This window comes from Natrix helvetica (assembly GCF_964273705.1).
Source record: "Natrix helvetica genome assembly, chromosome: 1".
Classification (NCBI taxonomy): Eukaryota; Metazoa; Chordata; class Lepidosauria; order Squamata; family Natricidae; genus Natrix; species Natrix helvetica.
This window is the reverse complement of record NC_138548.1, coordinates 272,238,597-272,310,685: the sequence shown is the minus strand read 5'-3', so window position 1 is coordinate 272,310,685 and position 72,089 is coordinate 272,238,597. Positions and strand designations below refer to the sequence as shown.

Sequence of the window (72,089 nt, the reverse complement as noted above, 5' to 3'; positions counted from 1 at the left end):
ATAGGTTCAGTTCATGCCCCTATTGATAATAGAAAAGAGAAGAAAGCAAGGTATATATCTTCTGGCTGAAGCAATAAGGCACAAAGCAGTAGTTTTACTTAATGGAAGTTGGTTAATAGCCAAGGTTCCGAATGGCATTACATCTGTTTTCAAAATATGATATGCATTATAAAAATATAATCTCTGTAATCTCTGTCATTTTTAAATTGTCTTCTAAAGTAGCTTGCCATCTGTCAAATGATCTCATTCCATTTATTGCTGCAGTTCATCACCATAGTACAACTATTTTTTTAAAAAAAAGAGTTTTATTACTATTTACAAAATTATATATTGAGCAGCAGCTGGAAGCTATCCCTTGCATTTCCTTTCAAGTATTCTAATGTTTGGTATTTTTTCTCCTTGTGCCTCAAGTGACTTTTAGTTTATTTGGCTATTTGATGAGAATAGATCTTCTCCAGATAAGTTTTTCCCTCTTCAGGAGCAACATGAATAAATCTGTAAATTAATGAACATTGCAGGAAGACTTTAAGATTCAATCCATGGGAGAAAATTCCACTGAAGTTAATAAAATTTTATACAGAGGTAAGATTACTTATCAAAATAATTCAGTAAAGGGGACAGAATCTCTACAAGGTGTATCCTCCTTTCAGAAAGGAATATTGCCTTATGATTTTTCCTTTTTCACTTTTCATCCAGTTGAAAACACATATATGTCATACTGGAATCTGGTGCAATTTTAATTTCCAGGTTTTAAAAAAATGATTTAAGATGAGTTTGGGACTATTTTAAAAGTTTTTTAAAGTCATCAGATCTAAAATTCCAAGGCCCCACAAAACTGAATTCACTCCATAGAAAAAAAAATGAGCAGAAATGCCAATGTATGCTTTGCAGAAGTTATTTTACTTTGCTTTATTTTTTTTTCAAGACTATCCTTGCATATATCCCTAGGCAGACCTTCTAAATTGTACTGCAAGATAGATTTAGACTGTTTTAGAGTGGTTTCATCACGTGAAGGGAATGATCAGTGTGCAATCCTATGCAGATTTACTCAGGAGTTAAGTCTGAGTGAATATGGCCAGGCAATAGAACCAAATAGAAAGAAGAGGCACAATCTTTGATCGCTTTCGATATGATTTTACAGAAAGGTGTGTGGAACACAAAAACATGACAGTAGGTTTCTGTGCATTCCCCTGAAAACAAGGTTTCCTTTTATACTCAACAGTGATTTTTTTTAAAAAAAGTCTACTTAGATCCTAACAGAACATACTGTGAATGTACGGTATATTCCATTAAAACGGGTAAGCACAGACAGAGCCTGACAATAACTTTAAAATGAACCTAGTTGTGACACAAGTTTTCATGGGGCAGACTCCATCCTTTGCCAGATGTAAGACCAAAACAGCACTAAGGGCCATAAATGGCCATATTATAATGGAATATCGAGAGTACCCTGCAGTTAGTGTACTAAGACAGCTACAAATAAAATAAGCGGTTTCCCCATCTTCTCCAATGAATCAGAAAAGGTTGATACAGGGGGAAACAAGTATCTTTTGAGGAACTGTTTTTTTAACTTGGGTTCAAAAATATAGAAGAGGAGGGGGTCTTCCTTCCTTCCTTCCTTCCTTCCTTCCTTCCTTCCTTCCTTCCTTCCTTCCTTCCGCCAAATGGCAAGCTGATTTTTGGAGAGAAGTGGACTCGTTAAGAAAGAGTTTTACAATATGTTCATTTCAAAATCTCCCTGGGATGAGCTAGGTAGGTGTTACCAGGATGGCAGAAACGCTCCTGGAGACCAAAAAAAAAAAAAAAAGGAGGGGGGAGATGTTATGGCTGAACCGCCTAGCAGCGCCGATGTCGAGATTCCCTTTACGACCCAGGGTTACTGGAGAAAATCACCCGGGCGGGACCAGGCGAAGCGGAGCGGGAAGTTCCCGACGGATTATAAAAGAGCAAAGTGACCCCTTCCTCAGCATCCCGAGTTCTTTGGTTCCCGGGCCTGGACCCTGCCGTTGGGAACTAGGCAGTAGCAGGCATTCAGAGAAGCCGGGAAGGCCGGCTGTTGCTACAGGTGCACCGAAGAAGGCACCGGAGGGCGCTGAGCGCAAGGATCGTCCCTCGACCGCTAGAAAGAAAGCCGCAATTTTGGCGGCGGCGAAGGAAGGGTGAAGAAACGGGAAGGGGAGGAAAATCCACGGAACTAAGCGAATTAAGCAGAGAAACAGACTTTTCACGGGGTGGGGTGGGGATGAGGAGGTAGGGTGATCAGGGGCGATCGAGGTCTAAGCAAGACAGCGAGAGCAACTACCTTCTGCTCCCGAAAGGCAGAAGCTAAAAATTATCCGGTTAAAGTTGGATCTGGATGGTTGGGAAGACCGAGAGATAAATAGATAGATAGATGATAGATGATGATAGATAGATAGATAGATAGATAGATAGATAGATAGATAGATAGATAGATAGATAGATAGAGACAGAGAGAGACAGAGAGACAGACAGAGACAGAGACAGAGACAGAGACAGAGAGAGAGAGAGAGAGAGAGAGAGAGAGAGAGAGAGAGAGAGAGAGAGAGAGAGAGAGAGAGAGAGAGAGAGAGAGAGACGTTCGGACTTCGGGGGGGGGGGGGGAGAGGAGGTGAACTAGCTTGAGCCTTGAACTGTAAAGGCGTCAGTGGCGCCAGGCCCGCGGCGTCTCTTTGGACAGTTCCGGACACAGAGTAGCTTAAGGGGCGGCTAAAGCTTAAAAGATCGCGTCGCTAGCGAGTCCAAACGTTAACTGGCGGCGCTCAAACAAAAGAAGCCGCTTTATTAAACTTTGAAGGCCGAGCGACCTCGCTGAAATTATCCAGCGGACATTGCGCCGCGGTTGCTTTGCGAACTGGAGCAGGGTTTGTAATCCCCTCCCCCCCGCCCCGTGCTGAAGCCTTCCTTGGATTCAGCCTGACAAAATGCTTTCTCCGAAGTTAAAAAACAACAACAACCCGCAGGCTGCCTCCCTATCCCGCTCTTCTAAATGTCCGGTTGCCGGGGGGGGGGGATTGGAGGGGTTCAAGGCACATCTCTCTCTCTCTCTCTCTCTCTCTCTCTCTCTCTCTCTCTCTCTCTCACACACACACACACACACACACACACAGTTGACTTGGTCGCCCAACTTTCGTCCTCCTAGCGCCTTCCAGCCCTCCCTATGTTAAAAGCACTCACTTGGGGGAGGGGAGTATCTGCCGGCCTCTGGAATCCAGGGCGAGCCATCCTCGGAGTTTTCGGATTTCACCGACGAGGTCTCGAAGGTTTTTGTAAGCCCGCCGGGGCTGGGAGCTTCCCTGGAGACGTGAGCGGGCAAGAGCAGGTTCCTAGAAGTACCCAAGCCAGACCCTTCCAGGCTTCCGCTCGCCTCTCGGGCCGGCGTTTTGTCGGACATAAGCGCTTCCACGCTGAACGGCAAACTAGAGACCTTGACTTTGTGGTGATCCTCGGCCCCGGCCGCCGGGCCCTCTTCGTCCGAGGAGAAAACCTCCTTAGCTTTGGAAGGAGAAGACATCTCGGCGCAGCTTCGCAAAGATCCCCGCGTTAGAGAAGCAGCCGCCCTGCGTCTCGCCGCCGCCGCCGCCGCCTCCGCCGCCGCCTTTCTTCTCCTCCTCCTCTTCTTGTTCCCGAGTTCAGACCTCTCAATCAAGCTCTGGCTTCAGAGGCTCTCCTGGACGAACCACCTCCGCTCACTTCAGCCCCCGACAACAGACCCAAGTTTTTTTTTCCCTCCCCTTTTTTGGGAGACTTCTGGCTGTTTCCTCCTTTGGGAAGTTGAGTAAGCGCGGCTCAGCAAATGAGAGCCGCTCGGGATGGCGACGTAAGGCGGTGACTCATCTGATTGGCTCTGAGCGGCCCTGAGCATAAGTGGAGGGTTTTTTTTTCCTTTTTCTTTTTTCTTCTTCTTTTGCCTTTTAAATAAATTAGAAGTTAATGACATGGGCAGCAAACGGAGCTGTGTTATTAGGGAGCTTTCCAGCTCTGTAACCCAGCCAAACAACAGGAAAGTCCGTGGAGTAATTAGGGCTGATGATACCAAAAGGAAACTCTGAAAGGGGGCAGGATTTCAACCCCCCCTTTTATATTTAGACTCTCTCAAACTGGGGGAAAAGAGGGGGGAGAAACTGCTGGGTTTTCAACCAGAATCGCTTCAAAACGACCTAACTAGGCAGCCCCCCCCCCCCCAACAGTCAAGTCCGCATGACATAATAGTGCTGCCATCCATTTTGCCTATATACTGAAAATGCAACGAGAACTACGTGGAAGATAGTTGTTCTCTTTTTATGAGTTAAAAAGAGAGAGAGACACCTCTGTTGGGGGCGTGGGGGTGGGGGAGAGAGAAGAAGAGAAGGAAGGATGGCACAAGGCAGTGGCATGAATCACTTCCAGGTTAGGGAGGTGAAATGGACGTCCTCTGGGCAGAGCTTCTCTTAGTGGAAGTGAAACCCACGCAGTCCTTCAAAGCGCGGCCAGGGATACTGAGCCCCCCTTGGAAAAAGAGGGGGGGGGACGAGTAAAGTCTCCCGAGGTGAGTCGGTTGGTGTTCCGAGACGAGGCCTTTCCGATGCCTTCGCTAGGGCTTCTCTCCCTCCGAACGCTGAAGGAGACCCTCGCGGGACAAGGAAGAGAAATTGGCCCGAGAGAGGAGTGAGTGGGAGGTGGGATGAGTTGCAGACCTTCGCCGGGGGGGGGGGGGGTTCAACAGAGGCAGCCGACTCTTTCCACCCCCTTGCGAAGATACTTGGGACTTGAAGTTTGCCTTTTTCTCACTTTTGTCCAGGAATCCTTTCCCACCGCTCTAAGGATCACGTGAAGGGGGAGAACCTGACTTTTTCTTTTAATTTATGTTTTAAAAAATAATTATGTCGGTAATGCTCAGTTGCAACAGGCGCCTAAGCCCTGATGAAAAACAGATGCATTTTTAATAAGCCTGAGTCGGCACTCTTTCACTTGCGAGCGCATCAAACAGCCTCAAGGAGGGCAGTTGTCACCATGGTTTTTTTTTTCCCCTTCACCACGACATGCCGCGAAGACCAAGGAGGTGGATTCAATTTAAATGACTTTGCAGTTAGCAGCTGGAGAAAAGTAGATCAATTTTTTTGGCTTGGCAATTAATTTTAATCTGTTGGTGATAGCTATCTAATCGCTCGCTGATAACTATTGTGCTATTAAAAGAAGCAGTAGGCTGGGGAAGCGGCGGTGGTGGGAGCGATGGTGTTTTCAAGAGGGGGAAGAGGCTGAACCACAACAGGAGAAGAACACTGTCCTTGAGTAACATTCTCCTTATTTCTTAAAAAGAGAAAGGGAGAGAGAGTGGGGCGCCCTCCTATTTGATCTTATATAAGCATTTATTTTCCAAGGATTAGTTTGTTATTAGTTTGCAAAGGCGACTCAAATCTTTTCAGCTTTCTGAAGCTAGCCCAGAGGAAAGAGAGAGATTGAGAGAAATAAAGACCTGGCGCTTGGTCGGTTATGCAAAACCGCTGGGTTTATTATGGTAAATCTTCCTTTATCGCAGTTATTAGGAAAAGGTGCCCTCCCTTCCCAACATTGCTGGGCTTTCCGTCATTAGCTGGAAGGGCAAACCGAACCATCCTGAACCTCGGCCTGCAGCTTTGTCCGGGGGGGGGGGTGTTTAAGGGGAGGAGATGCACATCGAATTTATCTCAATTTCTGCCTCCCGAACTTTTTTCTTTAGCAGCCCACTGTAGGAGTTTCAACGAAACAGATGACTTTGGCTCGCCTACTCACTCCTCTTTGAAATAAGACCTGTTGCATTTGATCATTAATGCTCAAAATAAAAATTAATTTGCTGCCTTACACAAGATGACGGGGATCATCATTTCCTTGTTTACGAGAAGTGGTGTCAGAGTGACAGGCGCAAATAAAGGCTGTCCCCCTCTCCTGCGGGGTATGGAGACAGTTGCTTTGATCGGGGTGATTTCCACCGCCCCCATCCCCCACCTTGGTCCGAAGCCATTACTTCCAGCAGTGGGTGTGAGAGAAAAAAACCGCTGGACTTCGGAGGGTGGACAGTCCACCTCCCGTTGAAACCATGACAACACTCCTATGGAATTCATCGTAGCGCCTTCAGGAGTCTGAAAGGCGCTGCAAAAAAACACATGGACTTCCAAAGTAATTGCTGTTATTGTCAGGTCTTGCAACCAATTACTGCGGTTATTATCACTACTACTATTTATGCTGCGTATTGCAGAAAAGCAGTAGTAATTTAGGATCACAGGCTCCTGAACTCATCCTAAGGAACGAAGCACCGGCTTAGAACTGCAAGTGGTTCAAGTCTGGATTCCGGAGAAGAAGGCGAAGCTCTTTTTCATTTGCCAGTCAAGCCCCGTAGACTTTAGTCCACCTTTCACTTGAAGGCTTCTGCTATCTACAAAGAGGTGCAGCTTGGATAAAGGGATGAACATCTCCAAACTGACCTATGTCTGGTCGCCACTTCCCTAGCACCCAAGCCCTGCAAATGCCAGGACCAACTTGGAAGCGACATGTCTACGAGCTCGGTTGTTTTCTTGCAGACATTTCAATTACCCAACTAGGTAAGACCTTCAGTTGGGTAATGAAATGTTGTGCAGGAAAACAATCAAGCTCAGAGAGCTTCAAGGACTGTTCACTTCGACCCCGAACTAGAAATATCTTCTTCCATTGGTACGACATGCCTCCGTTTGAGAAATATTTTAGATTAGGTAGATAGATGAACCCATGATTCCATTAAACCGGAGTAGACGGAACTTGAAATAAAATCTTGGGAAGGTGAACCTTCTCTCACTCTCCCGCCCTGTTTTATCACGAGTATTACTACCAGTACCACTTTTAAGCTATTTTCAAAACTCAGACTACCAAACAATGCAGCCAGCGTGAACCGACGACAGGTTCTTGAACACTCGAGTGGCAGAAAGTAAGCAATTGGTTGAACTGAGTCCTCTTTGCAAAACCATAGATGTTGGGATAGCAACCAGCCTGCGTCCTGATTCTCCTCCTCCGTCGCCCCCTCCCCATCGCCAGTGACAGGAAAATTAAAATTGATGAAAATCGAGAACAATGTGAGTAAACAGAAACAATGTAAAGCTAGTGCCGCTCCGTCGAAGAGGTTCAGATAATTACCCCGAATCAATGCAACGCTTTACCCACAAAGAATGGGAACAAGCATCAGGTTAGGTCAAAACGACCTTGTTTGCAGTTCGGGCGTATTGGATTCTGTGTCTTCAAACGGACAGGTTAAAGCTTTTGAATTCTTCTAGCCTCCTATAACCCCCCTCTTTTTTTGTTATGGGTTCAGCTTGGTCGTCTGCCCAACTGAACCCCACCAACTTTTTTTTTTTTTTTTTTACAATTTGCAGGTTTTGTCCATCCAAACCATATTTGGTCATTTCATTCGCTGGTGGAGGATTTTGCTTTGTTTTTACTACAGGTAGCGAGGGAAGAGGTGCCGATGCCACCCACGGACACACACACCCCACGCCCTGTACACAGGGAAGGGGAGGATGAAAAGTGAACCGAGGGGATATTCCCATAGGCTTCAGAGACAGGAGGACCCAATTATATGGTTCGGGATTTGAAAGGCTCAACTGGATCAATCATTTCATTCAAGGCAGCACAAATAATCCGTTCCGTGTAACCCCAAGTATTATTTCAGTAGCTGGGACTTTCCATGCTCCCCCTCCTCCCTTCCCTTCGCCAGGCCATTGAGTTCAATGGACAAAATGTAACGGAGGGGGGTGGGAAATGCATTCGGGGGGGTGGGCGAGTCTTTGAAAGAGCTTCTTGCGTATCTTGATCCACCCCCCACCCCCCAACGCACCGTTTCTGAAGGCAGAGCCAAAGGGAGAAGGGTTGGGTGGAAGGTTCGTCCTTGAACAGAATGGATCGGAGGCGTTTCGAACCCAACACAGGCCCAAGGAGTTCAAAGGGCATTCAAACGCCTAGAGGGCAAGCAGCCCGACGCGTGGAAGGACTTTCCCCTGATGTCAGTGGAAGCGCCAACCTCTCACCGTTCCGGGGCTTTGAAGTCAAAAGCCCGAGGGGGGGGGGAGCTTTCGGGCTGCCATAGTCTTTGTAAAGAGCAATACATCTTTCCCAGCAGGACGGCCTTTCGCCTGTTGACAAGGGGGGGGGGGTTCTTTCGGTAGGATGCCTTCCTAAAGGCGTCTGCGTCTAGCCCGACAGCATCAGAAACGCGGAGCAGCCGATTCTGGCAGGGCTCGCTCCTGCTTTGCCTGAACTGACGCCGCGCATTAAACTCGCCGCCTCCAGAGGAGGGACTCGTAGAATTGTTACTCCCGAATGTTTTTGGGTCACAGTTCATAAAGTGGCCCCAAACTGCAAATGTCTTCCCTGTTTGGGCCTGCAAGCCTTAAGCCTGGCATTTTCTTCAACTGGGGAAGATCTCCCGAAGGGGCATGAATAACACATGCCCGCTATTCGCTTGTAGACGCACCATCGCCACTCGGCCAGTTGGCTTCCCGATCCAACCAACAGAATAAGTTCACGTTTTACTTCGGAGGAGAGGCGAAGGAGTCCTTCCTAGAATTTAAGCAAACGTTGCAACCGGTTGCGCTCAGAAAAGAGCAAGGAAAAGCGCTTCTCTTTTTCTGCCAACGATGGTTGAAATTGAGAAATGCCCTCTGTACTCACTACACACTGTTGCTTGATTATCGTGTTGATAGCGATGGTAATAATACTCGGGCAATTAAGCGGGATTGCATAGATCGGCATTGTTGCTTTGCCACGAATACTTTTTTAGCCATAGCCGAAGTGCTGTGTAATTTGTCTTTATCGCGGCACGCAATTCAACGAGAGGTGTGCCGCCCTCTGCGTCCGGTTCATTTTCAAAGGGGAGGGAGGAGGCCGATGTCCTTAGGGCCCTCGCTTCGGTACCCACCTTCAGGTTCAGTTGGGCTGGCGGAAATTACGATTACGAGCCCAGGTTCGGAAAGCTCTTTGCAAGGGCTCCGGTTTGATCAAACATTACACACACACATCCAAAGTTCGGGTGCCCGCCAAGTTTAGGGCTGAGTACCATGGTGTGTGTGTGTGTGTGCTTATTCGTCTTGTTTTAAGAGGCCGACGGCGAACATCTTAAATGCTATTTACTGATGAGAATACATCGCTCAGGGCGTGGAGCATCCAGGGGTTCAAGGGACAGTTGTGCCGGCGTTAAGGGCCGAGTAGCTGAGGGCAAACTCCTCTAGGCTGCTTCCTACTAGAGGCCCAGGAAGGCGGAGAGCTCCCAGAACAGTTCCGCGTCGGCTCCCTCTCCCCTCACCCACCCCGCCTTGCCGCCCCTCCGCTTTCTCTCTCTGCCGCCGCCGCCGCCCCTCTCTCTGGTCAATTACAGCAGCTGGGAAATATGCGCCCTGTTTCTGAAAGTCAGTCGCTCGCTAGAGGAGGGGTGGCGAGCGGGAGGGAGCGAGAGACGGAGGGAGGGCGGGAGAGACGCGGCAGACAAACTAAGGCTGTTTGCAGGCGCCAGCAGCGGGGAGATGAAAGCAAACCTCCTGGGGGAAGTGGCTGTGCAGTTCGACCGGCTCCAGCTAGAGCAGAAGCTGCGGGCTGTCCCAAGCAATCCCGCCCCGCCCCTCCCCGCGCGCCCAGGGCAGCCGCCAGCCTGCCCCGCTCGGCTTACCTTCCGCTGCTCCGGCCCCCGAGAAGTTGGGACGGGGAGGGTCGACCTCAAGATTCCATCGCCCCGGGGTGATTGTCCGAGAGGGGAGAGGAGGAGGATGTTTAGGACGAGGGACGGTTTGGAAAGATCCTGCAGAGGGAAAGGGATACCGACCGGGTACCGGCGGTGGGATTCTAAGAGGTGCCCTGGCAGTAAAGAGCAGCAAGGAAAGGAGAGAAGATAGAAAGGGTCAGATCTCGGAGCCCGAATCGGACAAAGGGAAAGTGGCATCCGTAATCTTATCTGCATTGAATCGCAACTACGGGGAGAAGTGGGGAGTGTGTGGGGGGGGGAGGCAAAACGGAAGCAGCGCTTTTTCTCAGCAGAACGGACGGGCGCTGAACCAAGTCACATCAGGAGAAACGTTCACGCTTGCTGGCGGAGGCTTAACCTCTTTGCCCCAACTCAGCTGGTTTGATTCCATGCTTTGCAAGAATCCAGAAAAAAATGAGTTAAAAATGAGTTAATCCAATTGCTAAATTAAGTGTGTTGTGTGATTCTGAATACATTCTCTCTCTCTCTCTCTCTCTCTCTCTCTCTCTCTCTCTCTCTCTCTCTCTCTCTCTCTCTCTCTCTCTCTCTCTCTCTCTCTCTCCTCTCCTCTCTCTCTCTCTCTCTCTTTCTCATGCGCCTACACGCAACCAAATTATGGCTGTTTTTTTAAAAGTCAGTATAATTCCCTTCTAGCTCTGAAGAAAGCCAACCCAGGAAAGGGGAGTTAAGGCTAAAGGTGAACCAAATTGTTTTCAGAAACTGGGTTCCACCAAAAACACCTTACATGTTCGAACTCTCTCTATTCGTATGAAGCATAAAGAAGATGCTTCTGTGTATAACCAATTTTCACTGGACACACATGTACCCACGCGCACACAGAGTCCATCTTCTGAGGAATCGCTTCCAGAAATAGGGAACATAGTGTTTTCTCCAAATACCAAATTCAAAAAGTGAGTTGAAATAAATAGCTTGCCTTTTCCACTAAGGATGATCCCTTCATTTATATGCAACTTCAGATTTGCAGTGGCTTGTAAGTATGGTGTGTGTATTGGTGGTGTGCTCTGCTAAATTGGGGGAAAAATCAATAGGATCAGAACCAAAGGAGAAGGGACTGTATTTTCAAAAAGTTTATTCTTCATGCAAAACAACTGCAACAACATTTTAGATGCAGGTGAGATTCTTGAAGCCAACACCGATTTCAGCTGTTACTACTATCTGCTTGTAGAGAGCAGAGATCAATCTTCTCCAGCCTAAAATCCTTCCCAAGTGTGGAACCACAACTCTCACCACCATCAACTATGTCCTGGGAGATTATGTACGGGTGTAATGAGAATGGTGGAAGTTGTGGTCCCAAATATGACAGATGTGATTAGAGTGGGGGAAGCTAGCTGGGATCCTTGTCTGTCTTGCATTCCTGTGTGTAGGATTGCCGCTAAAAGCCTGTACACAGAAACAGATAGCATGCTCAGAAGAAATCCTTGGGAATCTTTGGCAATTGTGCCTTCCCAGGAGTGAGTTCACACATTAAGTGTAACACGATACGGAAGGGGCACTATGACCACATCTTGTCTTTTCCGAAAGGTGTCCCCTTTTTAAGAGGCTCTCATCTTTAAAACATCAATAGCAGATTAATCAAATGGAGACTCCTCCATTTTCTCCTTGGTACCCCCCCCCCACCCCAAGAAATAAATTTCACTCCTGGGGGAAAGAAGGAAATTGGCTAATCTTTGGTCTTTGCAGTCTCAGCAGAAAGATGAATAGTCTGTGTTTTCTCCTTCTTTCTTTCACCCTTTGAGTTTCTAAGGGAAGAGGTGAAGTCAGTAAAAGAGAGCCTCAATTATAAGTAATGTTGTGTGCATTTATCTTCAGACACACCATGAAGGGGTGGTGGAGGGGAAAACATCTAGGTAGGAGAGCTTTGGTGCATCTGCCTCTGCTCCCAGCTTCAAAGCTCCCCCCCCCTTTGTATTTTAGCCTCCCTTGGTTCTTATTATGTATGTATTAAGTTCTAAGTTTCATGTTGTCTGCATCTGGGCAGATTCTACACAGGCTGAACACAGCAGATACTCCCCATTCAAAAATCCCTTTAGCACTCAGGTTTCCATCTGACAGGCAGGCAAAATGTCCTTGAAGAAGGCCAGTTTGTTGCTAAAGGTTTCAACTCTGAAACTTTTCAGACAGGAAGTAAGGCCAATACTGAATGAAGAAAGCATCTAAAATGGACATCATCAGAAGTTTTCCTGTGGACCAAACAAAATAAAATTGCCTTCAACTAGATTTCTTTTTTGCTTTAAATTTCCTGGTAGGCCATCCACTGTATCTAAATATGAGTGGGCCTTTGCTTCCAAGAAAAGGGCCTGTGTTACTTGTCCAGGGAGACTAAAGCTGCACTGTCTCTCTAAGACAGTGGTTCTCAACCTGTGGGTCGGGACCCCTTTGGGGGTCGAACGACCCTTTCATAGGGATCGCCTAAGACCATCGGAAAACACATATTTTTGAAAAAATACGGAAAACATAAAATAATGTTATTAAAGGGTCGCAGCATTAGGAACGTTGAGACCCACTGCTCTAAGAGGTGCTAATGCTCTTTTGCTGTAGGTACAGAGAGCAGAGTCAAGTTTTTAGGCCTTGGTAGTAGGAAACCTAAGTGCTGTTTTGTTGGTGGAGTTGAAGCAGCTATTCCAGTAAGGCAGATTTTAGTTAGGTTTAAGGATCTTATTGATCTAGGAATAAGAATAATTTAAGACTTACACTGTAGAAGGTACAGGTACCTGGAAGTGAAGTATGTTGCCATCTGTACACCTATAATATTGCTGAGTAACACTGAAACATCTGTTAACAATGCATTTTTAGAAATAAAGTCCACGGGTTTTTGAAACTTGTTCTTCTGGAAGAGTGTGGTTATCTAAAACAATGCATCCATATTTGCAGTCATTTGTCAAATCAGTTCCGTTACTTCCCCAATAACATTGGGTTTCCCGAGTCTTCTTCGAAATCGCTATAGCCAAGTTACCAAGCCCACTTAGATTTTTTAATAATATTCTTCCATTCTTTTACAAGAAAGGGATTGTGCATTTGACATGTATGGCTAGTGGATTAATTTAATAGGTTTCTCATAGAGGATATGCCCAAGAACAAAGGTGTATCTGAGGTATAAACTCTCTTTCATACACATACATATGCATACACACACATAGAGTATAAGGAGTATAAAATCCTATATAGAGTATAAATAATTAAAGACACAAGGACAGTTTTCCCCCATGCCATTACTCTACTAAACAATTAATTCCCACAACACTTAAATTACCTAATAGGGCTGTATTACTATTAACCTTCTCATCTTTCCTATTACCTTTTTCCTTATCTTCTTATGGCTGTAACTTTGTTGCTTGTATCTCACAATTTATATTGTTTTACTTAGTATCCTAATATGGTTTATGTTGGTAGCTAATTTAGTATCCTAAGACTATCACTAAGTGTTGTATTTTATGATTTATGATGAATGTATTTTTATGATGACTATGAACATGATCTATCATTTGTTGCTTGTTTGTACACTGAGACTTTATATCGGAGACAAATTCCTTGTGCATCAAGTGAAACTTGGTCAATAAAGAATTCTACTCTACTCTATTCTACTCTACTCCCTCCTGAAAATCAAGGAGACCTTGACTTCATTAGACTTTTTCTCTGACAACTGAAATTCATAATTATTTATGTTTGACAATAGCCAATAAGATCAGTTACACACACACACATTATGAAATTGGAGCCATCCTTCCATCAATGTAAATTGTCTTCAAACAAGGGTTTGCTTTCTGTACAACTGCACACAATTTCATATCAGATATCCATGTTTATGGGTGGAGGGAAAGAGCTGATGGAAAAAGAAAAAAAACGAGGTTCCTATTGTGCTCTGAGATTAGGAGCCATTGAATTCAGTGAGTTTACTTCTTGATAACTGCTTGAATTACAAGAGTATTCCACTGGAGATTTTTTAAAACTCATATTGAAGATATTACATATCCCAACAATTTCGGTTGTTGTTTTTATTTAGCCCCAGCATTCAGAGTTTCAGGATTCTGCTTTCTGGCATTTTATAGAACTTACTTTGAAGGATTTAATGTTTCTCCCCTTCACTTTTTGCTGCTTTAGGTCTGTAGATTATCCCTGCCCCCTCTAGTAAAATGCTGACTCTATTAGAAATGTTAGATATTGATTGTAATTATCAAAGACGTGAGCAGGTGAGTTAAGTGTCTTCTCTCCTGGTAGGTGATAGGACCAATGTTATGCTTCAGTGATAATAATTATCTTCCAAATTCAGCAATAATAATAATACTATCAACTTGTCTTTAAAATCTGGGAACAAAACTTTAGGGTTACACAGACACGCATATGTAAACCCTTTCGGATAGACAACTGAGTTGGAAGACCCAAATAATTGTTCTCTTTCATAAATTCTGTGACTAGAGAGTAGAGGAGCATTCGTGTCGCCGGGAGTCTTTTATTCAGCTACCGAACATCACCGCGCAAGCGAGAGCAGGAAAAGTTCCCGAAATATCCAGGGAACCTCCCCCCATAGACTTCAGATTGTTTCTGGAATGTTCGTTTGTTCCGCAAAGATTTTGCGGAGATACAAAGTTTTCGCTAGACGGTTGCATATTAATCATTTTGCACTCTCCGCGACCGGCTGGCAACAATTATTGCACCTGCTAGGACATTCTTGGAATTTAGAGAATATTAAATAAAATACGAGGGTTTCTACCTGCTCCCTTAGGTGAAAATTATCTGAGCCATAAGTCTCTTTAGTTACAGAGGCTTGGATGTAAAACGATTACATAGATTCTTGACTAATTGTTTCCCCGAACGTGCGTTTTGTCTCTGGTTTGAAAGGGGAATTTCCCTACTATTAATTCCCTTTCTAGCTCCTAGGTGTTCTAAAATCGCTTTGCCTCTCCTCACCGTTCAAGTCACAAAGCAAAGGCTATAAAATGCGTCATCTGACATCCTTTTCATTTTCTTATACGGGAGAGATCCCTTAATTTAAAGCGGACCCTTCCTTTTTTCACACCTCACTTTCGATCATTCATCATCCGATATTACCCTACGTAATAGCAGGTAGTCAAATCAGTAGTCCTACCGTTTACTGCCTGCTGCACCTGAAGCAATAAATCTAAACGTGAAAATAAATGCAAACACTTAAGACCCCAGGCGTTTTTGATTTTTTTTGTTTAATCGTTTGTAGCGTCCTAGCATTTATATTCATAAAGTTAGGAACGCATCAGTGAACATTAGACATAGCGGGGTGAAAAAGAAATCATGGCTGGGAAAATCACTTTCCATGTGACAGCTTTAGGGCTGCTTCAGCCCCGTTTAAGAAAAAAGGACGTTCAAGCAAACTGATCTTTCTCATCGGAAATATTCAGGCAACAAAACGTTAAACACATTAATTGGGAGGCAAGCACCCCTGCATTCAGCCGAGCTTAAACGTCCTGAGAAATCTCTCCACATTTGCAAATATGCAAAGTTCAGATGCCTTTATAGTACATTTTCCTTGTCCCTTTTTCTTTTTTCTTTTGCAAGGAGACGGAGGTTGCAGAGCCAAGCGAATGTCAGTTTTAAGCGTCCTTTTCTTCGCCGGCTTTTTCTCGCGGAGGTTCTCCAGGTTAGAAGGAGCGACATTCCTCGGCTTTCAAACGCGGCTGGCAGCAGGCGCCTGCGCCCTGCGGCTTCCTCGCTGCCTTTGGAGCCAATTTCGAAGGCTGGGAGAGGACTTCTCCAAGGCAAGGGGGGCGGGGCTCACTGTGGCCTCCAAATTGGTTCCCAGCCGGCCTGGGGCAGCGTTCAAACGAGGGGAACGGAGGCGGGGAGGCCTAATCAAAACCATAGCGCTTCACTGCGAAGTCTTCTCCCTCAAAGTTAACCCACCGTCTCTCCGTCAGGAGATCGGAGCTTAAAAAAAAAACCTACCCACCTCTAAAGGTAAAGGGGAGCTCCCTCTCTCTCTTGCCTCCCTTCCACTTCTGTTATTTCAAAAGCGGCTTGGGGAATTCGCGTGTCCTCAGGAGTGGGGCAGCAAAATATGGCTGGAAATCGGAGACATTCAAACAGTGCAGTCACAGAGGCTTAATGAAGACCGGGCTGATACCCTGTAGAGAAAAGTGTGTTTTATGGTCTACCAACACCATTCTGAATAGTCCATGTGCTAGCACTTGATATCTTGTAAAACAATATTACAAACTCACTCTCTCTCTCTCTCTCTCTCTCTCTCTCTCTCTCTCTCTCTCTCTCTCTCTCTCTCTCTCTCTCTCTCTCTCTCACACACACACACACACACACACACACACACAGAGCTTGCACACTGAAACCCTAGCAGGAGAAACTTCCTGCATATTATGACATGGGCTTTAATCAATAATAATAAAACAACCAACAAGAAAATTGATCTTTGATATTCAGACATTGAAGCTCATCCATCCAAATTCATCCTTGATTTTTAATAGATTTACAAAGATGCCAAACCTAGACAAAATGGGGACAAAATGCTTCTAAGGTCCTGTGTTAACATCCTTAGCATTCATTCGTTCAGTTAGAGATGACAGTATTTCTTCAAGCTATTAACCCCACAGTCTGGAGGGGCAGAAAAAAAAATCAGGAGCAAAAAATTCTTTGAGTTACAAATCATTTCATCAGATTGATGGCACGTTTTCTAACTACAGGTAGCCCTCAACTAGAAACCATTATTTAGCAACTCCTAAAACAATTTATAATAGCACTGAAAAAAATTACTTACAATGGGTCCAGCACCCACACAGTCTAATGATTAAAATTTGGGCTTTTGGCAACTGGCATGTGTTCATGATAGCGTTCCTGAGGTCATTTAGTTGCCATTAGCAAAGTCAATGGGGGAAACTGGATTTATGTAGTGGAGTGATTTGCTTAACAGCCATGGCAAAAATGATCATAAAATCAGGTGTGACTCATTTAACAACTGCTTTGCTTAGCAATGGAAATTCTGGTTCCAGCAGTAGTCTTAAATTGAGAACTACCTGTAACTACTAATGTATGTATGTATGTATGTATGTATGTATGTATGTATGTATGTATGTATATATATTTGTCACCATAAATTGAAGCTGTGCTCCTACAGATCGAGGGACATTGGCTCTATTTACATTTTACCGGGTTCAGTTATTATGCCTTATTAGCAATAGCCCTTAAGACTTATATACTGCTTTATAGTGCTTTACAGCCCTCTCTAAACAGTTTTACTGAATCAGCCTGAATTGATCTCCATGGCTCTCATTGTTGACTTTACTTAGTTTTCAGTTTCTTTAAAATGATGAATCCAATCAGTATTAAGCATATATTTATCCTACTGAATTCATTGGAAGAAAAGCCTGGTCAAGAGCTCAATTAACTCTCCCATTGAGTTCAGTGGGTATATACTACAATCCTGTTAATGAATTGTGTCCTTTTATGAAAGGAGCAACAAAGAGCTTTTCCTCAGAGCCACTTCAGTGTAATTTCCTGCAGTCCATGAAACAGCATGAAAATATGCCAGCTCCTCCATCTGACCTCATTGATAAACACTGTTCTGCACCAGCAGTTGTCCTCACAATTTTAATATGGGATAATTTAAGGATAGTGAAAGGTGGATTCCTTCTTGTATCATTTGGTGGATTCCTTCTTGTATCATTTGGTGGTAAAACAACAACAACAACAATCTGTTCCCTTAAGGAATAGAGGGAGAACTCATTAAATTTGCAGATGACACTAAGCTGGCTGGAATAGCCAATGCCCCAGAAGATAGGCTCAAAATCCAGGTGGCTCTTGATAGATTTGAACACCAGGCCCTATCTAACAAAATGAAATTCAATGGAGAGAAAAGCCTTGCCTAAGGTTCTACACTTAGGTAAGAAAAAGCAAATATACAGGTATAAATAAGGTGAAACTTGGTTCAAGCAGTAACTGTTTGTTAAAGGGATATTGGAGTCCTAGTGGATAATCACTTAAATATGAGCCAGCAATGTGTGGCAGCATCCAAAAATGCCAAAACAATCCTAAGCTGCATTAACAGTGGGATAGAAGGATCACATGAAGTATTAATATGATTTATAAAGTCTCAGTAAGATTACACTTGGACTACTGCACAATATACACTTGGTCATCACAATATAAAAATATGTTGAAACTCCGGAAAGAGTGCATGGAAGAACAACAAAGAAGATTAGGGGTTGGAGGCTAAAACATACGAAGAACAGTTGCAGGAACTGGGTATGTCTAGTTTGATGAAGAGAAGAACTAGGGGTGACATGATAGCAGTATTCCAATATCTAAGGGGCTGCCAGAAAGAATATTCTCCAAAGCACCAGAAGGCAGGACAAGAAGCAATGGGTGGAAACCAATCAAGCAGAGAAGCAAGCTGGAACTAAGGAGACATTTCATAACAGTGAGAACAACTAACCAGTGGAATGGCTTGCCTTTAGAAGTGGTGGGTGCTCCATCACTGGAGACTTTTAAGAAGAAACTGGACAGCCACTTGATTGGCATCGTATAGGGTCTTCTGCTTGAGCAGGGGGTTGGATTAGAAGACCTCCAAGGTCCTTCCAACTCTGTTATTCTGAAGGAATCAAAGTTGGTCCAAATGTCAAATTCTGAACTGGAACTAATACTATGCATGGATATGTATGCACGTGTGTTGATGATTTTGATGAGTGAATTAATGAAACTTCTGCTTTACCAGGCAGAACTTCCCTCCATAATTCAGGCACAAATTGGCCTGGCAGAACATCTCTCATTTCACTAAGCAGAACCTCCTCCTGGACATTAAGTGCTGGAATGCCTGATCAGCGGGGAGGGGGGAGGGATTTTGTGTAGTAAGGCAGTTGCTTGATCATTGGTGTTGATGTTGCTTCCCAGGAGAGCAGAAGAGTAGAAGTTTTTTGCTTTACCAGGAAGTGCCCACTCACCACATGGATAAGTCTGAGGAGTGCTGACATGTGTTTGGTAGCCTTCCAAAAGATCACTGGACACTTTTCAAAAACATCCCTCCCCTTCTCCTGCCATGCATTTTAATAAGAGAAGGGGGAAAAAGCAGCTCCTTGGCTTCCAGTTTTCCCCTTTCATTATATTTGCCATCTCTCCAAGCCCTACTAGCCTAGCAGGATTGACAGGTGAGGTGGGGAAAGGTAGGTGGCTTTTTTTCAACAGAACTCAGTTTGAGACAATGAGACATTCTCACTTTCAAAAGTAGAATAGCTACCGAAAACATATCACAGGAACCAGAGAGTAGAGGTATGTCTACTTTAAGAGATGTTGGATAGCCATTTGTCTGGAATGGCATAGGGTTTCCTGCCTAGGCAGGGGGTTGGACTAGAAGACCTCCAAGGTCCCTTCCAACTCAGCTATTGTATTGTATTGTATTCTATTGTCTGCAGTAGCCTCAGGTAGCCCATGGGAGCATGTAAACCCCAGCTTTTAATTACTTCATCACCAGCATAATTGTGAATACTTCCGTCTTAAGAAGATGGAAGATATGCTTATAAACTGAATCAGCTAAATTGGAATGTATGCTGCTTTTGTAGTGAGCTGGGAATGAGATAAAGACAATATTTGGATGGCGCAGCCTACAAAAATGGCTAGTCAGTCATCATTGTGACACAGTAAGGAGGATATTGTGGGATGCAGTGGCTCAATGGCTAAGACATTCAGCTTGTCGATCAGAAAGGTCGGTCGGCAGTTCGAATCCCTAGTGCCACATAATGGAGTGAGCTCCCACTATTTGTCTCAGCTTCTGCCAACCTAGCAGTTCAAAAACATGTAAAAATGCAAGTACATAAATAGGGACCACCTTTGGTAGTGCCTTGGTGTTTAGTTATGCCGGCCACATGACCATGGAGATGTCTTCGGATAATGCTGGCTCTTCAGCTTTGAAACAGAGATAAGCCCCACCCCATAGAGTCAGGAATGACTAGCACATATGTGTGAGGGGAACCGTTACCTTTTTACCTTTAAGGAGGATGTAGGGAAGAAGCCAAAGACATCTTCCATATCGTTCTTGGATCTACAAGCCATACAATCCCCTATCAGCATATCCAATGGTCATATGTACTGGGCAGTGGTGGGTTCCAGATCCCGTTGCAACTGGTACAGTGTAATGGGGCCTGGCATCCACCACATGAACATGTGCAGCATGCACACACACATGCGCACAGCACGCGCATGCTTCTTACCTCCTGCAATGCTCTGCAATGCTCCAGCTGCTCGGCAGAGTGTCACGCAGGCGCCATACGCTCCATGCGTGTGCGCGGAAGCGCCAAAGAGCTCAAATACAGGTAAGGAGGGCGGGTGGGTGGGCCCTCTGGAGCACCGTACTGGAATGGTACCCGGTGCTCCTGGCAGGCACCGGTATGCCCGTACTGGGGCGTACCGCCTGCAACCCACCACTGGTACTGGGAATTCTGGGAATTATTGTTCCAGGATGCTTGGTTGTACTAGTTTTGGAAAGGCTGCACTAAATCAATAAAATAATTGTCATAAGCCTTTGTGAATGAAATATTTCTTCATTAGAGACAAAATGGACCAAGTGTAGCAACAGAAATGTTCTAGCCAGCAGCTCTTATCATTCCTCAGCTAGCTTGGCTGGTAGTCAGAATGGCTCAACCCCCCCACCCCACCCTTAGGAAAGGTTGTCCTGTGTTCTCTAAGATGATGTAGGAGTGTTGTTGCTGCTGCTACTGCAGTTAACTTTTTAGATTAATCCTACTCTCTTAATATTTTTTAGCTTACATAGATAAGATCAGAACATTATACCTTTCAACAGATCCCATTTGATGAAGCCATTTATTATAAAGAAGCTTTATCCGGCTTCAGAACTGGATGGATGCTTTATCTGGGATAAATCTGAAGAGGAAGGACTACTTCTTTTTTTCATTTGTATGTAGAAGAAGCTACCGTATGTTGCTAGCACAGCCGACTAGGTAGTCTTCACATCTGAAAAAGCAGAATGCTAAAGGACCACGTGAAACATTTTTTGGAAACCAAATTAGAGTCACTATGAAACTTCTTAAATAGAAGTATTACGTTGGTGTCTATCGCGTGTCCAATTGGAGGTCATGCTCCACAGCTGTGTTAAACTGAAGGCATTCTATACCACGGTATTTTCTCACTGCTGCTCTTCATACTTCCATCCCATAAACGTAAATCCCACACGTTTATGTTGAATTTATTGAGGTGGCTGCTGAGCCAGCAAGGAGAAGAGAAGGACACCAGTCTTCTTTCAACTTGTGCACTGCTTGGCCGAACCAGGAGATAAACTTTTCATTTTCTCCCTTTTGGCTACAGGAGAAGTCACCAAGAACTGTGGCCCTCAGAATCTGGAAGCTCTTTCAGCATAAGCAAATGGCAGATGTTCTTTATCCTAGAAAAACTACTGTGCCCAAAGCAAAAATCTATAGAAGTTGTAAACAAATGTATAAGAAAACACTAAATGTCATTTTTTTCTTTCCTCCAGGATCCACTTTAGTGATGGGAAGACAACAGTCCTTGGCATGATCTATAATTTAAAAAAATGAACCAAAGCATAGCCTGCCCACCATAGCTTACATGAATGAAAAGAAAAAGGCATTAATAAAATACAGGCAGTCCTCAATTTACGACCACAATTGACCCCAGCATTTGTGTTACTTCTGTTAAGTGAGACATTTGCTAAGTGAATTTTGTCCCATTTTACAACCTTTCTTGTCAAAGTTGTTAAATGAATCACTGCTGCTGTTAAGTATCATGATTGTTAATCTGGCTTCCGCATTGACTTTGCTTGTCAGAAGGTTGCAAAAGCTAATCCCGTGACTCAGGACACTGCCAACCATCATGAATATAAATCAGTTCCCAAGTATCTGAATTTTGATCATGTGACCATGGGGACGCTGCAATGGTTGTAAGTGTGAAAAATGGTCATAAGTCATTTTTTTCAGTGCCGTTGTAACTTTGAATGATCACTAAATGAATGGTTGTAAATCGAGGATTACCTGTAGTGAAAAGAGTATGAGACAAGAATGAGAAGACCAGGGAAGCAGAGAAAGAACTCATGGGAACTGGCAAGCCAGGGAACAAAACAGAAAAAAGCAAAATAATACAATATAACAGCTATAAAGATTGTACTGTAAATGATTAAATGTAACATTTGAGTAAGTAGATCTAGGTGTATATATGTATGCACACATTCTCTATCTCTCTGATACGCAGAAGGATGGACCAAAAGTTAAGCCCATGTACAAGAAATGTCTTTATTTTCCCCCACAGAAAATGTTATTGTTCTTAGGAGTGTTCAAAGGTCATGAGTCAAATAAGTACGAAAGTATTTAGAAGAATGGGCAAATAATTTTGCTTATAATCTACAGATGGGACAAATGGGAAATATGTGGCAAAAAGGGTGGAAAGTTTACACTATGTTATGATATTAAAAAGTATTATAAAATGTTGTACATGACACCAGAATTATCTAGAATGCATAAAGGTATTTCAAATGTATGTTAGAAATGTGAACCACATGAAGGGAATTTTAGCATCCTTGGTGAAAACTTTAAACTCTAAAGACTTTTGTATTCGAATATATACATACAATGAGGATTTTAAAGTTTAATATTCAGCTGAAGCCAGAAGTTTCCTTTTAAGATTGATGGATAAATAAAAGAGCAATGGAAGATTATTTCATTGTATGATTACTGGGGTAAGGGTATTTTGCGGGCAAAGATGGAATATTTGGCATTACCTATTATGGACGAATGGCTGGTGAAATTGACAAAATTTGCTGAGATGGACAAATTAGCTTTTTTTGATTACGGACAGGTCATTGTTGACATTCATCAGTGACTAGAAGTCCTTATGGACTTTTTGCATAACAAAGAAAATTATTTTGTAATTTATGGTGCTGATGATTAGAAAGACTAGATTACAGAAAGATGAGAATTGTGATGAAATTGCAGTGGTTTGACCAGAGTTGCATGCATAACTCCTGAAAAGGAGTTTTTATTTTGGTCTTTTATTTTCTTTTTTCCTATCTTTTTTGTTTTTCTTCTCTCCCACTTTTCCACTTACCTTGTTATTTTCTTTCTTTCTTTGAACGTATTTCTTATTAACTATGTAAAAACTGTTAGCAATATTTTTAAAAGGAAATGTTTAGAGGAAAATGGCAACTGATCCAAACGTTTCATGCAATTTATATAATTGAACATTTAATGTAATTTATATAATTGCTTATGTGATATGATTTTTGGTACTCTTTTAAAAAAATGTATGCATGCATATGCATATGTGAGTGTATAAACACACACACAAACACACACACACACACATTCACACAGGATATTGCTGCTGAGCTATTTCGATCAGCTTTTTTTTTTCTTATTTTCTTTCTTATTCCCAGGGCTAGTTCCCAGGGCTTCTCGTTCCTTTCGTCCAAGCGTGATCCTGTGAGACCGATGCAAATACTTTCCTAAAGGAACTCCTTTCAAACCCCGTCGGTTTTCAGTCCAAACTATCCAGTCAACATGCCCTTCCTTTCAGCACCAACCAGCCAAGGGCCCTACTGGCTGGGGATGATGGGAATCGCAGTTCTACCTATTCGGAGAACCCGAAAGCTACCCTCCAAAGTCTAGTTGTTCATCCGACTGTGTTTCAGGAAGTGGGACTTCCTTTCCTTCAGATTCGGCTTGGCAGCCGGAAGTTCAGAGCAGCAATGGAGAAGAGTTACAAGAAGCCCGTATTGCTCGGCGGCGCCCGTCTCTTGGTCCCCGACGGATAGCTGGGCAGCCCAAGCCTCCTTCCGCCGCTCCCTGAACCCTGAGCGCGCGCGCGCGCCCTTCGAGAGGACTGGCGTCTTAACCGGAGCTAAACTGTAAGCCCGCTGAGGGGGGGGGGGGGGCAGAAGCACCTCTTCACGTGTCTTTAAGGCTGCAGTCCCGTGCACGCTTAGCACCCGAAACCGGGAAAAGCTCTGTTTCCCCCCAGACAAAAGCCAGCGCTCGGAATATGTATTTCGAGCGCTGGTTTTGTCTGGAGGAAAGCAGAGCTTTCCCGAGAACTCAGTCTTTAAATGGCTTTAGAAAACCTATTTCTCCCCTCATCTCCCGGGGACGGAAAAAAAAACAACCAGGTTACCCTATTATTCCCGAGAGTGTGGGGTGTTTTGGGGGGAGGGGGAAGGGGGAGTGTTGTTAACTTTCCTCAGGAACCGATTTTTCCTGCAGTTTTGGGGGATTTGAAATCCGACCTCAGAGGAACAATGCCTTTTTCTTTCTTCTTCTTTTTGTTCTTTTCCTAGAACAGCATCCGAGTTAACCGAGAATTACCTAACGTTCAGCGGACTAGCACGCGCTGGCGTTGCTTAGGTAAAGGAATCCTCTGCCAGGGGTCTGGTTTTTTTTTTAAGACATCACACAGCTTTCCCCGAATTCTGACTGCTTATTGATGTCTTTTCCCTGCCATAATTTTAATTATCAGGGCGAGTCTGATTTTCAGGAGAAATTGCAGTGGGGAAGAAGAAAAAAAAATCAAACTTCCCTCTCTCAGAAAATCTTCAGTCTTAAGGAAAAATAAACTCCATGTTTGTTAGTAGAAAGTATGGTATCTATGCCTCTTTATTATTTTGTGATAATAATCACTGCATTCCCACTGAATATCAATACCAGGTGGTGGTGAAATATAGGGAAAGAAAGCCTTGAACTAGTATCACACATAGGACGATTCTTTGATGGGAGGTGAAAAATACTCAGTGTTCACATTATTTTCTTCTTTTTAAAGCTGAAGCCTGTATAAATATTAAATCACAGAAGTGAGCTTATTCTAGAGAAAACCCATTTCACATCCACTCCAAAGAACAATGCCTGAAGTACAAGCATTGTTGTTGTTGTTGTTATTAATGTGGAAAACCTATTCTTCTACATTCAATTCGTAAAACTGGGTCCATGTATACTGTTGTCAGAAATTGACAGGCTTCACAGTAAAAGAGAGAAAAATAAAACAAAGATGAAGAATCTCCAGGCCACTGGCTGAATCCCATCTGTAGGTACACCTAGGCAGCTATACCATATAGCTATAAATAAGGGTCATTTCTTCTTCTCAAGTGTCAGTTTCCTCGATCCCTTAACCAGTGACTCCTTGCACAGTTCAGCTAATTCTTAATCTTTCCTAGCAATTCCAGCATATTTCTCATATGATCCAGGAAAATACTTCTGCAGGTTTCTAAGTGCCTAATGTTTGGCAGGCAAAAATACTCAGCTGCTTCCGAACACAGGAGGTTTTTTTATTCACTAATATCTACTGGTGGGTTTTCTCCATATCTTTGTCTAATCAAGGACAGTTTCAGTTATAAGTCGATATTGAGTCATTCCTGAGAATACCATGAATTTTATGAAATTTGAGGCTACCCAGCAACATGGTGGCTCTGAGCAGCTTACAGATAAAAAAAGAATACAAGATATATCAAGGGAAAAAAAAGACTTTTAGTTCCTTTAAGTCCAGAATGAAGTCTTCATCTTTTCAGCTTCTTCCCTCTTTCCATGCCCTAGCAGAAATAAAACTTTAAGCAAAGTTTAAGCCTGTAAACTTTGATTTTAAGTTGGTCTTGAAATTTGGTTGAATACTTTCCAGGCTCTGTGTTCCTCCAGCCTAGCCACAAGTAACCCTGTTCTGCTTTAGGTTATGGGGTTGGGTGGGTTTTCTTGCTTTTAGAACTAGGCTCAATGGTTTTGTAGAAGAATGCTCAATAACAATTTACATGAAAGTTCTCCCTCTTCAGCACACAATTGGTAGGATGGTATTAGTATTTCTGTACACCATAGAATCACAAGCTGTTAATTTTTTAAAAAACCCACCATGTTTATTTGATAGCCCTTCATGCAATTCTAAAATTCAATATTTCAGAAAAAAAAGTGACCAAACATTAATAATTAAATAATTAAGGAGAGCATGGAGAAGGAAACTTGGAAGCAATATTTAAGAGAATAATTAATCAGAGTTTTATTGAGAATGCAGAACTAAATCTGGTTAAAAAGGATTTATTATGTACAATGAATATAAGAGACATGTGATGTCTTTAGAGAAATGTGAAGCATGCATTTCCTTCAACACTATATTTTGGCTTCTATAATTTCACACCTTCTCTACTTAAAAGGAGACAAAAATAGAAAAATTATGGAGAATCTCCAGGCTACAGGCTTAATCCAATTTGAATCCCACCTAAGTAAGCCTCTTCTCTCTTTTCAAGTCTACATGCTTATCATTGTTATATATTTTTTTCTTAAATAGTGGATCTATAAATTGAACAATCTTTTTTCTTCCCAGAAAGGTAACATCAGATTCCTGTAACGAATGACATTTAGTCGTAGATGTAATGGAATTATGTCAAACATTTGGAGAAAAGAGTGTAGAACTTTAGAACATATTCCAGCCGAATGTAGGCAGTTTTCTGCTAACCTGATTTTGGTGAGAGAGCAAAAGTAGAGAAACTCAGTAACATAAGATTTAATGCTATTAATTTCCATTCAGGCTACTTATTTTGTTTCTCAGAAACATATAAATACTAATTAAATACATGGTGTGCCAAATAAATATTCATATAGATAAAAATCAAAGCAAAATCCCAGAGTAAAAGCAATGAATAAAATTCAAATAATATATATATAAACAGAAAGGTATGTAATTATGCTAATGATAAGCCTCAAAAAGGATATTTGGAAAAATGATAAAGTGAAGGAGCCTGTGGACAAGGAAAAATGCTAATAAGAGAGTAATTGCTATAAAATGAAAAATAGAAATTTATTGTATATGTTTATAGAAAGAAAAATATAATTTTGGAGAATGTAGTCAAAGATAATGAAGAATGGTTAAGATTGAAAGGGGTAAAAATGTAGAGCAATATTGATAGAAATAAAACATAGTTTTGGAAGTAGAGGAAAAGGGTTAAGCAAGGGGCCTATTGCAGAATAAATGGAATTAAGAATGATTTGACATGAAAACTAATGACAGAATGCTGAAACAAATATTTTAAAGATGTAAATGAGAATGAAAGGGGTATGTCAAAGAATAGAACTGAAATGAACAAGAAAAGTTCTAGTCTCCAAGAAAATAAATGTTGAAAAGGCAATAATGAATATTTTGAAAATGTTGAAAAAATAGTAAGGCTATGCCTATGGGCTAATTGAAAAATATTAAAATATGGATTTGGTTTGCTTGCGGTGTGGCTGTGTGACTAGTTAGGGTATGTGTAGTGTATGTGAAAGCTACATCCATGCCTGATTACTGGAAGGATGCCATTATTGTTCCTTATACAAAAAGAAAGGTAGGAAGAATAAATGCAGTGGGACTCATTTTTTAAACCTGCCTGGGAGAGTATTTAGCACAATGTGACTGAAAGGATACAAGAGTTGACAGTGGGAAACATTGGGAAGTGGTGGTATACTGGTGCTATACTGGTGCTACATCTGGAAATCTTTTGCGTTTCAATAGGTCACTGAAAAATGCATGAAAGTAGAAAAGAAAGCTAATTGTTTGTGTAGAGAACATAAAAAAGAGATATAAATAAATAAACATATTGTAAAAATAGGTCTGAATTTTGTGTAACTATGCAGTTGAAGACTACTTACTAAATATCTAAGAGTAATATGGTAGAAGTAAAGCATGCATGAGAATAAATTATATGTTTAACACAGAGCAGGAAAAAAACTCAGGTATCTTTGACATTCCATTGGTTAGCTGTATTTATAGATAAATGTATAAAATGATTGTATAAATGTATTTATTTAATATTAAATTTATTTGACGCCTATCTTGTGGTTTGAGGCAACTCTCTGTGTAATTTTATTTGCAGATGATGGAAACAATCATCATGTTTATTATTATTATGTTATCAATAGATGAGAACCTTCATATTTTCCAATGAATGTTAGTTTATATGAGGTAACAAAGAATATGAACTTGAAAATTAATGTAGAAAGCTCCAAGATATTTGTGGCCAGCAAGGAAAATGGAATAGGTAATTGCAGGTTATATAAAAATGGCAAGTAATTAGACCAAGGAGATGAATTTATATTTGTTGGGAGACTGGTGTTTAAAGATGAGTTAATGGACAGACAGTTCTTAAGATGTGTAAATACTAGTAGAAAAGTAATGACTATTATGTGTCTGTTACAAGGAATGCATGTATGTCAAAGGAAGCAAAGGTGGAATAATTTGTTACATGAAAATATGTATGTCAGGACAAACATAAAAGTAATTTGAATGCACTGGGAAATGGATACTTGAGAAATGATTGTGGTAAATTAACAAGAGAGAAATGAACAGAGGCTGAATAGAAAAATGAGTGACCAGTATATAAAATAATACATTTAGATGATTTGGTCATATAAAATGACTATATATGACCAGGTTTTGGCTGATTCCTTGATAAAAATAAATTGAAATTGAAACTTCTAATTTTGTATTTTATTTTATATAAAAGTGCAAAAAAGTTATACTTATTCCAGAAGAAAAATAGTCTGATGGATAGGTCAGATATTTTAAACCAAAATACCATCAAAATGTGCCACCCATGGATAAGCTGCTGTATATATTAATGGTATTTTAAAATTTTGAGGGTCTGCTTATCTGCGTATGGATTTACATGTAAGTAAATACAGGATAAATGGGTACTTTAAAAAGGTGTTGTCCTATTTACTTCTGGAAAGCCCATCCATAGATAAGCTGAATCCATTTTGGCAGCTGTCTTTTGGCACCCACAAATCTGAGCTTATTCACAAATATATTTGATGATAACATCTCAGTCCCAGTGCCTAAGGGAAAAGCCAAGTCTTAGGCACATTTCCTAAGATTGCCAGGTAACCCAGCTTCATTTAGAACAAAGTTGTCGAACTCGCAGCCCACGGGCCTGATGCATCACGTGCTGGCCATACCCACACCTGGTTTAGCAAAGGGGAAAGAAGTTGCGATACGTCATGTGATGGTGCCTTGACGATGCGAGTTTGACACTCCTGACTTAGATCCATGGAATACCTTCTCTGTCAGATCAGATGAGACACACAGAAACCCTAGGCAGTTAGGCAGTTCTGCAAATGACCTGGCCTCGTTCTATATAGGGGTTAAAAGTATTTAATTGTTTGAATTGTACCCAGAAGTCTACTGGCAGCCTATACAGCTCATGTAACAGTGGTGTTACATAGCCATACTATGATGCACTCAATGCCGTACTAAGCATTCTGCTTTTCAAGGGCAGCCCTGTGTACAGTCTGTTGCAATAGTCAAATGGGAGATAGCTAGGGCTTGAGTGACCATTAGAAATGTCTCCAGATATAGGAATGGATGCAACTGGTGTACAATATTATTTGCGCAAGGATCCTCTTGACAATGGCTGTCACTTACTCCTTGAACAGAAACCACAAGTTCATGTGCCCACCAACTCTGTCTGGGAGGATGTCACCCATGCAATATTAATTATGGAAGAACACTTGATGTAGGGACCCTAAAACCCATAGTGTCTCAGTCTTGTCAAGGTTAAGATGAAGCTTGATTTCTTCATGTGGACCTGTTCAGCCTCCAACCTCAGGGAAAGAATCCTGATGGCATCATTTGGATGGCTGAAGTCAGAAATACGCAACTTGCTATCATTAAGATTTTTGAACCTAATCCCTTGATATCTGATGACCTTGCTTAGGAGTTTCATATATGTACTTTAAACAGGAATGGGGACAGAGTGTAGTTCCGTAGCACCCAGCAAAGCAGAGGTGTAGTTCTAAACTCCTCCTTACTTATCACACCAACTAGAACTTGCTTCAGAGGGAGGACGAGAACCACTGAAGAAATGTGCCCAACTACTAAACCCCCCTCAACTGATCAGAAGGATACCATGTTTGATGGTACTGAATGCCACTGAGAAATCATGGATGACCAGGCATTGCTCCTATCCAAAGTCCACCAAAGGTCATCTATAAATACGATTAACTACTATCTTGGTAATATGGCCTGAAATTTACTTAGTCTTACCAGAATATTATTCATTGCAGTGATTTTTTTTGAAAAAGACATCATTCATCATCTAGAAAAATATCACATCTTTGAAAAAAAAATCATTCTCAGTATAGAACTACTTTTTAGCTCAACTTTAAGGCTTGCATAAGATTGGGCTCCCTTGTAGTAGTGTCAGTATAAAAATAATAATGTTCAGTGTAGCAAAATTAGGATTTAGACTTAATAGATTTAGAAATAAAATAATAGAAATAAAAAATAGACTTTGGCCACGTCATTTTTTTTAAAAAAAGGTTGTTTACATTAAAATTAATCTCTTGACTCTAAGGCAAGGATTCCATGTAAAAACTTGTGTGTTATTACATAGGAAACATTTTCATCTCTCAAATAACTGAAGCTTTCAATGTGGCAAATTACTCACAGATTGTTGGGATTTAGTACAGTCCATTTGTCATTTGAGAGGGAGTCTCATTTCATTCTGAAAATACATAAATCCACTTTAAGTGGAGTAAATCGATAGTTGCCATACCTTGTTGGCATAGTTATGTTGGACAAATAAGATCTGGGATTTGGCCAGATGAGTTGTATATTGTGTCTGTTTGGAGAAGGCTATCTTGATATCTGAATTAATTTAATAGAAGATGGAAAAATTATGAGACCTTAGAACTGTTGGACTCTCTGGGAGTTGAGTGGCATATAATTTATTATGATGGTTTGTCATATACTCAGCCGATTTTTAGACTGAATTTTTCATTTTTATCCACCTATCAGGTCCTCCCAAGGATCTGGGATAGATAGGCAGATGTTGTTATTTGGTACATTAAAAGTATCATCAGTGAATGTAAGCTCTTTCAAATAAATCTGCCTTTTGCAATTGACTGATTATGATTTTGCCAATGATGGGGGTATTTAAGTGATGCTCCATATGTTCTGGGATTCTACCCAAGGTATATCTATCCCATTGGTAGTATCTTTGTTTTCTTTTTCATAGTTGTTCTACTTCTATTTGCAGGTCTTTTTATTTGGGATTTTCTCCAGTTCTTTGTCTTCTCTTTTACTGCCTTCAAGTACTGCACAATCCAGAATGTTTTGTCTTTCTTATCAGCAGTTGTTAACTCTGGGGTATTAGGTGGCAGTTCCATGATTATGATAATGATGATGCTTGCATATATATCAAATAATGTCTAGGACAGGCTTTTAAAACTTTGGATTCTGTTAGAAACTAAGTGCATCTCTTCTTCCCAATGATACTTGACCAACAGTAGAACACTAGCTCTCTATCATTAGAACATTACTTCTTGAACAGGGATCTGGGGATTTTGTTTTTACTGACAAGTCCACAGTATGATAATATTTGAAATCTTCTGATTTGTGAATATTAACTATGAAGAGAGAGAGAGAGAGAGAGAGAGAGAGAGAGAGAGAGAGAGAGAGAGAGAGAGAGAGAGAGAGAGAGAGAGAGAACCCAATTCTTAGCAATTTACTCAGTTTTTCTTTGATCGTCTCCTAAAGTTTGTTTGCCACTAAACATTCCATGGGGAATATACTGGGGGGGGGGGGGGGTTATCACAATCATGTTTTAAAAATTACTCATAACCCTTAAATGTGTAAACTGTGTTTTTTGAAATGTATGCTAAAACCACAAAATAAACTTTCTATTCCAAGAAGCAATTAGGCATATACTCTTTCACATATTTTTAAAATAAACAGTATATGTGCTTTTGGAAACATCAAGAATGAACAATTGTAACTTGTGGATTTCCAAGAATGAAAGTTTATTTGTAATTAGAGTTACTTATATACAAACAGAGTATTGATCAAAATATACCATCCCATGAATAGTTCTGTAATTAAGAATGAAAAACATTTGTTTTCTATCTAAGTTTAATTCTAATTTTAAGCAGCAATCTTATTTCAATGTTTGCTGGAAGTAAAATAAAACTTTCTTTGAGGTCTGATTTGGTTTCACAATATCTTAACTGGACAACTAATTACTGTTCTGGAAATTCTCCACTTTATCAGGGTTACGTTTCCTGCTTAGCCTCAAGTATACTCATAACTAATCCTGCAAGGATCCATGATAGCCCAAGGTATCAGTTCATATTTGGAGATAGGCAAGACTCACTTTTTATGCTTTAAATAACAGTTTATTTATTTAGGATTTATTTAGGAATGTGTTAGTTATCCTTCAGTAGCTAAAAAGAAAGATCAAGATACAATACATTAAAACAGCTACAGAAATTAAAAGCAGAACTAAATCTGGTTAAAGTATTGCATCACAAAAGAGAAGCAAATATTTAAAATGAAATTGGAGGATTAAAGTGCTCTTTAAACTGAAAAGAACAGGATGACTTAATAAACAGCATTAACAACAGTTAATGTTAATTTGTATGCATTATTACTATAGTATTATAGTATTATTAACTTGAATTACAGGATATATTTTTGGTACGAAGAAATTGCTGCTGCTGACATATGTAGCTAGTCCAGCAGCAATTCATATTTCTAGGACAGTAGTTATTTACTTAGTTGTAAAGTAATGTTCTTCAGAAGTGAGTTGAAATTGAATGAATAAGTGGACTCTGCCTCTTCTTAAAAGCTGGACCTATTGATAGTGCATTTCGTAGTTAACGTGTACTGCTCTTTCACCTAATATTTGGCACACTGATCAGAGAAAATTTTGGCAGGCAATTTTGAATGAAAGAAACTTCCAACTTTGTCTCTTGTCCAAAGATCCTCTGTAGGAAGATATGATAGTTGGCTGTCTAAAAAAGGTCTTATTAGCAGTAGTCCCTATTTACAAATTGCCCTCCTAAAAAGATTCACTGATACAGTACGCACTTTTGCATACCGTATCAGCATCAGTTTTTCAAAAATCACAAAGTTTTAAAATCTAGCATTTTCCACCTTGCATTATCCTGTTTTCACTAGTCCCATTATGCATGTAGGAAACATGTCTAAGATGTGTTATCTGCTGCCTGAAAATATTTTTTGTGTGCTTTATAAAAGTTTTGATATACAGTAGTATAATAGTTTGTTTTTTTTTTACTAAACTCTGATTTTAAATTCTCTTGGTTATATTTAATAAGATGAATTTTCTATGTAGAATTATAACTATTTAGGTTACATATAAAACAAGTAAGAAAATGAATGAGTGAAACATTACTTTCTTTTAAAAGTATATTTAGTTTATTAAATTAAAAAATGCAATTAATATTCATTGCATGATTTTTTTTCCTAGCCTGTGCTGAATAAGCAGAATTTTGCTTTTGCATCCAAATATTTTTCTCTTCCTCCTCCTGTGCTGCCCAAAAGCTTTTACAGAAGGTTACTCTTTCCTCTGAGAAAAAATCTGTCAATAGAGGGAACTCATTTCTTTTAGTTTTCTAAAGGAATATTTTTTAGCTTTTTACTCCCAATGATAGAACAAGGATTGATATCACTTCTCCCAAAGCCTGCAAATGGCACTGTGGTAACAAAATTCATATCTGAGTTCCTAACAAATTGACTAAAACATGATATTGATTACATATATGTGAGCATTGAGATGTCTTCTATGATTTGGAAAGGAAGTTCAAGTTTTATAATACTTTTCAAGATTTGACTGACAGGCTTACAAGAAGTCAAATTCAGAAGAATTACATTCATGATGATGGAAGATAGATAGGTAGATAAACTTTTGCAACAATATCTGAAAGATATGGTGGTATAGATTATTGCTGCAGGAGTAAATTGGAATGTATTAAAAAAATCAGGATTTTATATTTTAATAAACATAGTTAAACTATTGGACAGACATGAAACCAAAAATGTTTAGATGTCAGTATGAGTGCTGAGGATGGTAGAGGACAGGAAGGCCTGGAGGAACGTTGTCCATGGGGTCGTGATGGGTTGGATACGACTTCACAACTAACAATAACATGAGTGCTATAAATATTATTTTTCTAGAATTGCTAGATAGTCAGCTTTTCTAGTCTTTGTATTGAAGATCTAAAACTGGAAACATTTCTGTTTCACATACCTGTCAGCCTTTTTTTTCTTAAATTGTATTATTGGATTGGGAAATTATATCTCTTTTCCTAATTTTATTTCATTTGTTGTTCTCTTTACAACCAGGATACTTTTGCTCCTGTGCACTTTTATTTACTGGTATCTTTTACCTGTTTCTTGACCATTCTAATTGGTTGGACTAGAAACATAATTATTTTGAAACAAACAATTCAGAAATAAAAGAATAAAAGAAAAAGTTGGAATTGGAACTCAAGCTTCTCCACCCTGCTCCATCGGACTTGGATCACTTTCCCTGGATTCATCTTATAAACATATTAAGGAAAACAGGGTCCAAAGAGAGGTCAGGGAGTGTTAATTTTAACCCAGGAAACAAGATGGTGTCAGCAGGCTACCTGTGATCTCAGTGGCTTAACTGAATCTCTCTGGTAGTCTTTCCTTCTAGTCATGTTAGGCCCATCTTAATAACAAAGCTGCCTTTATAAATCAGCACAACCTGTAATGCAGCTTGTTGTATAAGATAATGCACTGTTTTCTTCTTGTATATGTTTTATTTATTTAATGAGTATTTATAGGCCAGGTCAGTCATGGATATCCTGTCAGAACTGCTACAGTGAAGCATCTCTCAGTCTATTATCCATTATAATCTACAGTTGCTGAAGTTTATAATTTAGCAGTAAAAATCTCCTCCAGGCTAAATCTTGGCATAAGTGTCAGCACTGAGGTAATTCATTTTCTTTACACACCTTAAGAAAAAAAAAAGAAGAAAGAGGGAGGGAGGGAGGAAGCATTTAGAGTTGCCAAGGGGTAACTACACCTACACTTTCTTGGAAAGGCCTCTTTTATTATTTTTGATCCTTCTCCTGTTCTTTTTCTTCCCTTCTCTTTCCCTGTTATTCTTCCTCTTTACTTATTTTTTCTAAAACAAATTTCCACATTAATAAATAGTGCTGTAAATGCCCAATGGGCAACTTACCCAAAGACAGGTGATTCTTTCATGATTTTATAGAGGTAAATAAATCCATGCAATTATAAAAAGTCATTCTCAGCTCTTTTCTCATGGTCATTTTTTAATTAATACAGCTCTATTAAAATCAGAGAATCTGCTCTCATTTTAGCTGTTATTTTTATAACTCCTTGTTAAAACAAGACACTGTGAATATATTAAAACTTGTATAGAAAGAATAGGAAAAATTTAGCCTGTTTTCCCAAGACCTTTTTCAAAAAATAGTTTCATAAATTAGGGGCTAAATGCTAAAAGCAGGTTTTCAGAAGATTTCTTAGTTTTAACATTTTTTGACCTTGAGTTTCAGTAGTCTTGGAATTTCGTTTTATAATTTTTTATTACAAAAAAGCTGCTCAACCAATATAGGCCTTGCTTTTGAAAGAAAACAAGGTCAGCCCTTACACTATGCTAAATTTAATTCACTATTTAAAACTGTCAATGACAGTTCAGCAGAATATAGGAGAGCCATTGTAATTCTTACAAAAATGCCTATTTGATGAAGTTTTTTTTAGGGGGGGGGGAAACCTCATTTCCATAGTCACCAGATAGTTTCTTCATAGACGTCTTCCGTACTTATCTGTGATTTTACACTTTCATTTTATCATTGCATGGGAGATATAGAGAATTGAGTCTGAAGAGCTGAAATGGAAGGAAACTTGTAGCATTGTTTAATTCTTACTATCTGAACCTACAGGTGGTTGACCATTTCTTGACCAATGAGAGTTTGTCATTTGCTTTTTCAGCCTTTCTAGTTTTCTGCTGAGTAAAATGACATTCTAAAGGGTCTCTCTTTGCAGGTCTTGAAAAAGCAAAACACAGCACAGAATGGAATCTTCTGCTGTGCTATGCCATCGGTGCCTTTACCCAGCCTCATCCCTCAACTTCCTGTCAGGAGTAGATCTTTGTTTGCCAGTAATAAGAATGGGAAGAGAGTGAACAAAGAGACCTGTGGAGATAGGATGGCAAGCCCAGAGGCTGTATCCTTGATCAGTGCTTTTGAAGTTTTAAAAGGGAACTGGTAAGGTCTTCAGGTCGACAGCTGGCAAGCCATTCTACATAGTCCATACAGCCGGAGGTATCTGCAAGAAAACATATCTGCTTTTACTCTTTGAATTTTCTAATTGTTGCAGTGCTGAGATAGATGCATGGCATGATATAGCTGGCTTTTTTCCAACAGAAAATGCTAATTTTGTGTGGAGCTGGTTGGACATCCTGAGGGTCTCAGCCATCAATATCCCTTCCCCACTCCCATGCCAGAGTTTGCACTTCTAAAAGGTTCAAATTTTCCTTTTTTTAGTGTGAGAGGTTGGAAAAAATATTAAACATGTAAACCTTTTTGAAAACGATTTAATGAATGCATTATTTTAATACATTGAAATGTAAATTATAATAAATTTATTTTTTTCTGATTCTGTCAACATTTATCTTGATTTTGGCTTCCTTTTGGCAAACCTTGAAATAGAGTGAAATTAATTCATTAGCAACACACTTTCTTTACTACACAAGATCTTTCATATTAGGTTTGGTGGAACTGGTAAGCAATTAGATTACAGACTTAAAGATTCAAGCAACCACCAGAGGAATAAATGGTATTAAATTAAAATATTGTCTTGCAGAACTTGAAAACAGCTGTATGTCTTCATTGCATTCATGTTATGGCAATCCATTTGTGGGGAAAAGTTTTCACAAACTTTTCTCCTTCACGTGTGATTTCCTGTTGTTATGTGTCTCTAGAATCATTATTCTGTCTTTTCTGATTCATATTCCTTAGTTCTTGGCTCATGAATTGCAAATTATACAATGCAACTTCAGAATTCCTATTTGATAATTTAGAATTAATAATCTCATCAGTGTTTTTAATGACTTGAGAAAGATTACATTTCCATGTAAAAGTAATTAGGCACTCAGTGCTTTATACCATATGTTACTGGATTACAACTCACTTAAGCATGGAAACAGCAAATTGCATAATGCACAAGTAACAATGTATGGCAAAGCATTCTCATTAACTTGGCTGCCTTAATACCACTCATCTATGTTACTGAAAGAATATATTTTGGATAATGATTAGGACACCACCCAGTGAATCTACTCCACCCATTCAGATGTGCACAATCCTTCATGCTTTTCCAAAATATGCTCTTCATAAACTCTTGAGAATGGAGAACTGTGTAAACTGATAGCATTAATAGGGGACCAACTGGATTTGTTCCTAATTTGTCTCCAAAATTCTTGTCTGAAAGAAAGCCCATTTCACATTTTGTAGTTGAAAAGCCAACCAGTCAAGCTTTTCCCTTAGATACTCTAAAGCAGGGGAATATTTTTTTTTCTGAACCAAAGATATATGGAGCTGAATGACATGTTAGAACCACACTTTAAAAACAATGGGGGGCAAAAAAAGGATAGGAACTAATTATGGATTTAATTTCGTTTACATGAAATGAAGATGAAATAATCTGATTATTTTCTTGTAAGTAAATAATCAATTGTTGTCATAAAAATGGTGATTTTAGAATAACATTTAGAGGTCAAGGACTTTACCTGAATTGTGTTGGGTTTCCTATTGCCCAGGGCTCAAGTCCTATAAGAAGAGATTGAGGTAACTGGATACCTTTAGCCCTGAGAAAATATGTCAAAGAGAGAATATGATTGCACTCTTGAAGGGATGTCACAGAGAAAGGAACCAACTGTTCTCTATCAGGTTGGAGTGTGGGATGTGGACTTATTATCAAGTTACATGAATGAAGATTCTAATGAGAAAAAAACTGCCTAAGAGCAATTCAACAGTGGAGCTAATTACATGCAAGGTCATAGGCTTTCCTTTTTGATTGTGCTCAAATATAGACTAGATAGTAGTTGGAGAAGCTTTAAATTGGTTGCATGTGATGGATGGACATCAGACTCAGTGTTTAAGTTGTATGCCTACACTGTAGGCTGTAAGGAGTTTTAATAGATCCATTCTGCCTTTTCCTTCCCAATTTTACATTATCATGCCTCAAATGACAACTGAATTTAGCTTTTTCTTCACATTTCATCATTCCTAAAGGCTACTTAATCTGTTACCTATTTTTTGGGAGGTGGTAAAGTTGGCCGTTTGATTTTTAAAACTGAAAACCTATTGCTGTATACTGCAGCTTTCATTTAGAATGACCAAAAGTTCTTGATTATTTTTAGTACAATAATAACATTTTACTAATGGTCCTTTTAGAAATGGATGGGACCATCCAGGATGGAAATATACCTTATCCACTGTTTAGAATAATTGGAGAAAAATAAATGGGATAAGGCTGCGGTTGTTATGCTTTGTATATTTAAATCATATTTTAATATCTTTGCTTACAGTAATATTCTCAAGTTTATAATTTGAAAGACATAACAGAAGGAGAAAAGGATGCTGAGAGATGAGGAACTGAAACCATTTCCTAGAGACAAACTGCATTTCTAATATATAATAGGACCATAGTGTTCACTGTAAGTGACAATCTTAGGCTGGGAGAGTATTCTTTTATTTAAAAATTGTTAACTATTTCTAGCAAGATGGAATCACAAACTATACATCTGAAGTGATTTAAAATATCTCATTTACTTATATGGAAACAATATGAACTTAAGTTTCTCTCATTAAATGAATGGGTGTTGAAAAGTATTAATGATAGTTGGATTAGAACTGCAGTCTTAAACTACACAATCTTCTGTGTAAAGCACCTGAAAATTAAGATGCCTCAAAAATCCCTTTCTAAGTGCCAAACCCTTCCTTCATTTTGCCAATGGTAATGGCTTAATTTTCTGCTTTAGAATGTTCATAATGGTAGAGATATTTATGTGTAACTTCATTTCTACTCACATACAGCAAGTGAGGAATCTGTGGTGAATTATATATTGCCAAGCCACAACTTCCAGCCACCTAGCCCACACAATTATCATAGAAGTGAGAAGTTGGTAGATGTAGCTCAAAATCAAAAGGTTTCCCCATCACCTATATGGTGATGACCATAAACCAAGAAACATCTGAACAATTAGCCCCGGTGGAACGGGCTCGCAATTTGGGCGTCCTCCTTGATGCCCGGCTGGCTATGGAAGATCAGGTGGCAGCCGTGGCGAGGGGGACGTTCCACCAGGTTCGCCGGGTGCGCCAATTGCGACCCCTTTTGGACCGGGAGGCCCTGCACACAGTCACTCACGCGCTGGTGACGTCTCGCCTGGACTACTGTAATGCTCTCTACATGGGGCTCCCCTTGAGGTGCACCCGGAGACTGCAGTTGGTCCAGAATGCAGCCGCGCGGGTAATTATGGGGAGATCGAGGTTCTCCCATATAACACCGCTCCTGCGCGAGCTGCACTGGCTTCCTGTGGCCTACCAGGTGCGCTTCAAGGTGTTAGTTACCATCTTCAAAGCGCTCCATGGCATAGGGCCTAGTTACCTGCGGGATCGTGTCCTGCCTCATACATCCCTGCGACCCATTCGCTCACACAGAGAGGGTCTCCTCCGGGTGCCGTCCTCTAGAGATTGTCAGAGGGCGGTGCCCAGGAGTAGGTCCTTCTCTGTGGCGGGCCCTACCCTTTAGAACGACCTCCCCCCAGACATTAGAACAACAACCGATCTCCGCTCCTTCCGCAGTAAACTGAAGACCCACCTGTTTCGGCTAGCCGGCCTGGCATAATTCGACAACTTTTCCACCCCTAGGTCATTTTTAATTGTCAATTTTAGTTTTTAAACTATTAATGTTATTGGGGTTTTAACCTTTTTCAGTATTGTAATTATTTATTTATTTTTTACCTCCTCTGTATGACACTGTGCTGACTGTTGCTTGTGTACGTCGCCCCGAGTCCCTGTGGGGAGAGGGGGCGACTAATAAGTTTAAATAAATAAATAAAAATAAATTCCACCTACAAAGTCTTATGAAAAAACTGAACCATTTTTGTACTTTAATATTGAACATATATAATTAATTTAGTCTTTCTGTCCAATCTTCCTACAGTGCGGTTCCTATTTAACGTACCAATCTGTCAATGACAACACAGATAGCTTTAGTTTTCTACAATGCAATATGAGATCCAGTCTATTACAGTGTGAGATAGATATATTGCCACATATTATTGACAAGGTACTGTACAGGAATGTTTAACACCAATATGTTTATCTATTAAGATAGATAAAATATGTTTATCTATTAAGAAAGCTTTGCTCTAGTGAGTATCTCTGTTAGGCTGATATCATTATTCTTAATGTTTGAACTTGATGAAATGAATTTCATCTGCAAGTTGTATTGGATTCATTATAATGATTAAAAGATAATTATCCTCTTTTAAAACCTGTTCCATTGTAATCAATTAGACTTTAAGAGGGTGACATGTTTTCAAATTATTAAATATCTCTGTGACTATTACTGAGATTGTGTTGAGTTAGAAGTAAAGTGATTGACTTCAAACCACAAGCTGCATTCAGGAAAATTAAGCAGATAAACTGACATAAGGAAAAGAAACATTACAACATTCTAGTATAAGTATATTTTGTTCTTGACAATAAAAGATTATGCTTGCAGAATGTTATCAGTGGATACAAAGGAATTATCTCTATTCTGTGAGGCTCTGGAACATAAGATTTATGTTAGCTGCTGTGTAAGTTCAGAAAGTAGTATGTAGTAGGGTGTGTGTTCCCACTCCCACACATTAGGGGATAAATCAGCAACAAAAAGCCTCAGAATTTTTCTGTCTGATCTATTAGATGGTTAGTTATCTGGATTAATGACTGCTTCTTTAGGGAGACAGGGAAGCTCAATGGGAATCCTCATGTTTTGCTAAAAAGAGTCATGACAATTGTGCAGCATACAAATATATTATATTTTGATAAAATAGTATAGAAAGTTAGCACCCACCCCATTCCTAGAAAAATGAAACATTTTGAAAAATATTAAAAAGGCAGAATCTTATATTTCTCTGGATGAGAAATGGAAAAAACTCTTGGAAAGTAACTTTCTTAATAGCCCTCAGAAGATGTCAGAACTTAAGAGATAAATAGATAGAGAGCTCTATTCATAGCAAATATTCTCACCCAAGATCCAACAAAGGTAGGATTGGCCCTCAGCTATAATAGGAATTGTCCAACGTCTCTTCATTGCACCATCCTCAGAAACTTCAACTAAACTTAGCTCAGACAAACTCCTAGGATTTGTACATGGCCCCATGGGAATCTGACAACAACTAATAGAATACATGTTCTTGCACAGGAACAGGAAGCTCAAGTGCAAAGCCCAAGAGAAGGTATAAAAACCCCTCACTCTCAACTCCATGTGGTCAGCTGCCCAGAACCATGTGGTTCTGCTTCATCATTAAACCATATTTCTAATCAGTCTCCATGTTTCCAGTGTCTTTCTCCCAGCTTGGAACTGAACCAGGTGGATATTTCTTCCAACAGTAGGGACAGGCAAACCATGTCTGGCAGAAAACACGTGCAACCAACTCTTTTTTTGCACCCTCTCCTGGAGCCTCCCACAATTGCGCCATCAAAAGCTGATAGTGTATTTTCTGCCAGTATTCATCTGCCAAAGGCTCTTGTATCCAGGCCCTACAGTTTGATTCAAGAACATCTTCAGCTTTTTAAGTTGAATAATTCATTCCCTCTTTCCCACCCCAAAACTAACTCCATTTCTAAACTATAACTTCTTTAGCAGCAACATCTGTCATTTTTCTCCTCCCTCTACCCCAGCATTTGGTTAGAAACAGAAAGATGAATAAGTAATTGTGGATTTATTCCTTTCCCTGGCTGTGAAAGAGTTGCTTGCTTTGGAGATAAAACACTTTTACAGCAATAGTAGAAATTGCTAGAAAAGATTTCAGCCAGATATCTTAGGCTGGGTGGATCAGAAGAGTTGCTGCCCTGCAACACCTGATATCCATAAAAAATCCCGAGATTTGGAAAAGATTACACTTCCCAGGGATTCTAACGATTAAGATGTTATTGTGGCAATGCATTAGGGGTCTAGGGAGCAGGCTTCATATATTAACTGTTGTCTGATTTCACATTTACTGTTGATGTGGATTATATTTAATTTCCATTCATAAGGGAGAAATACTCCAGAAACTCTATTAAGCATTTAATAAAGGCTGACCTCTGAGTATCACCACCAAATTATCAGATTGATTTAATATGCCCCTTGTGCACAAAAGATCACCAAATTGCAGGATTAATTTAAAGACATCCAATCTGACACATCAGTTACTTCCACTAATTTTACTTTAAATGAAACAAAAATTACAACACCTCCCACCACATATAAGATGTTATCTGTGTGCTTTTCCTTTTATCTTTTCAAAGCATTAAAGAGATAAATGAGGTGTGTTTTTAATGTTGTTTTAATAGTCTAATTAAGATTTTGTCCAAAGTCTAATATTTTAATATATTATGCTTATTAATATCTTACATCATATTAACATGCTTTCCCTGATCCCTTGCACCCTATATTTGAAAAATGGATGCGGTTGTGTCCACCTCTCCTTAGAGTTGAACTACTAGCTCATCATCAAAAATGCACTGCTCATAGCTGCTAACTTTGGAACAGGTGTATTTTCTGGCACCTCATAAATTTGATTGGCTAGAAAATGCCAATAGTCAGAGGAGGGGGTCCGCTGCAAAAGAATCAGAAGCCACAATCCAACTGACAGTGACATGCCTCTAATTCCTCTTAATGGCAGCTGTAGCTTTTGGCTCTTGATGTGCTCATCCCACTGTGGTTTTCCAACAGCCTCTGTACTTTTAAAAGATTTGCTAATCCTCTACTTTTAAAAGTAAAAGAGGAAGGGGAGAGGGTCTAAACTGAAAATTGACTCTTTTTTTTTGCTCTAGGCATGAAACTATTTTTTTCTTCCTCTTGAGGATTAGCTGACATTCTATTAGTGCAGCAGCGATGACTAGCGGCAGATAAGGGGCCTCTTCTCCTGACACTAGCTCTGCACTGCAATGTAGTAAAACATGACATTTCTTGCAGGGGTGAGCTCCCCACCTTAACATACATGGCTCAGAATTGGCTAGCCATTAAGATTTCCCCCCAGGCAGCCTCTCTCATCTTTTGTTTAGAGCAAGTTTTGACAACAGCAATGCTAATTGATTGAATGTTCCAATAAGAGATTATAGCTTAGAGAAAGAAAGATAACATTTTTATTTCAGAGAGCATTCATTTAATCTGGTTGGCTATATTTTTGCAGCCTAGACAGCAGTGGATTCATTTGCATTGTTTATTGAATTCCTAAATTGGAGAATTTTAACAGTTATTTTATAGGGCTTTTAGCCTGAACTGCCTATTGCTCTGTAGATTTCTCAGTCTTGATGGTCCTTGATGTAATTTTTATTTTACTGTTAGCAGATTGTCCGCATAAGTATAGTCTTTTCTGTTATTAAACAATCCAAGCATCTTTTCTGAGCATTGTTAAATCTCACGGGCTAGAAATCTTCCATGAAAGTGAGTACAGGACTCAACTGAGTTAAACAATGACTAAATAGGTCCCTTTATAGCTTCGGGAATTTTAATGTAGACACTTACCCTGCCTCTCTATATTTTTACATCATATATTATCCAAGTTAATTTGAAAAGTATTTTTTAATGTCAGGATTGCGATTCTGAATTATAATAGGCCATGGATATATACAAAGCTCAAAACACGCAGATCAACCCTGAGCTACAAATATTCTCTTCCATTGAACTTTTCAATTCTTGATCATGTAGAATCTGAAAAATATGAATTAACTTATTTTAAACTTAATTTGAATTGAAGGAATTTTAAAGCTGCCATAAAAATTAGTGTGCACACTATAATTTGAAAATCGCAACCATACTAATGTGAATTCAGGAACCAATTTATTTTGAGTATCAACATCATCATTAATTCAGTGACATCAATGTTTCCTGGTGTTGCATACTCAGCAATTTTGTTTTCTCCACCTCCATTGCATTATTTTATCCCTGCAGCTTCAACCTTAGTATTTACTAATAATTAGTATTATTAATAAATGCTAATTATATCAATAGTCAAAATGCTGCAATAAAAGGGAAAGTCACAATTATGCACATATTTCATGGCATATACATTTGATAAAGCAAGGCAAAAATAGAAAAAAGAAAAAGAAAAGAAAAAAAATTGGAGAAGAATCAAAAGTCTTATGGGAAAAGTTAATTAAAACAAACATGTCTCAGGATTTTGGTGTTAAAACTGTGGGAAGGCCCAGCAGAACTAAGGGTGGAACAGAACAGAATTTAGGGATGATGCAAATATGTCCCTTCTTTGATGTAGTAAGCTTCCACTGGGGATGTGCATACATGTGTAACACATGATTGTCTTGAGGGATGTTTGGAAATGAACAGGTGCGGTCAGCCACTGAGGATGAACAATAATCTCTCTGACGACTATGCCAATTTCAAATATCAAATGAGAATGATTATATCTGATTGTTGTGGTTCAAAAATTTCCACATTTTCTCCTTAGCTGCTATTTCTAAGTGTTTAATGGTACTTCTGCCTTTCAAGATCTGATTCTCTCTCTCTCCCTCCCTCCCTCCCTCTCTCTTATCCATCCATCCATCCATCCATCCATCCATCCATCCATCCATCCATCCATCCATCCATCCATCTATCTATCTATCTACAGACCCACCTTCTTTTCTCTCATCTTCTGAAACTAATTTTGGATGGGCTTTCTCTTCAAAATAGAAGGATAAGGACTTTGGTTGTGATTCTAATGGTGAATGTGGTTAACAAAATTTTCTAAAAAAACAAATCACCTTTTTAAGTGTATGGCATGTGTTAGCCAGGGCTGCCTCTGTGAAAGGAATTTTTTGCGTGGTGTTATCTTACTCGCAGGACACTGAATGCCAGTAGGCAATCAGGGGAAGTTCCTTTCCTGTTCCTACATGGTTTATTCACTCATGGGAATGGATCCGCCAAGCTGCCAACCTCAGGAAAGTGCAGGCTCACCACCTTCCCATGTCAGCCACCACGACCCCCTTACAAATCACTGATTGCTATTAATATAAATCAAACTAACTTGATCATTTTAAAGGCCTCTGATAGCTATGAATGGCTAGAATTTTAAAGGGCATTCTGTGCTTAACTATAGTTCATTTCCTCAGAAACAAGACAATGGAGTCTTAAGATGCTGCATTTTTGTGATGTGAGACATACATTTATTCCCACATGTATAAACTGAGCATAAGATAAAAGCTCAAACATTCACTCCTCAATAAATTCCTGTTCCTCATCCAATTGTGAAACAGAATGTAGAAACAAGTCAGCCTTCTTCCTCTGTTTTAGACCCAGTTGTACCGCACAACAAAACATGGGCTTAGAAGGGGAAAAGATGATTCACTGCTGTTGTTTTCTTGCACTGAAACCTATTTATGGCCACCAACTGACCGTTGTTTTGCCTTAAGATGCTTTGTCTAAGAGCACCCATTCATCTCATATATAGAAACATAGTCACAAATTACTATAGGGTCAGGTTGCTTCTGCCTCTGTTCTCTTAGATATTGATCCAATTCCTTCTTACCCTCTTTCCCCTCTATATCTTTACCAAGGTCAGTGAGAAAAGGACAGAAACAATACAATTTCCTTTATCTTTCCAATTATTGTCACTAGAGGAAATGGATAACTTTATGCTTCCATCTTCTTTTTAGTGACCTTGATTCATATCACTGAGCTCTGGTTGTCATTTGGCAATAGAAATCTAGTGACTTCTTTCTATGTTCACAAGAAGTCCCTCAATCAGTTGATTGGTAGAAACTAGATTTTGAAGCCAGAGATTTTAAAGTTGGAATGGAAACCAGGGTTTGCCAAATCTCTGATTTACAGAGCGAATGCCATAAACTGTACTTTAGGTGAAGTGTTCCTTTAAGCATGTACGGCATTTTGTTTTAAAATAAAGTAAAAGAAACGACAGGCAACAGAATGAAAGAGTAAACATAGCAATTCAGCAAGGTTGTTAATTAAGGCAAAAAGGAACATCCTGATTACAGTTCTTCAGGTATCAAGGATAAGCTTGTGAGCTAATTAGAGTAAAACAGCCTTAGAGATTACACTTTATCAGTCATGACACTGCTAGCAATCTATTTCAAACAGTAAACTATTTGATTATAATACTTTATCTGTTCTTTGAAATAGTACACACATACATCTGCCCTAACTATTCTTCCTTCTTTAATTAAAAAGCAAAAACTCCAAAGGGAGTCAAACCATTTCAACTACTTTGCACCTGGTTTCATTCAAGCTGCTTTGTTTTTCCTTGAATGAGCAGGTTTATTGATTCAAATTCACTTCCTATCCTACCCTTCACCAATAGGCCTTTACTGACGCTTTATGTATTTGCCCCCTTATTCCTGGGCAAGAAATAAATAAGTTTGACTTTTGAAAAGTGTATCCATATAATTTGTTCAAAACGTCTTTGGGGAAAAGAGTTCAATCCCATATGAAGAGCCATCATATTAATGCACCATTTTGTTATATTTCATATATCCCTGAAAAGCAGCGCTAAAATGAGATTGAGGAAAAGAGGCAAATCACAGCCCAAGCTTGAACTCTGGTAATGGCTGAGAATTAGGGTAACAGGCCTTTGGTCTGTTTAGAATGGCTTAGAAAGTGATCAGAAATTGTTTGCTTAGCCCTGTTACGAATACAAGGTTGAACTTGTGGCCTTCTCTGTCATAAATAAACTGATGTCCAGGCAAGAGTAAGATGGTCCTCTTTTCTTGATGTTACACATCCTAAAAAATCTTTAGGGCAAGGAGGGTTATGGAACATAAATCTATGAAAATAGCTTTATTAATGCTCCATTGAGAATCCATGCCTGTGAAATCAACAAGGTACAGTTGGCAGGCTGGGAGAAACAGGGGCTTATCTCTTGTTTTTCTTCTTTTCATTAAAAACAGACATGTACTTTTCTCCTGGAAAATCAGCTATGGTCAGTTGTAGGAGAATGCCAAGAGGATGTAAATGAGACTCACCTGATTTACTTAGCATGCATGTCTTTAAACATATGCATTTACATAAAGACAGAGAATATGATGCTTTCTTATAATTTGGATGTGAATGAATAATTCATGGAGGATAATCTTGGAAGTCAGAATACCTGAATGGAACGTCAATGATTAGAAGTAGTACTGATGCCTGTTGCTAGAGATGGAATAGTGGGAACAACAACTGCATTTTAAACTTCCTAAAGGCATCTGTTTGGTCCCAACATTGGAAACGATATACAGAATAACAGAATGATAGAATTGGAAGGGACCTGAGAGGTCTTCTAGTCCAACCCCCTGCTCAAGCAGGAACCCTATACCAGTTCAAATAAATGGTTGTCCAGTCTCTTCTTAAAAGCCTCCAGTATTGGAGCACCCACAACTTCCGGAGGTAAGTCGTTCCACTGATTGTTTTAAGTGTCAGGAAATTTTTTCTTTAGTTCTACGTTTGTTCTCTCCTTGATTAATTTTCATCCATTGCTTCTTTTTTAAAATATTTTTTTATTTTTAATTTTCAAAACAAACACAAAATCTTCCTTCTTTACATACTGTAGAAAGTGTATCAGTTGGTTACAAAAAGGCTTTCATGCATCTCTTCCACAGTCAACAAACATAATTCATATTAACTCAAGTATTTTAACTCAGATATATTTATACATATTACCATAATCATATCTCCATTTTCATTTGATTATAATTGTTTAAATGTCCTTCATCATAAAATATACCAAGATTTAATACATAACCACATACTGGCATTTCATTTACTATTTCTAAAATCATCCAATAACACTGAGTCCTTATGTCCTATTCTAGCTAAACATCCATAATATTTAATAACAAAGTTTTCTAATCCTCCTTTCCAAATCACTGTTTACAATTTACATCCAGTTTCCTTATGTTGTACCCATACCTGTATATATGTTGTTATCATTATCCCTCCTTTATTTAACTATATCCTGCATTATAACATTTCCCCCCTAATAATCAAGACTTAACTGTATCTAATTTAGTTCTTTTTTATTAAACTTTATATATAATCAAAAAGGATTTCTAATCTTCCTTTCATGGGTACCATTCAATATTCATATCCCATTATTACTTATCATAACACTACACATTGCATACATTATTATCATTATCAATTATTTATTTAACTATATCTATTGTCACTAAATTTCACTAAGTTTAACTAGTTTTAAATTATATTCTTCCATCTATCAACCTGTATCTTTCCAGTAGCAAAACAGTCTCATATCTTCTGCCATTTGTGGTGTCAGTCCTCTAATCATCTCCTTAATCAATTTTGTATGGACTCCTTTTAGCAACCCCTTGCTTATAAAATCTCTCATGTAATTTTGATGCCCTTCTTCTGTTTCCTTAATCAGCTTATACAATACAATAGTAGAGTTGGAAGGGACCTTGGAGGTCTTCTAGTCCAACCCCCTGCCTAGGCAGGAAACCCTATACCGTTTCAGACAAATAGCTATCCAACATCTTCTTAAAGACTTCCAGTGTTGGGGCATTCACAACTTCTGGAGGCAAGCTGTTCCACTGATTAATTGTTCTCACTGTCAGGAAATTCCTCCTCAGTTCTAAATTGCTTCTCTCCTTGATTAGTTTCCACCCATTGCTTCTTGTTCTACCCTCAGGTGCTTTGGAGAATAGTTTGACTCCCTCTTCTTTGTGGCAACCTCTGAGATATTGGAATAATGCTATCATGTCTCCCCTAGTCCTTCTTTCTCTTAAGCTAAACAATCTTTGATTGTTAGTAGTGTTATCAATGATATTGCTAATAACATTTCTCTCTTTAAATCCATAAATTCTTTTGTTTTTTTCTTCTTCTATATCTTGCCATCTGGGGTAGATTTCCCCTCCATTTAATTCCTCTTTCAGTATTGCACTCTTTCCATTTTCAGAGACAAACCAATCACCATAAATATCAGCAATTTTAATTTCTTTATATTCATTTTCCTCTTCGATTTTTAGGATTTTAACCACCACTTTTTCCACTTGATAAACACCTCCAACTTCTTCATCATATTTTGCTGTTAGATGCTCTAAGTCTTCCAACTTCTTCTCTATCCTCTCATATGTGTTTGATAATTTCTGTATTTCTGAGAATATCTTTTGCAGACTTAAAATTTCTTTCTGCTGTTGAAATTGTGCCATTATCTCCAGCTAACAAACACCGCTGCTCTAGCTTGGAAGGTTTTAACAAGATTAAGCATAGATTCACAATAATGTTTTATTTTCACCTTTCTCTGGTTAAAGATATACTTCAAAGGGACATCTGTATGCTTTTCTTCTTATCACTCTCTATAAACAAGCAGTGAGACCTTGGAGTGCCAAGCCAGGATAATCAGTGAGAAAAGTAAGAGAGTTTTGTTTCCAATACACAAACCTGCAGCCTCTGAGAGCAGTGTTATTGTTGCAATTTTCTTTGTTTCTTTTTGTATCTTTTTTGTATTTCAAGTTTTTTAAAAGAGTCTGATTCTTGAATGAGTTAGAAGAACACCCACAGTAATGAAAGAGGAGAATTTTAGTCCATAGATTACAAAGAATAATAAAAGAAAAAAAAATAAAAGAAGAAAACTTAATCCATTCGTTTTAAAAGGCTTGCATAAATTCCACCCATGAAGATAGCATTTAAAAAGTAAGATAATCAGCTGTCCAAAACCATTCCAAATTTAATTCTGCTGCTTATTTCTTCTGTTCTCCAATTTAAATTAATTTTAAGTTTTTTATAGACAGTCTCTTTTAAAACGGTAAAAATTCCTCACCAGCTGGAAACACTTTCTCTTTCCGTATCCTTCTGTTTTGGAACTGCTCCTACTTCATCAGCCTAGTGACTGGATTTTTTGTCACCGGCTTGAAGAACTTCTCTTGGATTGATCAGGGACTTTGCGATGTCCCTGAGATCAGCAAGACATATTCTTCCTGTTCACTGTCTCTGAAGGATGGTTTAGGTCTGTTTGGACCACCCAGCAGCAAAAGTATCGACGGCGACCTCAGAGCATTGAGATCGCATGTCATTTCGTCGCAACATTGGCTCCTCCTCCATCCATTGCTTCTTGTCCTGCCTTCAGGTGCTTGAGAGAATGCCACCTTAGATGGACATTAACATATAAGGCTGCAGTAGTTTGAAAAGTGTAATTTTATAATTAAATTCCTACTAAGTAAGTAGATTAGTGAAGCTACCACTAAATTAGCATCTATTGCAAAATTATTCTTGAGCTCAATGTATTATTCCAATCATAACCAGTATGTACATCTGTACTGTAAATATTTAAGAGTCAGGTTGAATGTAACTTTGTTCTTACTCATTATACAGCTTCAATCATTCTACATGCTGCATTGTAAGTTTTCATTTGGTCAGGTCACTACTTATTTGCTAGGAAAGTGCCATTGATGTAGTATTCTAGTTGACTGAATAAAGCAAGAGAACAACATAGAGAACATGAAATATTATGTGAGCATTTCCTCAAATCTCCAAAATTATGGAAAATTCTAGTTAAATATTTATTCATATTAAATATGATCACTGTTCACTTATAAGCTGGCAATCTGGCATGGTCAAGATAACTCATATATGGACTTCCGGTTCCGGCTGCGGTTCGCGACGGGCATGCTTTGCTCGCCCCGCGCACTCCTGGTGGGCTCCCCCTTGGTCGGAGGGGCACAGGAAGCCTTGTGGGGGCTCCTGCCGAAGGGGTGACTTAGCGGGGGGGGGGCTGTGTTGGCGGCGGCCGGGGGGGCTCCCTGCATCGCCCTGGGCATCGGGAGGCAAAAAGGGAGGCGCTTCTGCATCTTCGCGTTGAGGCAGCTGGGCGAAATTGATGATTCGAAGGACGCAGTTACAATGCGGTGAGATGGAGATCCCCCCTGTTCCCCTTTATGACTGAAGGAAAAATAAAAAGACTGTCAGCTCTTTAGAAAAAACTTTCAACCCGTTCCTGGGAAGTGTGGCTGGAGGGAGGGGGATTTCCCCCCCCTTGGATAAGCGGCTTTAAACTGCTCTCCGCCCCCAGAGGAGGAGGAGGGGGGGAGCCCTGGAATGAAGTCACACTCATAGCATAGCAGATTTATTTTACTGCAGTTGTGAAAATGAGGTGATGATCTGTCCTTTTGGAAAACTTTGAAAACTTTTGGTTTGTTGCCTTCTGATCCCGGAGCTGGCAGGGCAAGATGGCACACTTCCGTCGTCTTCATGTACTCTGAAATTTGACTCCACCAACAGAAACTGCTGGCATTTTGTCTTTGTCTCCGTGATACTCAGAGATATCTCTTGTTACACTTTATCCTAGACTTGGAACAATGGATTTTATTGCTTGGACTTAGAATTGAGAAAAGGTCTTTATTTGTCTGGACTCCCTGCCTCGCGATCTCTCTCTGCTACCCACCCTTACAACTGTTTCTTCTCTGTACTGGCACAGTCACCCCTGAGTTCTTCTTACTACAATGCCACCCAAAAGACCACCACTGGGGAAACCGGGTTTTGCTGGCTCTGCCCCAGCGTCTTCAATGTCCAGCCCCAGCGGACAACAGACACTAATATCTTTGCTTCAGCCTAAGCCCACGGAGGCGGACTTTCAACAGATGTTTCAACAACTCTTAAAGGGCCAGGAGGACTTGAAAAACCAATTGAAAGAAATGAATGAACAACTCAGAGAGAACCAAAACCGAACGATCCAAAATTCACAGAGACTGGAACTTTTGGAGGAGGGGACGGCTGAGATGAGGGGGGAGCTGAAGGGGGTCCAGAAAGGAAACCAGGAACTTGAGAACCAACAAATAAAAATGGAATTTGAAAGGATGTCTTTTTTTCTTAGATTTCAAAATGTAATTGAGGCTGATGATGAAGACCTGAGGGATATTATGACAAATTTACTGGCTGAATATATTAAAAAAGACAGACAACAGTTGGGGTGGGACATTGACCTGGTCTATAGAGTAAATTCAGCATACACCAATACACATAATGTTCCAAGGGAGGTCCACATTAAATTCCTTAGAAAGACTACAAGAGATGAGATTCTGAGTGCACAAAGGGGGCAAGCATTAGAATATAAGGATAGAGAAATAGCCATTCTGAAACAAATCCCAAAGAAAGTTAGTGATAAAAGAAAAAACTATTCGTTTTTAGCGAAAAAATTATACCAGAAAGGGGTGTGGTTCAGATGGCTTTTGCCAGAAGGTATGCTAATATTCTGGGAGGACACGAGAGTTAGAATCAATACAACCACGGAGGCCGAGGCCTTCATGGAAAAAAACAAAGCCCTCCTAGATAAACCCGATGACACTACACGGGACATACAGGACACGGGAGGTGCCGGAGCTCTGCTGGAGGGGGGAGAAGAGGCAACATTGAGAAAACTCAGATCACAAAAATGAACCAGAAAATCTGTTTGATATAAAATGATTGAAAGTATTTGAAGATAAAAGGTTATATGCTGACAAAATACTATTAAGTAGCAATAATTCAATGTATTAATAAATGAAAGTTATGAGAATGGGGGGAGGGCCATTTCCTGCATAATGTAACTGTCAAAATTTGTAACCTTATCCACTACCCCTTTTCCTGATTATTTTTCCTAAAACCAATAAAAATCTTGTTTTTTAAAAAAAGATAACTCATATATGCATACTGTCAAAACCAGTGACGTGCGGTGAGGTTTATGGCTGGTGAGGCACTGACACAGGGGTGGGTTTCAAATATATTTAGACTTGTGGACTTCAACTCCCAGAATTCCACAGCCAAGCATGCTCAGTTCCGATTTAAAATGACAGCATTTGTTTCTCTCTCCCTTCCTCTCCCTCTCTCAAACACACACACACACACACACACACACACAGAGAGAGAGAGAGAGAGAGAGAGAGAGAGAGAGAAGTTGTATTGGACTATCTCTCCTACCCCCTTCCCTCTCTCATTCACTCTCAAACAAACACACACACATCCAAAAGTTGGATTGGATATCTTTTCCAGTGGCTTGAAAGCAGCTCCTCTGCCATCCCCTCCCATTCCCCTGCTGCCTGTCCCAAACACCTCCACCATTGCAAATGCAGCCTGCTGTCTGGGTGGTAAATGCCTGGAACGCAATAAAGCCCACCCACTCATCTCCTGCTGGCAGGCTGGGGTGAGAGGAGAGGCAGAGAAGCCAGAGGGGACCCGATCTGAGCCTTCCAAAAGAAAGAGGCTGGGGGAAAGTGTGTGTGCTACAGCATGGCTCTTTGCCTGGCTTCCGTGGATGACTCTGCTTAACAGTTTAAAAAAGCCTCTAAAAAAGCACCCTCTACTATGACGCAGGAGAATTGTGTGCCTCACCTACGTCAGGAATTTTTAACTCTTGCTTAACTCTGCTCGAGTGATCATAAAACGCCTAAAGTCAGACTAGATGAGGCATGCAGTTCTCCTGCCTCATAGTAGAGGGCGCTTTTTTAGAGGCTTTTTTTAACAGTTAAGCAGAGTCATCCACGGTGAGGCAGCAAGTAGCTCAGCCTTTTCTTTTTACATTTTTTTTTTCTTTTCATGATGAGAGCGGTGAGGCTATGCCTCACTTGCCTCACCTGACTGCACGTCACTGGTCAAAACTAGTAATAAGAATACAGTTATGGTTAACATTCCTTGGCTTTTGCCATCAATTCATTCTCTTCATGTCCTGCAAGTAATAAATCACACATTAGAACAATTCGCTGATAAAGCACTTGTAATCTGTCTCACATGTGACCTGCATCTTATAATCAACCTCTCTTCTCCTTTCTTCATAGTGCAGCATTCCGATTTAAATCCCACATCAATCTAGTGGGCTGCAGCTCATGAAAAGTTGCAGTTTTTAATCAAATGCTACCAGTCTCTTCCTGATTAACATAGCTCTTTTTCCACAATGAACCCAGTACAGTTCTTGGTACTGAGGTCTTAAATGCCTAGATAGCTATCCAATCAGATTTCTACTAGAAAATCTTATTTAATATCTCCTCTGTCTTTCTGCAATTGCCGTTACTATTTTTTCTTAATGTTTTTATTTGTTCACAGGGGTGTCCTTCCAGCGTCAGTTTTGGTTGCTTCTTTTTGCATTGTTACTCAACTAGAGGTTTATTATTAAAGCTACAATATGTATGTATGTATTCAATTTAATATACTATATTATCAATTTATTATATATCTCACATGTATAACTCTGCTTGGCTCACATAGTTAAAGCAACACTCAGAAGAAATTAACAAAATCCAAATAAAAACAATGATATATAAAGCATGTTAAAAAGCAAAAATCAATGGCAGAGTTACATTTCCTTTATAACATTCAGTCTTTCTATTGAACAGGTTTTACACTGAAGTCAGATCCCCAAGTACAGAGGCAAAGCCATATCTGAAACACCAATAGAAGATTCATTTAGTACAGTAAGAGCTGTGGCACAGTGGTTAGAGTGCAGTACTGCAGGCTTCTTCTGCTGACTACTGGTTGCCAGCAGTTTGGCAGTTTGAATCTCACCAAGCTGAAAGGTGACAGCCTTCCATCCTTCCAAGGTGGGTAAAATGAGGACCCAGATTGGTGGGGTATGCTGACTCTGTAAACAGCTCAGAGAGGGCGGTAAAGCACTGTGAAGCAGTATATAAGTCTAAGTGTTATTGCTATTTCTTAACTATTCTCAAACATAGATTTTGCCTGTTTTAGTGTTCACATACATGGTTTGTAGAATACACTAAATTGGATAATTTCAAATATAACTCTCAGGGGTGGGCTTCAATTTTTTTAGCAAGGGTCCTCTGCCTGGTTGCTGCCTGGCGTGGCCATGGCGGGCATAGCCAAGTCGGCCTCCTGCACCACGGTGGGAGGGAAGCATTTTTGCCCTCCCCGGGCTCCAGAGGCTTTCCCCAAGCCTCCAGGAGGGCAAAAATGCCTCCCCAGGCTCTGGAGGCCCTCTGGAGTTTCCAGCCTTCAGGAGGGCAAAAATGCCTCCCCAGGCTCTGCAGGCCCTCTGGAGTTTCCAGCCTCCTGGAGGGCAAAAATGCCTCCCCAGGCTCTGCAGGCCCTCTGGAGTTTTCCCCAAGCCTCCAGGAGGGCAAAAATGCCTCCCCAGGCTCTGCAGGCCCTCTGGAAGCCCTCTGGATTTTCCAGCCTCCAGGAGGGCAGAAATGCCTCCCCAGGCTCTGCAGGCCCTCTGCAGGCCCTCTGGAGTCTCCAGCCTTCCCGAACTTCCTGTAGGCCCATTTTTTGCCCTTCTTCAGCCTTCGTGCACGTTACCTGCATCCAAAATGAGCCACCTGGGAGGGGCATGGTGGGGTGGACAGGTCAAGGCCAGCCAGGATTGGGATTTGGGCAGTGACGTGCAGTCAGGTGAGGCAAGTGAGGCACAGCCTCACCACTCTCATCATGAAAAAAAAAGTAAAAGGAAAAAGCTGAGCTAGTTGCTGCCTCACCATGGATGACTCTGCTTAACCTCACTGGTGCTCTCCCTCCCCAAGTGTAGTGACTTCCTCCCCAGGCCCCCATTCATTTCTCTCTCTCACACACACAGCTGGATAAAACTATATAAAAATCTAGCCCAGCTTCACTGATTACAAGTTTGAAAAGGCAACGTGGCTCCATCTGCAATCAAACTACACTTGGGGAGGGAGAGCACAAGCGAGCACTGAGGAGACCACAGGAAGAGGCAGGAAGCCAGGCAAAGAGCCATGCTGTAGTACACACACTTCCCCCCAGCCTCTTTCTTTTGGAAGGCTCGGCTCGGCTCCCCTCCGGCTTCTCTGCCTCTCCTCTCACCCCAGCCTGCCAGCAGGAGGTGGTGGGTGGGCTTTATTGTGTTCCAGGCATTTCCCACCCAGACAGCAGGCTGCATTTGCAATGGTGGAGGTGTTTGGGAAAGGCAGCAGGGGAATGGGGGGGGGGGGAATGGCAGAGGAGCTGCTTTCAAGCCACTAGAAAAGATATCCAATCCAACTTTTGTGTGTGTGGGGGGTTTGTTTGAGAGTGAGTGAGAGAGGGAAGGGGTAGGAGAGATAGTCCAATCCAACTTGTGTGTGTGTGTGTGTGTGTGTGTGTGTGTTTGAGAGAGAGGGAGGAAGGGAGAGAGGGAGGAAGGAGGGGAAGGAGAAGAAAAAGAAAAAGAAGGAGCAAAGGAGAAAAACAAATGCTGTTGCTTTAAATTGGAACTGAGCATGCCTGGCTGTGGAATTCTGGGAGTTGAAGTCCACAAGTCTAAAAATATTTGAAACTCAGCACTGTGTCAGTGCCTCACCAGTCATAAACCTCACCGCACGTCACTGGATTTGGGTGTTCTCTGAACTGCAAAGAATCTTAGCTAGAGATTCTCCTGAACCCCTGCAAACCTCCAGCAGCCCACCCCTGTACTAAGATATGAAGTTTATATTTTATTAAACCAAGATCAAAAATTCATACTATGGCTTAGTTTAATGTCTTAATTAGGTTGTTGAGTCAATATTTTCACTGAAGTATCTCTTATAACTTCAAATTCCATTTTTTGGTCAGCACTAAATCTCTTTTTATCCACAGGCTTGTCACTTTTTAAGAATTCTAGTGGCACCAAAAAAATCCCACTTGAGTTCCATAAACTAATTACCAGTGAATATGCATAACAGAGGAATTGAAAAGGTTAGCGAGTTAAGAATTACTGTTCCAGAAATTATGCTGATTCTCCCTCCTAAGATTTTTCATTTGGTATGATTGAGTGTTGGACTGTAATTACAAGGTAGTCCTTGATTTACAACTGACTTACACTTAGCAACCATTCAGAGTCACAATGTGACCTCCCCAGGAATTCTTTGACCCATCTCCAAAGTTCTGAGGCTAGTCCTTCCCACCACAATGATGTGACTCCAATTCAGATGCTTGGCAACCGGACTGCATTTACAGTACATCCTTTTACAGTATCCTGAGGTCATATGATTGCATTTTACAACATTTACTTTCATTTTTTGGCAAAACCAGCCAATAGCAAACAAGTGTGGCTTTTCATTGATACACGCTATCCAGCATCAACCTGTATGAGTTGGGTAGGCATATAAATTTGATAAACATTTTATGTCAAATTTGTGAGCAGAGGGGGAAAGAAATGACCCCTCCAACTTCCTCCAGACGTTTCCAGCAATTTCTTTTTCTTAGGAGCCATGGAGCTAATCATGGAAACTAATTGCCATGGCCTTTTGGCAAAGAATTTGTAAAAGTTATCTGCAATTTCTTAACACCAATAATGGCCTTTCTCCAGTGCAAATAAACCTTCAGCCAAATTATTTCCTTCAGACTTGCAGGTGTAGTTATAGGTTAAATTCCTCCCTTTTATTTAGGATCCTAATAATTATCTAGTTGTCATCCCCCCAGCTGATGCTATTTGCATTTGTTTTTCATCCCCCCCACCCCCACCCCCGATTAGCACCAGAATATCTAGGGCAGCCCAGAGGGTGGTTTAATGCATTACATGAAACATGTTACTTGATAGTGTTATTTAACAGCATAAAGGCAGACCAAGTTTAATTTCTCATTATGTTGTGCATGAATCATCCAGTTAAATGATTATTTTCCCCCTTAACCATAAGTTATAGGCTTGATATAACTACATAATAATATTTTGCAACCTGTCTTATTACAGGTGCTAGGAAACAAGATTATGCCTTCCTGCCAAGTGCATTTGTCATTCCAGAAAAATAAACACTTTAAGGTGTAACTAATTTTACTGGTTATTGAAGGTGTGATGACAGTAGTTACTCCTAGACAGGAAGAATATAGCGAAGAGGAGTGAAATAGAAATTAATATATATTAAACTATGAATCCTGATTGGTACCCCTTCAGATGGATATTCTGTTTCTCCAGTTCAAAGTTAGAAAGGTGTGAAGTTTGTCAAATAATTGAACAAGTTTGTAAAGCCTTTTAGCTCAAACATGTATTATTATAGCTCATCTGTTCATCCATCAAATACTCTCCTCTCAAATTATTAATTGTAAATTTATAAATAAAAGCCTCAGTAATGTTAAGTTACAAAATTACCATTATTGGTTGATGCCTGATCTCAAACAAAGCTAAATCTGAGCCATGGTGGTGTGGTGGTGCAATGATTAGAGTGCAGTACTGCAGGCTACTTCTGCTGACTGCCTGCAATTTGGCAGTTCAAATCTCACCAGGCTCAAGGTTAACTCAACTTCCATCCTTCCAAGCAGAGGTGGGTTGCTCCCTGTTCGGCCCAGATCAGGTGAACCGGTAGTAGCAGCAGTGGGAGACTCGACCCACATGCGCAAAAGCATTGTGTGCACGAATGAACCAGTAGAAAAAAAATGGAAACCCACCACTGCTTCCAAGGTGGGTAAAATGAGGACCCACATTGTTGGGAGCAATATGCTGACTCTGTAAATCACTTAGAGAGGGCTGTAAAGCACTGTGAAGTGGTATATAAGTCTAAGTGCTATTGCTATTGTTAAATAAGATTGGTACTGATTAATGCTTAGATAGGATACCAAAAAGAAACCTCAGATCTTTAAGCTAGATTGGCCAACTGAAAAAGATGGCAATGGCAAAACACTTCAAAATTGTTGCAAAGACCACATAAAAGTATCATATGTTCACCAGAAGTCAAATTCAATTCAAGGGGGCAGTTACAAAATATCACTTGCACTAAATTAGCAGTGAAAGTGAGGGTAGTTTAATCAAAAGTAAAGAACAATTGTTACCATCCTAGAGAAGAACATTCCCCCCCCCCCCAAAAAAAGCTATAGAGATGAATATAACTAATCTCTTGCCAGTCAGCAAGGATTTATCAAAAAGAAAGTAGGGCAAAAAATTATACATCAGTATAAAAGAGGCCATATGCATAAACACTAGCTACATGTTCTCACAGTAGCAAATGAAACTGCAATCTCATCTTTTAAATTTTAATTAAATTAAATGCTTCAAGGGATAACCTGATAGAATGATGGGTTATCTATCTCTTACTCTGTGTAAAGAATGAGATGAATACATCCCAAGCAATTTTTGAGAAAGTTGCTTACAGTTTGAATTTACCATATGTGATTGAGAACTATACATATATAAAAAGCTACTTATTAAGTGGGGAAAAAGTTTTTGAATAGATTTATGCAGATCAGCCATGGTTAGATTCAAATCAGAAATTCAAAGAGGGCATGTTCAATTTGAGTTTGTGATTTAAGATTCAGTGGTAATCAGATTGATTGGATTTTGGGATCCAAACATAGAATTCAAATAAGAATATGACCATGGGGTATCATGTGGAAAATTCCAAATGCCTAAAATCTGTGTCATTTTTGGCAGAATAAGATGTAAATAGTAGGAAGAGATCTACCAAGTTTCAGTTAGAGATTTTCATGGATTTTAATTTAGCAACATTTTGAAAAATCGGCTGTACATATTTTAAAAAGAAGATAGCATAACAGTCCTCAAAGTAGCAAATAACAGTAGAGAAACTGATCACATGACTGCCAAAAGTACCCCCTGCCAATATAAAAGGGCAAAAATTTTAAAATTATATGAAAACTTAGTTTTTAAGTTTTCACTTTGTTTTTTAGGAGTGCCATATACTGATGCTTTGCTGCCTCTGGTCACTGGAAATTTTGAGATAGCAGGAGGTCTGCTAGACCTCAATGGGTTAAATGGCAGGACAGGACACATTGGAAATATTTGATCTCTTGGTAGAACTTGGAAGAATTAAAAGTTGACTTGTCCTTCTGGGATAATATAAGGTTGTGGTCTTTAATCACCAGGGGTTCTGGGTTCTGGGAATTTGGCATAGTTGATTATTAAAACTTTATTCCACCTGACCGGATAATTAAATGACTTTTAGTTGTGGTTTGCTGGCAATATTCTGTGTTAGTTAGGAGAGATAGCAGAAGCAATAAGGTATAAGCCACAGAAATAGACAAAGGTATAATAAAAGATACTGACATTGGTATTTATAGCATTCATATCTCCCCCTCCTCCCTCCCCTGTTTTTAGGGCATGAGCATGGTAATGTGGCACATTGTCAAGAGATCTTTAGTTGCGTTGACTGTAAAAAATAAAGTTAGCCTTGAACAATTATTCAACATATGGAGAGGTGTATTGAATCCCTAGTTCTGTTGGCTGGACTAGCATACAGGTGGGACATCTCAGAAGCAGAAAAGAGTTAAAAGTGTGGCTTCCAGATAGTCACATTAAAGAAGCTAAAAGACAGGAATGTGAATGAAGCTAAAGCAATACTAGCTTTGCCACCCAATAAGAACTCTGATAGACAAAAAATCTAATAAAACGAAAAATCTCACTGGCTGATTGCTATGGCGATTTCAGGATGCATCATGCCTCTCAACCCTGTCAAAGGTCTCTGTATATAGAATTGAAATTTCTAAATGTAAATTGTAATTAAGGATCTGAGAGAAGCCATTCCATGTCTGAATTATTTTGCAGCCATTCTGTTGCATTAAAGCAGGTCTAACTTTGATCTGTGAATCTGCTTGATTGGGCAATTCAATCAAATAATCTCTTAGACGTTTTGCTTAGCTCTAGGATTGGGGACTTCTATTTGTGCCTGTGGTGCACAACATATAACATGATGGTTATAGTCTACCATATTTGAAGAATAATAGGGATCTCTTTCAATCTTTCCTCAATGATTTCATTTCATTTTATTTATTTAATTTAATTTAGACCCCCTCCCCCTACTCTAAACTGACTTTGGATGCTTTGAGTTTGTAAATATGAAATGGAATTATAAATATATTCAGGTTAACACATTGAGCAGCATTATCCACGGATGCATTTGAAGAATGCCTGAAAAAACAACTTTCTCTAATAGAGGAGTCTTTGCCCCTTCTTTGTCCTTCAGTTTTGAAAATTTAGACTTTTCTATATCCCTACAGTTTCTTAATTGGGATACATGTGTGTTAATTCAATTAATTCCATATAAAACCTCAATTTTCAAGTTTTTAATCAAAAATTCATGCCTCCTAATTCATAATAAATCCAGGCTAAAAACAAATAAGGTAATATGTGATTGTTGTGATTGCCATTGTTGTCATCATCAGGCTGAGAATCTTTCGCTTACTACCACAGCTCTGGGTTGTACAAACTACGAATGGCAGTGTCTTTCAGGGTCCCCCCCCCGCATTGTTCAAAATCTGCTCATATTGTTTTTAAAAAAATTAAAAGATTTTTAAAAATCATATTCCTAACATAAGGGTTTTTGTTTGTTTCTTTAAAGTTTTGGTTATGCATCCTAATAAACCTTCTTAAAAACTTTCATAAATAGTTGCATTTTGGACAGTGTTTTTCTGAATATTAAGCTTTTTAAAAGTTAGAAGAACAAGAATTTTGAAATTTGGTAGATTTGATGTTTTGGGCAAATGTAAAATTAGCTAAGGTAACATAAAGATGCAAAATGAATTATTATTTTTTCTTTATTCATTTTCCAGTCTATTCCATATTCATTTCCAGCTTCTTTTTATAGAAGAAATGTTCACTATAACATTTCTAAAAACAATCCCCAAAACCCTTCTGCAACGGATCGTCTGTCATTCTTCTAAACCTTAGGCAAGTGCCAAATCTACAATTTAGCAAGAAAAAATGTGGGCAGTTTTATGTCCTGTGAGCATGCACATGTAAAGAAAAAAAAAGAAAGGTTTTTTTTTTCCCTCCCTCCATCTCGGGTAACTCCTGGTATGTTGGTGCATTAAAGATGAGAAAAAAATACAGTTAATGAGTCATTGTTCTGTCAACATGTGGCATTCGATCATGGTGTCCTAGTAGGATTTCAGCAAGTAATTAGGAGATGGATACAAGGATAATTGGCACATTTGTTTTTTTGTCTGAAGTCCTGTGGTAATCACTTAAGCTAATTCATTCTGCAGGTAGGAGTGGTAAGAGAAATTCCATCTCAGACTTTTGTGCTCACAGTTTGCCCAGTTCATTGAGAGGGATGTTTCATCTCTTTCCAGTATGCAGTATTCATTTTGCCTAACAAGAAGCAAGGCCTTTCTGAATGATCATGTTGCAACTTGCTGGTGAAGAGGTTTCTCATTGGGGAGAGAACAATTACCACATCACTGCAAACATCAAGGCAGACATGATGTAAAAATTAACAATTTTGGGGGGCTAATACTTGGGCTTTATGTAAACTCACAGACAATCCTATGAGGCACTCAGAGTAGATTATAAGTTTGAGCAAAGCTAGAAAATTGCTGCCATTATACTGTTATTATTAACACCTTGTAATTTGCCCTGGGGAATACCAAAGTTCTCTCTCCTTATTTGGCTTTAATGAAGGAAAATTGCTACCTTTGCAAGTTGGATGGCGCCCGCTCTGATTAGCCTTAAATACAGAGGACTATTATTTTGAAAATGCTTGTTGTTGGAGGAATATTAGTTTTGCATAGGGCAGAGAGGAAAGCTGATGAGATGTGGTTGAAGTTCTTTCTTTTCTGGGCCATCAGAAAAATGAGTCAGATGTTTCCTTCAGTCCTGGTCCTGCTTTAGAGCTTATCAGTGGAAACCATACAAAGGGGCTTCAGCCGGGACCCACTTCAGTTTTGCGGCAGAAAGAACCAGTTGTCAAACCGGCTTATTCTATCAGTGGAAGTGGTAATTGTCCCAATGGAAATAATTTAATTAGAGCTTTGAGAGTCATCCCAGTGGAGTGAAGTTTGCTCTGAATTAGCACTCTCTAATAAAATAAAACCATTTATATATGTCCCGGAGCCTGTTTTTGAACCTTTTGATGCTCTTATAGCTAACATCTTTCCAGTGTATTGAAGCCAAGATGTGTTTTTTTTAAATCTTTTCTATACATGAGTAATCATTCCCTCCCACAGCCTGTACGTTGTCATTAATGTCTCTGGGAAAAAGTGAACTTTAAAGAAAATCCAAGTTTGATCTTATGTATAATTAATTCATATTGTGATAGCGTTGGAAGAAGTCTTTTTCATCGCTGTCATCTTCTTTTGACATGTAATGACTTAGCTACTCATTTCCCCCTTCATTTGAGCTCCTGTGACCGCTTAATAACTCATGCCAAAGCAGAGCAGGTTATGATGTTTCCTCCACCTACCTTCCAGGGAAGGTGAAGGTGTTGCCTCTCATACTTAGACAAATTACTTCAAATAATGACTTTGTGAAAAATTAGTCAGTCATAATTGGAAAATCCTATAGATAAATACCAAAATAAAAGGAAAATAAAGAGTAAATGTTATCATTTTTATGTTTGAAGGCTTCAAGGGGCTTATCATACCAATCTAAGACCTACAACTAGCAGCAATATTGTGGGACTATGATAGCAAAACTTTTCCATGGATCAAAGATTCAAAAAAAAAAAAACCTTAGAAATTTTAGTTGATTACTTATAAATGGAAATTGTATGTTGTAAAGACAGAAATGTTTAAAAAATACTACAAATTACCGGTATGTATAAAAGTTGCCATTCATTGTTAGGCAGAACCATTTGTATTTATTTATTTGTCTATATCAGAGTTCTCCAACCTTTTTGAGTTGGCAGCCTGGAACGGGGTGGGGCTGGGGGTGGGGGGTGGTGCGGAAGGGGATGGTTTTATGGGAGGGGAAGGTACATGCATGTTGACGAGCACCTGTTGCTCAGGTGAGTGAGACCACAAGACCTTGTGACACGCACATGAGTAGGGCTGTGTGTGCACATACGTGGACATTCCAGGTGGCTGCTCACATGGCCCAGTTGCAAATATGCCATGGACCAGTAGTAGGCCGCGGTCCATAATTTGGGGACCCCCTGGTCTATATCATCCCCTTGTACAGATGGAACCAGAACCAAAATATCTTATAGAAAAAAAGTTCTTTTTAAATTTTGGTTGCTCTAATTAAAAACTATCTTTAGAACAAATTCACTATATATATATGCCTATCTTAGAGGAAAAGATGATTAAAAAAAAACTACCACATCAGGTGCAAGTTCTGTTTGCTAAAGAAAATATGGGGTGTGATCTTACAGAAACAAGGTAGAACGAGCAAAAAGTGAACCACCAACACATACACACTGGGAGTCTTACTGGGTCTTTCATAAATATTAATTATAGAATTATGAGAATATATAAGATAAGATAACCTTTGTTGAAATTTTTTACTCTGAGCACACTGGCACACATTAATAATAATACTTTATTTGTCAGTGCACAGCATATGTAGAATGAGATTAGTTAAGATTAAAAATGTAATTCTGTCACCTGCTCTTAAAAGAAAGTATAAATATACTCATACTACACATATGCACGATATGTATGTGTGTGTGTGTGTGTGTGTGAAGTATATATATGTATGTACACACACGCGCACACACACACACACACACACACACACACACACAGCGCTATGAGCATCTCTCATTGGTCTGACAGAAGGAAGTGAACTAACAATAATCTTTTCTGCTGTCCTCACCACTCTCTGCATTTACTTCCTGTCCAAAGCAATAATGCTTCCAAAGCAGGCAGTAATGCAATATAACAAGATGCTCTTGATCATCCCTGTATAGAAAATGGCAAGGACATGGGAGAGGAAGATGTACTTTTCTCATATGACACAGAAAATTCAGGTGCTGCTGTGCCTACTTCGCCACTGTTGAGCAACCAAGCTAACCTATTCGTTAGCTGCACACCCAGAAACCTGATGCTGCTAACCACCTATGAGATATGAGTTGGAAGACACCTTCTGGGTCATCTATTTCAACCTGTGTTCAGGCAGATACCAATCAAATGGCCATTAAATTCCTGTTTGAAAACATTCAGTCTATCATTTAGGCAAATTGTTCTACTATCTAGCAGTTAAGTAAGGAAATTCATCTTAATATTCAACCCAAATCTCTTGTTTTTATGTCATTATTGTTAAAATGTTGCCCCAGGCACTATAGTCAAGTGTACAGCAAAACAAAACCAAAAATAATGCCTGGAAATAAGTTATGAAAAAAGTTGTAAAATTCCGATAGGACCATTTATTTAATGATTGCTTGAAATTATGATGGCATTGAAAAAAGTGACTTACCACCAGTCCTCAGTCTTATGATAGATGCAGTGTGCCAATAGTCAGTTGATCAAAATTCAGCTGTTTAGTAACTGGGATGTATTTGTGATGGTTGCAGTGGCCAGGGTCGTGTGATTGCCCTTTGCAATCTTAAAGGTTTAAACCAGTTGTATAAGACAACTTTAAAATGGAGATTAATTGGCATTAAAATTAGTTCATTATGACTATATCTACTTTATCTCTGAGATACTCATGGATGCACATATGATTTTGATTTCATTCTCACAACAACTTAGGTTGAAATAGGAAAAAGTGAGTCTTATGAGTGAGGTTGGCTTTGATTCCCAGCATGCACAAGTCTTAACTCAGTACTCAAAGAAGATAGTCCTGTCAATAGCAATCAGAGAGAAGGATTATGTATAACTGATGTGTGAAGAAGCATGATGTTTCTGAATTCCAGTTTTGGGATGGGTGGAAAGGGCAAGAAATTATCTTCTGCGCTCTGTGATTTTTCTTATAATTAGGATATCCTGAATGTTTGATCTAGCCCAGCACATTTTTCTTCTCATATATTTCTTAAGGTGAGCAACTTGATTATATGTAGAATTGGTCATTCCCCTGCCACTTGTTTTAATTAACATTTTTTTAAAAGCAGGTAAAAATAAAGGTTTTTTTCAGAGTGAATTATGCTAACTATGCAAATTAATTGCTACAAATTAAATGTTAATTCAAAATTTGATCTAAATATGAGGATTATAAAACAGGATATAATTGGTAAAAGCAATAAAAACAACTAGACAATATTAAAATAGTTTTAAAAAGCTAAATTTTCCAACTTCCAATAAGGCTGATTTTTTGTGCCATCTTAATTGATTTTTCTCTCTCTCTTTTAAAATGAAATGCAGATTGCAAAATATGTTGCATGTTTTAAATCTAATGGGTCTAGACTTTATATGGCATAGCACAAGAAACTAAACAAATTTAAAGGTATAAGAGCACAAAATGTAACCAAAGCCATGCTAGATTATGCCAAGACCTAATTTTAGTCCAACATTTTGTTTCCTCCGTTCCTAAACAGATGCTTCTAGGATGCTCATGAACAAAAATGGTGATATATATACTCTCTCTATCTTTTGTTCTTGGTATTTGCAATTGGTATTTTGAAAGATGCCATTTCCAATCAAAGGAGTGTTCAAAACTAATCATTTTATCTTGTCCCCTTTTAAAGCAAGCTTTATCTGTAGCCATCAGAGTAGAATTATGGAAGTGGAAGGGACAGTAAAGATCATCTAGTCCAATCATCTAATATGCAAGGAAAAACAATGAAGCCACTGGTGTATCAAATCTCTTCTTAAAAACCTCCAGAAATGCAGTTCTCACAAACACAGTTTCAACATACTATAGTTCTTAACATCAGGAAGTTAATATGAAACTAAGGTAGTTGTAATGTACACCTATTATTTCTGATCTTTGTTTCAATAGCAGTGGAAAACACTTTCTGATCATCTTCCCTATTTCTTCCAGTGTTCAGGCTGAACATACCACTTTCCCCCTCTGTGTCCATATGGGTTATGTTCTCAAGCCCTTGTGTCATATTTATCACCATGTTCTGAATCTGTCAATATCCTTCTGGAGATATAGCTCCAGATGTCTTTGATGCAGTATTTCTTCTGTTGCAAGCCATTTCTTTGTTAGCTATTCTAGCAGCTGCTGACCTAAACTCTTCTGTGATGTAGACCTTCAAAGAATCCTCCAATGTATAATTATCACTATAAAGGGTGAAATTCAGCAGGTTCTGACAGGTTCTGGAGAACCGGTAGTGGAAATTTTGAGTAACTCGGAGAACCAGCAAATACCACCTCTGGCTGACCCCAGAGTGGGTGGGAATGGAGATTTTGCAGCATCCTTCCCTGCCACGCCCACCAAGCCATGCCCACAGAACCGGTAGTAAAAAAAAAAGAATTTTACCACTGCTACAGGGTACCTCTTAATCTTAATATTTTGCAAGAGGAGAAAAAGTCCCTGCCCACTTTCTCCATGCCACATATGATTTGTTTGCTTTGATCATGTTGGCCCTTAGTAGTGTGTATGTGGGTACATGAGCACTAAACTCGAGAAACCCAAACTGTTTAGCTTTTTCTCACAAGGAACAGGTTTGACATCCCAATCTTTTTGATTTTCCCATTCTACTTATTTTCTAGCTCTATTTTATACTGTTTTGAATGAGGTGCCCAGAACTATATACAGTACAGGTCTGAGCATCAGCCAATTGCCACTGGTCCTCAGATTCAATAGCAATTCCAAGTACTACACACGGTTTCCTCCAAGCCTGAAGTAGAGCTAAGCTTGTACATACTGTATATCTGAGGAATTGCTCTAAGGTCTAGTGTTAAGACTGCAGGCTTGCATACCTGAGTACTAATCCTTTCCCTAAGATCACAGTCCAAAAGTTATATATTGTTTACTCTTTTCCTTCCCATTAATTGTGATGATTGTGAATATCATCAGCTTCATTATTGGGTTTGGCGCCTACAACACTGTTGGCAATGAGCACATTTTCAGTAGTAGTAATAGTCCCAGTAGTTCTAGCAGTAGTAATAAGCATAATGAGGCAGGATGTAGGTAATGAGTTTTACTAAACAAGTCTCAAGGACTAATGTTGACCAACAGCCCGATGTGGATTGCTGCCTAATGACAGTAGGAAGATTGATCTTGAGGGCAGCAGATATCCTTAACTTTGATCTTGCTGTGCTATCTGAAAAACACTCTTGTGGCACACATTTGCTGATTTGCTAAGCCTAGAAATACCTATGCTTTTGCACCAAGGAAAGGCACTTTTTCTCTTCTGGCATCCATTCATACCATGAAGGATGCCTGGACTCTCTAGGATGACTGAATGAGCCTCAAAAAAAGTCCATTTTTAATTATTGCTCAGCAAATTATGAAGTAGGTTAGGATTGTAATATGTGAGTGGCGACAGCTGTTGCCAATTTCTTTTGTTCTGGATGACAAAACTTTGCTTCAAACAAGCTTCAGCTAGAAAACATGTTTTGGGAGGGAAAAATTATGAAACCAGAAAAAGAACACCTCTGTAATGATAGGTGTTTTCTTTTTTTTGGCACAACTTAAAATTATATTATAGGATAATAGAGCTGTAATGACTATTAGGTAAGGTGATCTGTTTTTCTACTCAGTTTTTAACACTAGACTAATAGTTGGAAAAGCTAAGATTATACTGTGGTTATTACTTGTTTTGCTTCCCTAATGGGCAATAAATAGTTGAACTGTTCCTAATTTTTTTAAATTGAGCAGTGACAGTCTGGGTCAGGTTTAAATAATCCACTGTAGTTGCACATTTTTATTTCTTCTGAAGTGAAGCTTCCGCTCCAAATAGGTTTGCCCCAGTCAGAGGAAAATCTTCCCCAAGTAAAATTACACCTAAGGAAGGAAAGAGCGAGCAGTGCAGTGGTGCTCTGTTGAAAGTCACATGGCGTGTGTGGAAACGATCTGTTTTCTATTATACAATTGCCTTTTTTGGTGGCTGACAATTTCTTTTTTGCACCTCACCAAGAGCTTAGGAAAAAGCGTTATGTGGGAGCGTCTCACAGAAGGATTATTTCAGGAAGCAGGAGTAGTTGGCTGTAGAAGGATGGAAAGATATGTAATGTACATATATTAATTTGGAAATGCACCAAATGAAACTGAATATTTTTTTTTAAAAAAATGCCCTGAGAAAACACAGAAGCGTCTTTGGGGAGGCTTCTTGGGGGAAAGTTTTTTTGGCTCAGTCTCACAAGGCTCACCAGGAGCTGGGAAAGGTTTCAAGGTTGATGCTAACAAGGTCACTCCTGCCTTTGGTGAAGCATTTTTACTGGAAATATTTTAAGAGTCAGCTCCTGCAGCTTTGAAAAGACTCCAGTGTATAAAAAAACAAGCAAGCAAACAAGCAGCATTGCTACTGCAAAGTAGCAACTGCAATAGAGCCCAGTAAACTGGGAGGGAACCTCCAGCTACAATTTAAGCAATTCCTAGATAAAAGGCAGATCTACAGAACATTTGTCACTTCAGATGGATCAAAAAAAACAGGCAGCCCTCAACTTACAACAGTTCATTTAGTGACCGTTCAAAGTCACAACAGCACTGAAAAAAATGACTTATGACCATTTTTCACACTTACGACTGTTGCAGCATCCTCACAGTCACGGGATCAAAATGCAAATCCTTGGCAATTGGCATGTATTTATGATGGTTGGAGTTGACCTGGATCAACTCCAACTGATCAACTTTTGTGACCTTTGGACCAGCAAAGATAATGGGGAAATCAGATTTACTTAACAACCATATTACTAAATTAACAAGTGCAATGATTCACTTAACAATTTTGGCAAAAAGGTCGTAAAATGGGGCAAAGCTCATTTACCAAATGCCTCACTTAGTAACAGAAATATTGGGCTCAATTGTGATCGTAAGTCAAGGGCTACATGTATCTGAAATTGCTCATGAAAAGATGACATATTTTACTACGAGCCTATTATCAATATGCAGCTTTTCAGCAGATTCCTATCCTTTCGGGGATCCTTTCTAAGGAATATATAAGAAATATATAAGCCAAGTCTTCTGTCTGGCCACACAGCTTAGTGACAGTACTTTAAATGTGAATATGTTCCATATTTTAAAATATAAATAGCACTTAGATTTATATACCACTTCACAATGCTTTACAGCCCTCTCTAAAGTGGTTTACAGAGTCAGCATATTGCCTCCAACAATCTGGGTCCTCATTTTACCCACCTCGGCAGTCAGCAGAATTAGCTTGCAATATTGCATTCTAACCATTGTGCCACCATGGCTCTTGTGGTGTGGTATACCATACTGCAGGGGTGTCCAAACTTGGCAACTTTAAGACTTGCGGACTTCAACTCCCAGAATTCCCCATGCTGGCTGGGGAATTCTGGGAGTTGAAGTCCACAAGTCTTAAAGTTGCCAAGTTTGGACACCCCTGCCATACTGTATATATTTTTCTTTACAGAGAAAATTGAAAACTTCTCTATGGTGTAACAGTTCCTATTTTGTAATGCTTTGATTTGTCAATTGTATTTTATCTTCTGGGAACCAGTTTGCCAGAGTGGAGATTAAAAATACCAAGATACAAAACTGGGAGACAGGGAGTTCTAGTCCTGCTTTAGGTACAAATCCATCTGGGTGACCTGAATCAGTCACTGTTTTTCGTGCTAGGAAGCTAGTAGTGGCAAACCACTTCTGAAAATTTTGCCAATAATGCTGCATAAAAAGTAGACTAGATAGTTGCAAGGTTCAAGGAGTCAACACTGACTTGAAGCGTGTGTGTGTGTGTGCGCGCACACACACACACACACACACAATACCTTCTACCAAATTGTATACTCTCAGTGCAGAAATACAGGATAGGATTTAAGTAGAAATAAAAATAGTTTATGTCATGAACCAAACACTGTAAGCATTCCCAAAGTATAGGTACACAATAGTTGTTCTAGAACTATCCTAAATTTCAGTGATTGTTTTTTGTAAGAAATTCAGTGGATGGTACCCATCACGTGCCATGCTCAAATCAGACAGTTTGGTTTAAGGTTTTTCTTGTTTTAAATGTATTTGGGAAATCTCACTATCCAGTTTATGTGAGAAAGTCTCAGCCATTTTATGGACAATAACTACTATATCAGTCTTCAACTTATTCCCCTCCGGATGAGTTGGGGCTTCAGCTCTAAAAATTATGGGAGATACAGTTCGAGGATATTTAGAGAACATCAAGTTCATTTGGGCGAACTACATTGTTAGCAGTTTTCAAACTTTCCTGTTTAGAATTTTTTTAACTGTTTCAAATAAGTTATTATCAATAAAGCTATCAGTTCCAGCAGATGATATAATAGCACAGATTGACTATCATGGTTTAAACAAACCCAAACTGCACTGGAATGTGCTAATATGCCTGTGATTTCAGAGGTCTACATAATTAATTTGTACACTTCCCTACTTTCAGCTGATGGAGAAAAGGGTGTGTAGTGTGCGTGCATGTTGTCTATTTTTGTGTAGGAACTCAATGAAAATAAAATACTTCCATAAAAGTCAACAACAATTATTTTCCAATGACTAAACCTTACCACAGATACAGTAATCCTAACACCTCCTTAGGCACTTCATTAAAAATTACTTTTAAGTAAAGAGTAAACTAGCTAAAGGCTAGACTGGTAATTTGAAAAACATCCTGGAAAAAGGCAGTGGGAACTACTTCTGTCCCACTGCCAAGAAAACTTCATGGATATGTCCCTAATGTCACCAGAAGCTGTCTTTGAATTTAAGAAGACTTTGCTGGTTTAAATTAGGATCCTTTCAAACACAAGTCAGCAATAATGAACAAAGGGCTGCGTAATAAGTTGCATTTTTCTCTTTTTAATTTATATGATAACATGTTGTACTACATGGAGAATGGACATGCATTCAAGAGATAATCTGCTTAACACTTCAATATTATAAAGAGCAGTAATTCTCCAAACTCAGGAGTAACATCCTCCACTTTATTATTCAGGAGTTATTAGCCCAACTCCTTTTGTTAATTTTGGACTCATCCTCTGGCTTTGAAAATCATGAGCCATGGATGTGAGAAGGAAAACCTCTATACAGGTTTTGGGTTTTGAGTTTTTTTTTTTTGCATTGCTCACTCTTGGAGCTATAGTCCAAAAGGACTTCAAAGCATCAGCTTAACGATTGACAACCACAACCATTATTTGTCGATCAATATATGAATGTCAGATATCATAGATCTGTGATAAAGTATAAGTTTGGGTGCTTAGGTTCAATTTCTTACTTCTCCAGTTAAGGGATGGGAAAGACACTGGAAAACCAACCACAGATGGACATGCTTGCTCAGATACAATCAACCAAATCATTTACAGATGTACAGACTGCATTTGCACCTTATGTGAAATTAGGATTATTTTAACTATAGATAGTTTTTATGATGTAGCTGGTCTAGCAGTTAAGACACTGGTCTTATTGAATGGAAGGTTGGCAGTTTGAGAACTAAGTACCACATGATATAGTGAGCTCCCATTTGTGCCTCAGCTCCTGCCAACCTAGCAGTTCCACTTTGGTAGAATGCTAACAGCATTCCAGGTGCTACTGCATATTGTTATGCCAGCCACATGACCATGGAAGTGGCTTGGACAATGCTTGCTTCCTTGGCTACTAAGTGGAGATGAACAGCACCTGCTAGAGTCAAGCAAAACTAGAGAGGGGAAAGCTTTACCTTTTTTTTTAAATGCCAGACAAATGTATGCCTTTTGTAGCATTGGGCTATAAATATTGTATTTTTTTGATTTATTGGCTGCAACTATTTTTACAAAGGATTTTGGG

The 72,089-nt window shown here is 39.6% G+C and overlaps 1 protein-coding gene and 1 long non-coding RNA gene across 2 annotated transcripts in view; one reads left to right on the top strand and one right to left on the bottom strand.

Annotated features, from left to right (window-relative positions):
- The window catches only part of MSX2 (msh homeobox 2), a 9,405-nt gene extending 5,614 nt beyond the window's left edge, over positions 1-3,791 (bottom strand). The window contains exon 1 of the mRNA XM_081937376.1: positions 3,196-3,791. Coding sequence (XP_081793502.1) covers positions 3,196-3,532 — 337 coding nt within the window. The 5' untranslated portion in view covers positions 3,533-3,791. The remainder of the gene's footprint in view (positions 1-3,195) is intronic.
- Positions 3,792-23,139: 19,348 nt separating this feature from the next.
- LOC309384178 lies at positions 23,140-36,139 on the top strand. The gene is made up of 2 exons (XR_014173971.1): positions 23,140-23,594; positions 35,528-36,139. It is a non-coding gene; the product is annotated as an uncharacterized lncRNA (long non-coding RNA).
- The last annotated feature ends 35,950 nt before the right edge of the window (positions 36,140-72,089 follow it).